Source organism: Vipera berus, assembly GCF_964194415.1.
Source record: "Vipera berus genome assembly, chromosome: 1".
In the NCBI taxonomy this organism is placed as follows: domain Eukaryota; kingdom Metazoa; phylum Chordata; class Lepidosauria; order Squamata; family Viperidae; genus Vipera; species Vipera berus.
In genome coordinates this window covers 114,913,243-114,985,331 of record NC_138202.1, presented here as the reverse complement: position 1 = coordinate 114,985,331, position 72,089 = coordinate 114,913,243, and the positions used below count along the sequence as shown (strand labels likewise).

At 44.0% G+C, this 72,089-nt stretch overlaps 1 protein-coding gene across 1 annotated transcript; it reads right to left on the bottom strand.

Annotated features, from left to right (window-relative positions):
• Window positions 1–15,910: 15,910 nt before the first annotated feature.
• Window positions 15,911–71,844, bottom strand: LOC308661045 (acyl-CoA (8-3)-desaturase-like; the record flags this gene model as incomplete). The annotated part of the gene is made up of 12 exons (XM_081315750.1): window positions 15,911–16,019; window positions 21,998–22,123; window positions 22,248–22,327; window positions 28,249–28,345; window positions 30,502–30,599; window positions 36,581–36,654; window positions 44,544–44,604; window positions 44,739–44,867; window positions 48,901–49,002; window positions 57,153–57,350; window positions 62,719–62,829; window positions 71,602–71,844. 12 exons carry the CDS (start codon window positions 71,842–71,844, stop codon window positions 15,911–15,913), a joined length of 1,428 nt encoding a protein of 475 aa, XP_081171876.1.
• Window positions 71,845–72,089: the final 245 nt, after the last annotated feature.

Below are 72,089 nucleotides of genomic sequence, written 5' to 3'. Positions count from 1 at the left end.
CAGTCATAAATCCCAAGAAAACAAATCAAACAAAGAGATAGGCAGTGATGAGAAAAAAGAAAAATTCCAACAACAATCAGAAGATGCAGGAAACATACCCACAGACAGGCATAAAGGTCTTAAATGCTTATATACAAATGCTCAAAGCTTGGAGAACAGACAGGGTGAACTAGAAGCATTAATACATGAGGGCTGGTATGATATAGTTGGCATTACAGAAACCTGGTGGGATGAAACCCATGACTGGAATGTACTGATGGATGGATACAAATTGCTTAAAAAAAGATCTACAAAAAGAGGAGGGGGAGTTGCATTATATGTAAGAGAACACTACATATCTACAGAAATGCCCATGATCAAAGATAAAATCCCTTCAGAATGTATATGGGTCAATATAAAAGGGGGGAAAAGCAACATTGCCATAGATGTATATTACAGTCCATCCAACCAATCAGAAGAAATAGATGAACTCTTTGCCAACCAGTTAACAAATGTATGTAGGAAGCGTACCACAGTAGTAATGGGAGACTTCAACTACACAGATATCAACTGGGAGACAAACTCTGCAGTGAGTGGGAGATCAAACAGATTCCTAACCAAGCTAGCCGACAACTTTATCATCCAAAAGGTAGAGGAGGGAACTAGAAGTAAAGCTATACTGGACCTAATCCTTACTAATCAAGAAGTGATAAAGGGAGTTGAAGTTGCCGGAAACTTGGGTGAAAGTGACCACGTCATGCTGAAATTCAATATAATTCAAACACAAACAATAGAAAATAATCCAACCAGAGTCTTAAACTTCAAAAGAGATGATTTTAACAAACTCAGAGAGCATGGGAAACACTGAGGAGTAGGATCATAGGGGCCCAGTCTAGCGCAATACCACTGAAAAAGAGAAACAAGAAATTCAAGAGGAAACCAGCATGGCTGCACAAAGCTCTCTGACAAACTGAAAGACAAAAAGGACAAGTACAAAAAATGGAAAAAGGGATTATCTGATTGTCTGATTATCAGCAGACAGCCAGAACTTGAAAAGATGAAGTCAGGAAAGCAAAGGCTTAGAATGAATGAAGACTTGCAATAGAAATCAAGGACAATAAAAAAAGCTTCTTTCAACATATTAATGATAAAAAAGTCAAAGAAACTGTAAGTCCACTAAAGAGAGAAGATGGCAAGGAAATAACAGGCAGTAGGCAGAAAGCAGAACTGCTTAACTCATTCTTTGCATCAGTCTTCACACAAAAAGAAATTATAGCCCAACATACCAAAAAACCTACTGCAAAAGACAAATTAGAAACTAGAAAATCAAAATAAGCAAGAAAATGGTAAGAAAACACCTATCTGACCTTGATGAATACAAATCACTGGAACCCAATGATTACATCCAAGAGTTCTGAAGGAGCTGGCAGATGTTATCTCAGAACCATTCTACCATATCTTTAAAAAATGCTGGAGCACCAGGGAAGTACTTGATGATTGGAAAAGGGCTGATGTGGTTTCCATCTTCAAGAAAGGAAGAAAAAAAACAGAGCCAGGAAACTACAGACCAGTCAGTCTAACATCAATACCTGGGAAGATCTTGGAAAAGATAATAAAAAAACAGATCTGTAAACAACTAGAAGCAAACAAAGTTACAACCAGCAGCCAGCATGGGTTCATCAAAAACAGATCATGCCAAACCAATCTTATATTATTCTGTGATAAAGTACTAAATTAGTAGATCAGCCAAACACTGTGGACATAGTATACTTAGACTTCAGTAAGGCATTTCACAAAGTAGCCCACAACCTGCTGCTTAGTAAGCTAGAAAAAGGGGGATAGACAACACCATCAGATGGATCTGTAGCTGGCTGGCAAACCATACTCAGCGAGTAATTCTCAATGGTACTACATCCACATGGAGAGACGTAAGCAGTGGGGTATCACAAGGCTCCATCTTAGGTCCAGTACTCTTCAATATCTTCATCAATGACTTCGATGAGGGAAGAGAAGGGGAGCTCATCAAATTTGCAGATGACACCAAACTGGCAGGAATAGCCAACACTCCAGAAGACAAGTTCAGGATTCAAAAAGATCTTGACAAATTTGAGCAATGGGCCCTATCCAACAAAATGAGTTTTAATGTGGAGAAAAGCAAAGTTTTACATTTAGACAGGAAAAATCAAAGGTTTAAGTACAGATTAGGCGAGACCTGGCTCAAAAACAGCAATGTGAGAGGGACCTTGGAGTTCTAGTGGAAGTGTGGATATGTGTAAAATCCACATTGGAATGTTAGAGCTGCCTGGTTTACCTGGATTGCGTAAACTATCTTTCTTGACAACAGTTTTACTGCCACAATTTGTATAATCTGATCACAGAATTCAGGCTGGAGTAGAAAAATGTGATGCTTATATCTGAGCCACAGTGCTTTCCCGCCAGATGGCAGATTTGTTATCTCTTGATTAAAGGATTTGTTTTAATAATGGACTTGGAGACTGTGGCAATCATGAGTTTCATCCCACCAAGTTTGGTAATGGCAACTATATCATACCTGCTCTCATATACTAGTACTTCAAGTTCACCCTGTTTGTTCCCCAAATTTTGAGTGTTAGTGTATAGGCATGAGTCCTCTGTGGCTGACCTGGGGAATGCTTCCTACATCTCCTACTTTATATCTGAGGTTTTCTTCCTTCCATCACTCCCTACCTCCCTGTCTGATTGGTTATCTTGGGGTTTGTGTTTGGGATTAGATCCTAAAGAACCTAAAGATCAGTCATTCTCCCGCCTCAGCTTTAGATTAAAACCCTTTGGATAAGTTGAGCCAGTCATTTTCTGAGTACATTCTTCCAGGTTTTTGTGAGGTGCAGCCCATCCCTTGCCCAAAAGCCTTCAGCTAGACCACAGTCTGCATTCTGAACCTCTTGACTAGGTCTGGACATCTTGACTAGGTTCAGGAATTTCAGGAAATGCAGGAAATAATTATTTCTCCCTCTTTCCCTGTTTAGGCTAAAAATGCCAGGTGCCAAAGTGAAACAGCTCTTTCATCAACTGAGCACAATAAAGCAGTGACATGTAACACTCATGTAAAAAAGGTAGGGAGCAAATGAATGAGATAAGAAACTGTTAAAAGCTTCTTGTGTATGAAGTAGTTTATTAAGATAAGACTACGGTAGGTATAGTAGGAATAAGCACACATTATTTACTGTACAGTAGTTAAAAGCATTTTAACAATTTACTTTATAGAAGTAACTGTGTGTGTTTGTGTCTGTGTGTCTGTGTGTAAGTTCTTGTTCATTTTCTATCCTCCAGCAATAGCTTGTGCACTACTCAATTCATTACTGTGGCCTCTAACCCCCATAAATAAATAAACTTAATAAATGAATTGTGGTCCCCCACAATTGGGAAACATGCATACTTCATTTCTTGTCCTTATATACTGTCAAAGGCAAACCTCTATAATACCAGGATTTTCCCCCCACAATGTCCAACAATCCCAAAAGTGCTTTTTCAAAATGGAACTTGACTTTGGTTTTCCTTGAAGACATCTTCAAGGAAAAACAAAGTCCAGTTGCCTTTTGAAAAAGCACCTTTGGGACAAACATCTCCCTACACAAGGTCCAGCAATGAAAAGGAGAGAGATAAACCAATTTAATATTACAGAAGAATTGTTTAGGTAAATTGTAGCTACAATATTTCAGGTTCTTGTTAGGCAAGTGTTATTCATCTTTCTAAATCTGTTAATTTGAATATTTGTCACTTCCTACTTAGTTCCCATTAAAATTATGTAAATATAATGTTGCAATAAATAGAATGGGATTGCTGTATTAAGACTATGATCTATGTTTATATCTCTCTATGTGTGTTATCTATACACAAGTCTTCAATTGGCAAAATGCAATACAAATCTTTTTTTCTGGGAAGTGTTGTTTGAAGGGTATCCCAACATGTGTGACTATGAATAATATATCAGAAACCATTTATCATTAATTCAATTTAGGAACTTAATATTATTTCAGTTATATTACCCTTATACTGAAAATTACTGGCAACAAATGGAACAGTTCTGGCATACCTGAGTATTTTCTCCTGCTGTTATTATCCATTTTCAGTGGTTGACCTCTCAAATATTGGTAGGGGCTAGAGTGATTCTATTCATTTCCAAACAGACTTGAGATGGTTGTAGCATCTATGGGTAGTCCTCATTTGCTGACCATTCACAGTTACAACTGTGGTGAAAAAGTAACTTTGTGATCAATACTTGCATTTATAACCTTTTCAGATCTGTAAAGCAAAGGAAAGCTGAAGTAATGTAAGCACAGTTGTGATATCATTTAGCTATTGCTTTACTTAATAACTGAGTTGCCACTTCCAATTGTGGTTGCTAAATGGATCCTACCTGTAGAAAGATTTCTGCAGTGTACTCTGTCTCCATGTAGATATTTCTGGGTTTCTGGATGAAATGTTGTGATGAGTTAGACATCTCTGCGAGCAACTCTACTAGTGGAGACAGCACAGTGCTGAAATTGCCAGCCAGGAAATGGTTCTGGCTGACATAAATTTCTCCAGAGGAAGGAGAAACCAAATTGTAGTGTGGAAGAGTTGCTCCTCATGAGAAGACTGCAGGAATTTAGTTTCTTGTGGTTGATTGTGTGTCAAGTGGCTTGGGGCCCAAGGGATTTACCATGTGCCCTAAATGGCTATGCAGCCTCCATGGCTATTTGACTGGCAAAACCCTCACCTTCTTAATCACTTTACAATTTAGTTGCTTTACAACCAAAGAGATATTATGAATAGGCATGAAGATCAAAGCCTATTGGTGAGTGCCTTCTTTTTGAAATTAAGAGGAAAATCTCCTACAATTTTAAAGGATTTAAAATGAAAAATAAAAGATTGTGATTTAAGAAAGTTTAAAATAGACAAAGGGGTCAGTGATTTTTTTTTTAAATACACGGAGTGTTTTTTTCTCATGAAAGTGCTTTGAAAAATAGTACATTAATTAGTCTAACAGATTGGACCTTCTTGGGAATGTTGATTGTTTATTTTTAAGAACAGTAGTAATTGGTAGTTTTTACAAAACAAGAAGATAAGATTAATATGAACCAGATTGTATGTTTGTAAATGTTGTTAGCTGCAAAGTCGTGTGTGACCCATCATGACCCTATGGACAACGTTCCTCCAGGCCTTCCTGTCCTCTACCATCTTCTAGAGTCCATTTAAGCTCACGCCTACTGCTTCTGTGACTCCATCCAGCCACCTCATTCTCTGTCATTTTTTATTTTTTTTTAATTTAATTTAATTTTTATACCGCCCTTCTCCCGAAGGACTCAGGGCGGTGTACAGGGCAATACAATAAAATACAATATATAAAAATTAAAAAATATTAAATACAATAGCCCATTATAATAAATTACTAAACGTTAAAATAACCCTAAACCCATCAGACCAGGCCGGCTTGTTCAAATAAATATGTTTTTAGGTCACGTCGGAAGGAGCGAAGGTCAGGAGCCATCCGGAGCTCCACCGGTAAACGGTTCCACAGGTCTGGCGCGCCCACAGAGAATGCCCTCCCCCTGGGGGCCGCCAGTCGACACTCTTTCACCAACGGCACCCTAAGGAGGCCCTCTCTGTGGGTCCATTAGGCGCCTGGGGCGGAACCATCTAGTTGGTTCAACAGCCCCACGGCGGGGATTGGCAAAATGTTCTTAGATGCAGAGAAGGCCTTTGACAATTTGAACTGGATTTTTTTGTTTAGGGTTCTGGAACATATAAACCTTGGAAATAATTTTAACAAAAGGGTCCAGTCTGTGCCTGAAAATATCTTTATGGACCTCAGCTCAAGAAGCGTATCACACAAGAGAACTGGCAAGTAAAGATGAATGGTTGATTTACTGATTTATTGGAAATCAGTACAAACTCTGCAGTGAGTGGGAGATCAAACAGATTCTTAACCAACCTAGCCGACAACTTTGTCATCCAAAAGGCAGAGGGGGGAACTAGAAGTACCGTATTTTCTGGCATATAAGACGACTGGGCGTATAAGATGACCCCCTACATTTCCTGTTAAATTATAGGGTTTGGGCTATACTCGCCGTATAAGACTACCCCTCTTCCAACGCACACCAAATAAAAATTAAAAAACATCAGATTTGATTTTAATATGGTAATTTTAATTCAAATGCTTATGACATGCAGGTGCTTAGTAGGAAAACTGTCACTTATAAACATAAGGCTGTTTGTCATCAAACATGTAAGCATAAAACAGTGCAAGTGGATAAAACTATAATAATAACAATAACAATAATAACAATAACAACAACAACAATAATAATAATAATAATATAATAATATAATAATATAATAATAATAATAAAATAATAATAAAATAATAATAATAATAATAATAATAATAATAATAATAATAATAATAATAATAATAATAATAATAATAAGAAGAAGAAGAAGAAGAAGAAGAAGAAGAAGAAGAAGAAGTAGTAGTTGTTGTTGGAGGGGACCTCGGAGGTCATCTAGTCCAACCCCCTGCTAAGGCAGGAAACCCTATACCATTTCAGACAAATGGCTGTCCAGTCTCTTCTTAAAAACTTCCAGTGTTGGAGCATTCACCACTTCTGGAGGCAGGTTGTTCCACTGGTTAATTGTTCTAACTGTCAGGAATTTTCTCCTTAGTTCTAGGTTGCTTCTCTCCTTGACTAGTTTCCATCCATTGCTTCTTGTCCTGCTTTCAGGTGCTTTGGAGAATAGCTTGGCTCCCTCTGCTTTGTGGCAGCCCCTGAGATATTGGAACACTGCTATCATGTCACCCCTCACCCTTCTCTTCGTTAAACTACACATACCCAATTCCAGCAACTGTTCCCTATATGTTTTAGCCTCCAGTCCCCCAATCATCTTTGTTGCTCTTCTCTGTACCCTTTCTAGAGTCTCGACATCTTTTTTACATCGTGGTGACCAAAACTGGATGCAGTATTCCAAGTATGGCCTTACCAAGGCCTTGTAAAGTGGTATTAATACTTCACGTGATCTTGATTCTATCCCTCTGTTAATGCAGCCTAGCACTGTGTTGGCTTTTTTGTCAGCTGCAGCACACTGCTGGCTCATATTTAAGTGATTATCCAGTAGGACTCCAAGATCTCTCTCACAGTTACTACTATTGAGCAAGGTACCACCTATACTATACCTGTGCCTTTGATTTTTCCTGCCTAAATGTAGAACCTTACTTTTTTTACAATTGAATTTCATTTTGTTAGATAGTGCCCAGTGTTCGAGTCTGTCCCGATCCTCCTGTATCTTAAGCCTATCTTCTGGAATATTGGCTATTCCTGCCAGCTTGGTGTTGTCTGCAAATTTAATGAGTTCCCCATCTATCCCCTCATCCAAATCATTGATGAAGATGTTGAAGAGCTGCACAGACCTCTTCTAGATTTTCCTCTTGTCTTTCCGAGTTAACTCCTTGGTCTGTCATTGAGCAAGAATTGCATATTATCATTTGATATATATTTAACATATGTTCTACCTTTATTTACCAATTATATAATATTTGTATGCAATTCACATGGCGAGGTTTGGGGAAACTTACAATAGAAAAAATATATTTTTAAAATCATAAGATTAAAACATCGCCTGGCCCGCACCGCCTCCGCTGCCCGCATTGTGCAGCCCCGCCATATAGAGTGGGCTCTGCTGTTCCCACAGCACCAGCCGCGCTGGCTCCGGCCCCAGGGAGGGGAGCCCGCCGCCAACACCCTTCGCACCTGTGACTGCAGCAGCACTGCCCCCCCACCCCCCACCTCCTGCGCCCGCCAAGATGAGAGTTCTGGCACCTTTTTTTTTTTAAGAAAAAAAGCACTGACTATAACATATGAAGAATGATTACAGAAATTGTGCATGTCTAGTTTAATGAAAAAGAGGACTAGGGGTGATATGATAGTAGTATTCCAATATTTGAGGGGCTGCCACAAAAAAGAGGGATCAATCTATTCTCCAAAGCACCTGAAGGCAGAACAAGAAGCAAAGGATGCAAACTAATCAAGGAGAGAACCAACCTAGAACTAAAGAGAAATTTCCTGACAGAAATTAATCAGTGGAACTGCTTGCCTCCAAACGTTATGGGTGCTCCAGCACTGGAGGTTTTTAAGAAGAGATTGGACAACCATTTGTCTGAAATGGTATAGGGTTTCCTGCCTGAGCAGGGGGTTGGACTAGATGACCTCCAAGGTCCCTTCCAACTCTGTCATTCTTTTATTCCCACATCATGCCCACAGCTGTATCAAGAGAAAATGGGAAAGAACACTCATTTAAAATCTGAACAGCTGAATGACTTTAAACCAGTGCATCCCAAACTTTTTCTTGCATTGCCCAAACTGCTTATCAGAAAGAATTTTTTACCCAGTGTAGGTAAAATACTTTAAGTCAATTTAAACTTTCCTGTTGTGATTGCGCAATGGTTTGTGTGTTGTTATCCAAAGGGAAAAAAAACATTTTTACCCAGTTTGGGGTAATTTACTCAGGTTTGGGAAGCATTTTTTTAAACTGTCCAAGTTATGAGCTGGGTATGAGACAAAGACAACACATAAGGACATGACATTAAAAAAAGAGTTACATTTGGGAATCTTAATGCTGCTTTTAGAGAGACATGAAGATTTATTTATTTATTTATAAAATTTATTGGCCGTCCATCTTATCATAGGGTAACTCTGGGTGGCCTATACAGTTAGATGAGCTCTCAGTGAGAATTTGCAGTTACAATCAATAAAATGAGATGATAAACATGCTTAATAATTAGCAAGCTAAACATTATGACAGTTACAAAAAGACACCGAAGAGAGTAATAATATGAGAGATAATAGCAATGTACCAACTTTATTATCTGATTACCTCACCAATCCCATCATTGATAATACCTGGGCAAAAATTCAGGAATGTAAACATGAAATTCCTTAAGAGAAGAATTAGAAGGTCAAATTGTCCCAAAGGTGCTTTTTCAGGAGGCAACTGGACTTCCTTGTTTTTTTCTTTGAAGATGTTACGTTTCTCATCCAAGAAGCTTCGGTAGTCTGTAATGTTTTCTGGAAATCCGTTCATACTCCCTCACCATTCCTGCACACTACAGGAACCATTGACTTCTGTTTGAGATGTAGACCACACAGATTCATCCCCAACAGCCTGCGCCTGTCTTCAACAGTGAAGGGACACAGGGCAGAAAACATCCTGCAGCCAGGAAGGCTCCACTCAGGTGATCCTGAGGACACAGGTGTTGAAGGAAAAGTCTTCATCAGAATTCAGTCCAAGCTGGGAATAAACAACATGGCGACTGCTTTAGAAAGAAGGTTGAAGTTTATTGAAGAGGAGAGCCAGACAGAAAGATGGCTCTGGAAGAAAAGAGAGAGAGCACATGTAGGGAGTGGGTTTTTATACCCTCTGGCGCTCTTGAGGTTGTTTCCTATTCCTGTTTGAGGCTTTGTATTTCCTGTGTCATGTACTTTGACCTGAGTCTGAGTGTGCCTTTCTGGCATTCTGGTGGTGATGGGCTAATCCTATTATGTCCTGTCTTAGAGTTTGGGTGGGGTATGTAGATTTTAGGTGTCTTTGTCTTCCTAAGCTTCTAGCTGGACGGATCCAACCTTCCTGAATGGATTATTACATCTGCATTTCTACAGAGCTGGTTTCTGCTTGGGGGAGGGAGACTTGGGGCTATTAAGAAAAACTGGGCATGCTTTCCTGCCTCTTTAAGATACTTTGAGGAAATATAATATTCTGCCCTTTTAATATTTCCTTCTTGGTGGGGCTGACTTCCCACACCGCCAAATGTCCTCAACGACTCTCTAAAAGAATGCAAATGACCAGCTGTCTGCAAGGAGTATAAATCCTTCCATTCCCCACCATCCAGTCAGAGCTGAAGAAGCTTCTTGGATGAGAAGTGAAACGTTTTCAAAGAAAAACAAGAAAGTCCAGTAGCCTCCTGAAAAAGCAGCTTTGGGACAACCATGGCCTGGATGACTGAGAATCTCCATAGACAGAAGATCAAGTTATTCATCAGTTCTCACAAAAATGCACCTTAACTCACAAATTCATTTCTTAATACTTTCTTAAAACTTCTAACTCTTATGTGAATAATTTTGATATATATTTCTCAATATAACTGAGAAAAGGTAATAAAGGCATGGGAAAGAACATGATTTAATATGCATTATGAATACATGAAAAAAAATCTAAGCAAGCTACGATTTTATCAGCTACATGATACACCACACAATATTCTTTAGTAACTTAATTAGAATCCAGTGCATAAATTCAAGTATTTTATTTGTTGTTCTGCAATTATTTCAGGCTAGGATGTCCTAAAACTCATATTAGAAAACTCATTTTGCTCACAGAGCAAAGTTTCATTGCTAATGCTTGGTTCCTCAAACCACAAGTGATATCTTCTCTGACAAGCTACCTTGCACATCTCAGAAACCAAGGAGATGTGCTAATGCATCTACCCTGCCTTCTCTATTGCTTGAGAGACTGAATAGAATCTTTGCATACAGGGCCAGCGGCAAGAGTGTCTTCATTTTCAACATGTGTCTACAGGTAGGGTATTGTTAGACTTAGCAGCCAGAATAACATGTGGGAGGAAGTGATTAGTTATTTGTTGATTTATTATTATATAGCATGGAGCACACAAACCTCAACATGGTTTGTCAGATAGTCAAGATGAATTAGAGTAGTCCATGGTGCATGGATTGCATTTAATTTAGATAATTGGGGAGACGTGGGAAGCTTATTAAATGAATGGGCATTTGTTTTCCTTTAACCTATCTTGCTACTCTCTCTACCAGAATCTTCTTGCAATGAAATTGTAATTATGACCCAGATTCAAAGTTCTGATGGGCCTCCTCTCTGCAGTCACGTGATTGCATTTTGGTCACCAAGCATGTGGCCTGTATTTATGGTTCTTTGCAACATCCTGTGGTCACATGACTGGAATTTATTATGTTTTTCTGACCAATGGGTTAACTTTACGACTGCCTCATTCACTGACCACTGCAAATATATTGCATAATTTTGGGCTCAATTACACTTGCAAGTTGAGATTACCTGTACAATGTAGTTAAAAGGCAAAACTTTGGAAATTACATCAGTAAAAGCCTCTCTGTCTTCAGCCCCTTCCTTGTGAATATAGTCTAAAAATCTAAAACAAATATGCATAAACTGTAAATAGCAGTTCCCTAGCTTTTTGCTGACCTCTTGTGCTCAATATAAGGATTTAATGAGAAAAAAGAGCTAAATTGGTACTGCAATTCTAAAAATAAACCTCATCTTTGTAACTCTTAAAAACAACACAGATCAGATTTCAAGAATGTTACAGGTAGTCCTTGTTTTATACCACAGTTGAGTCTAAATTTTCCATTGCTAAACTAGATAGTTGTTAAGTGAGTTTTGCCCCATTTTACAACCTTTCTTGCCACAGTTGTTAAGTAAATCACTGCATTTGTTAAGTTAGTAACATGATTGTTAAGTGAATCTGGCTTCCCCATTGACTTTGCTTGTGGGGAGCTGGCTGGGAAAATTGCAAGTGGTGATCACATGACCCCGGGACACAAGAGCCATCATAAATACATGCCATTGTCAAGTATCCAAATTTTGATCACATGACTATGGAGATGATGCAATGGTTGTAAGTGTGAAAAATGGTAATAAGTCACTTTTTTCAGTGCAATTGTAACTTCAAACAGTCACTAAATGAATGGTTGTAACTGGAGGACTACCTGTAGATGGTGTTTTTGGAAATAAAGGTTATATTTCAAAAATATCTAGTTTTGCTAATATTGCAGAATTTGTGTCATTTGTTTTTCAACTTTTCAACTTTATTATGGTTGGTTGCACAGTCAGTCAGATGTTTAGACTAGATTTGGCCTTTTTATCCACTTATCGAGTCCTTCCCAAGGGCCTGGAATAGACAGAGATTGTTGTTTAATAGTGTTAAAAGTATCTTAGCAGGATATAACCTTTTACATGTAAAGCTGCCTTTTTCAATTGACCAATGGTGATTTTGTCAATCCTGATGGTATTCACATAGTGCTTCAGATGTTTTGGGATTGCATCCAAGGCTCCTATTACTATTGATGCTATCTGTGCTTTCTTTTGCCACAGTCATTCTATTTCTATATGCAGATCTTTGTGTTTTGTGTTTTATAAGAGCCCTGGTGGCGCAGTGGTTAGAATGCAGTATTGCAGGCTAATTCTGCCCACTGCCGATCCTGAGTTTGATCCTGACTGCCTCAAGGTTGATTCAGTCTTCCATCCTTCCACCAGGTTGGTAAAATGGGGACTGAGATTGTTGGGGGCAATATATAACTCTGTAAACTACCTTAGACGGTGCTGTAAAGCGCTATGAAGTGATATATACCGTAAGTGCTAAGTGCTAAATGCTATTTTGTGATTTTCTCCAATTCTTTCTCTTCTATTCTGCTGTCTTCAGATTCTGCTGCATCTACTGTTCAGACTTTTTTGCCTTTCTTATCAATAATTCTTAAGTCTGTAGTGTTATGTGGCAGGTGTTTGTCTATTTGTATTCTAAAGTCTCAGAGCACTTTAGCTTCTTCATTTTGTATTACTTTGTCTATTTTTGTGATCCCACCAGTTCTTGCTTGCAGGCCAATAGTATTTCTTGCAAACATTCCAATGCACCATTGTTGCTACTTTGTCAAGCTGTGTTTTGTTGTCAGTCTGTGTGATCTTCTTCCAGAAGCTAACTATGTGGTCCATAATTTCTTCACCTTCTTTGCAAAGGCAGCATTTGCTTTCTGTTGCTGTCTTTTCAATTTTGGCTTTGTGTGCATTTGTGCTTGAGGCTTGGCCTTGTGCAGAACTAGACCCTCTGTTTCATTTCTCAACTTTCCTGCTTTTATCCATAGTTAGGTCTTGTTGAAATCTGCTTTGCCTGTTGTTGTTTTTTTAAACTACTGGCCACATAAAATCTCTTTTCTGTTTTTCTTATTGTCATTAATATACAATGCATGCAAACTACAGTACATCAATACATATATTCCCATGTATTCTGTTATCTTGATAGTATTATTTATTGAGCAGAATTTTAAATAAATATTATGAATAACTTAAGAATGCTTTAAGAAAAATGGAACAAAAATATTAAGAACATCATATAAAAATACACCAGACCCTATTTATTCAGAAATAAATTCCATCAAATTTACCTGTAATTATTCCCTAAGCTACCTTTTGCATTACTGTGTTCATCAGATGTTTTGGATTTTAACTCTCACAATCACCACAGAACAAGCCCAAAGAATGAGATTATGGGAGTAGGAATCCAGTATTTCCAAAAGTTGGGAAAGTTTATCCTAGGAAATGTATTTAAGATTTTAATCTTATCTAGGAATAACCTTCATTGAATTGTCCTACTTTTGCATAAGTGCATAGGATTGTGCTTTTAATTATTTCCTGTAATCAATTTTAATAACTATTATATAATTTCAAAAATGGGGAAGAAATGGAGGTAGTGACAGATTTTATTTTCCTGGGCTCCAAGATCACTGCAGATGGGGACTGTAGCCAAGAAATTAAAAGACGCTTGCTCCTTGGGAGGAAAGCCATGGCAAATCTAGACAGCACACTAAAAAGCAGAGACATCACCCTGTCAACAAAAGTGCGTATAGTCAAGGCTATGGTCTTCCCAGTTGCAATGTATGGCTGTGAAAGTTGGACCATAAGAAAGGCTGAGCGCCAAAGAATTGAGGCCTTTGAACTATGGTGCTGGAGAAGACTCCTGCGAGTCCCTTGGACTGCAAGGCGATCAAACCGGTCAGTCCTAGAGGAGATCAATCCTGACTGCTCTTTAGAAGGCCAGATCCTGAAGCTAAAACTCAAATACTTTGGCCACCTAATGAGAAGGAAGGACTCACTGGAGAAGAGCCTAATGCTGGGAAAGATCGAGGGCAATAGAAGAAGGGGACGACAGAGAATGAGGTGGCTGGATGGAGTCACTGAAGCAGTAGGCGTGAGCTTAAATGGACTCCAGAAGATGGTAGAGGACAGGAAGGCCTGGAGGAATGTTGTCCATAGGGTCGCGATGGGTCGGACACGACTTCGCAGCTAACAACAATTTCAAAAAAGTGCTCCAGAAGGGTACACAAAATACAAATTCTTTGTTTCTCTTTGGTGTCTTAGTGTAGTGATTTATTCTTAATCCAAAATAATTAGCATATGCTCTATACACCGTTAGTACTTTTCAGATTAGCTTAATTTCAGTTTTTTTTCTTAAATGCTTTCTTTTCTTATTTCTAATGTACCATTTTTTCTAGTTCTGGCTGGACATTTGAAAAACCATAACCCTGTGTTTATTATAAGTTGTTCACAACTATGATTGCTCCTTGCAATATCCCTGGCCATTTCATTATGCCAGCTGTGAAGCAGAGTGCTGGCATGTTAGCATGTAGCAAACACTGAAAAACACTACTTTCTTTGCACTCTCATAAAATCAGCTTCTTTTTCTCTTTTCATTTCAGCACTGACTTGAACACACATTTTCCCTGTGCTGGATTTCCATCAGCAAAACTGCCTACCATGTCCCCGTTTCTTAGCTTGTACAGGATTTCTATCATCCTTCCCAGCCCAAGGAGAAGCCCCTAGTGTGAAGAAATGCACAGAAATATAGTCATGCGTGGTCATCTTTGTGAGATATATAATGTATATGTTGGTGCAATATACTTTTTCATTTCTCTTTTTATTAATGAATGTGGAAGAAATACTACTATTTATATTAGTACTGGAAGTACTGGGCAAGATAGACGTCAGGTAAATCATATGGAATGTTAGGTCCACCTTCGTGTCCTGCCATTCTGTTGGGGGGGGGGAGAAACAATGGCATATTTGGGGTGCTTTCGCTTTGCTGTAATGCTTGGGAAATACAGAGGGGGATGGCCTTTTGGAGATGAAGCAGACTCCCTCCCAGCCGGTTCCAGCCTGGTTCCAAGGCAGTTATTATGTCGTGGGCTCTGATGAGCAGGAATGAAGACACACAGTTGAGTACAGAGAAACTCATTCTTTTATTAAGCTGGAACTGTACTGAAAACTTGGGTGCACCTTGCCACAATATATAGCCAGACCTTCTGGTAGCAACCAATCAGATTGAACCCATGCTTGCCGCCCAAAGCTGACCAATTGCAGGACCGGAGATGTCCTGTCTGGGTTGCTGGAGAACACGTGGTGATGTACCAAAAGCCCTTTACATAACAGTAGTCATGCCCTGAGAGTGACCTGTTATCTGCCTAGCACCTCAGCATTCTCAAAACATCTTTGCAACATCATATTGGCTGCTGGTGGACTGGTCAGGGTGTTGTGTTTGGACTTGGGAAAAAAAAAAGAATAGCTGTGTGCATTGCATAGGATCTTCAGATTCCTCCTGACTTTCTTGTAGCCACTTTCTCTCAGTAAAAGTTCTTTTGAGTCAATCACATGGATTCAAGTGTTTTACTTTCCTGAGGGACCATCTGGGGCAGATCCTTACACAGAATCTCCAAATGATGAAGACAAAGTGGGAGAAATATGGAGTGGTTTCTCAGCATCTTAGGTATGTTTTGTATCTGTTGATGTGGCCTAGTCTCATTCCCTAATCCAAATCCATTATAACAGCTATTAGGTTTATTTTCCTGACCATTGCAAAAGAGGCATGAAGTGTAAAAACAGTAACAAAACAATTCAATGAACATTTTTGTGAAGCCTGCATCTTTATGATGCATTCAAGACCCAAAAGCAGGAAAGAAAAAAAAGTGTTGCTTGAAATGTTTATATTCATTAGGAAACATGCCAAAAGCTGAGCTGAGACCCAAAGTCTCTCCAAGCATTCTGTTTCATCCACAAATTACTTCAGGTTTACAATCCCTGAAGCCTGTCAGGTCCATTTCAGATCCATTCATGTCTCTTCACCCTTCTTCCCTTGTTGAAGGCAGACTTTAGAATTTGGTATTTTCTGTTCACAGTGATATGCTTTGAACCAGATTTCACCTGCAACCTTCAAGGAACTGGAAAAAAAACAGAAAGTAAGTCCTGCTTCATTGCTATGAGAATTAAGACCTATTCAGAGAAAAATCATGCTTCTGATTCAAGCAGAGGATTGAATTCAGAACGAGTACAATACATTGAGGACAGATTGAGAAGCACAAAAATCTCTCCGTGATTCCTACATCTTCTTTTAGGTATTTGATGTGACTTCACAGTTATCTCTAGTTTGCATTGATGCTTTATGGACTTATATATCATTATCATAAAGTAGCACTTTATCCAACCACCCAAATTGAAAGGTCATGGTGATAGGGAGAAGGCAGACTCTGTCCATCTTCAGGAGACCAGCTGGGCATGTAATGTTCATACTAGCCATATGGAAATAGTTTGCCATTGCCTGTTTCTAGAGGGTTTTGTTTGTTTGTTTTTTGCAACTTTACAGTCTAGCTCAGCTGCTCCTAATCTTTTGGGCACCATTTTTTCCATGGATTGGAGTGGGGCGTGGCTTTGCATGCTACCTGTATCTCGTGGATGGAGCTTTGCTTGTTTGTGCAGCCCAGTTGCTAGCATGCTCCAACCAGGTGCGGTCGATGGAAAGGGGGTTGGGGACTCCTGGTCTAGCTTACACCTTTTTCTTGATGGTTCCTATCAAAATACTACCAACTTATTTTTTCCTGCCCAAGATGGCGGCGGCTGTGGTCTGAGCTCCCTGCGCTCCGCAGCGGGCTTTATATGGGTCGGTTGGGAGACCCGACCGAGGCATGAGGCGGTGGACAGCTTTGGGGGGAGTTGGATATGAAGATGTCTTGCTGGGTGCTGCTTTTGGCGGCGCTGGGCTCTCCCTGCCCCCTTGGATAGCGGCGTCTGCCTACCGGCTTGGAGCTTGTTTGCTTGTGGTCGGGCCTGTCATCCGGGACTCGTCGAGTTTGCTGCGGGCTCTCTCCGGTTCCTGCAGCTTTCTTTGTTGCTTCTTTGCCGTGAGCACTCCCCGCTTGTCGGAGGAGCGGCAGCGACGATCGGGCGACCTGAGGTCTCGGTTTGGAGCTGAGGTTCGTGTCAGTTTGGCGGGCGCTGCTTTTGGCGGCGCGGAGCCCTCCCTCTCCTCCCGAGTTGCAGTGGTGGCTTCCTTGCTTGGAAATTGGCCAGGGCTTGCTTCGCAGGCTCTATTTGCTATCTTTTGTCATGAACGTCCCCTGCCTGTCGGAGGAGCAGCGGCGACGATTGAGCGATCCGGAGACTTGGTTTGGAGTTGGGATTTAGATCAGCTGGCTGTCGCTGTTTTGGCGACGCGGAGCCCTCCCTCTCCCCGAATGGCGGCGGTGGCTTTCCGGCCGTGGTTTCATCCTACCGCCGTAGATTTGCTGGACCTGTTAGATTTGCTCCCTATGCTGGTTGGCAGGCACTACTGTGGCCCAAAGATCGGCCAGGATTACGCTTTAATGCCCGGTTGGGGGTTAGTGCTTCCCATTAATATTCCGGACTGGACCTGGGACTGGACCGTGGTGGGAGGACGGTCTTGGATTGATCATCAACTGCCCCACTGGTGTGAGAGACCAGGTGGGGTTGGTTTACCCCGGGATCCTTTACTCTATCCATGATAGGCTAGACTCCTCAGCCGTAGTGAAAGGACGGCTGGGGTTTCTTTTCTTGAGTTCCACCTCAGGTGAGAGCTGATCTGGACTAATGGACTGTGATACATCTACCGGACTTTATGTTATCAATACCATCGATCCACCCATTATTAACCATTATTAACATCAGCCCTATGCGGACATTTGTCACTATTGTATGGTTTTCTTACACTACTCTGGAGCCAACTTGTATGCCCTCAGGGGGGTTTCTCCCTCCTAGATTCGACCTGCCGCCCTTTCCTGCATTCCCCTTAATGACGGGCCCAACTGTTGGGACCCTGAGAGGTGGTTGGGCTTAGATAGGGGCCTCGAGCGGAGATGTATCAAGAGGCCTCTGATCCACTTTTTAGCCGGTTATGTTAAAAGGTTAGGGAGGGTGAGGGAGGGGAGGGGATTATTAACCGGCACTCTGTCCGGGCCGGTTTGGGGTCCCAGCGGGTCGGGGCTTGGGTTAGAGGCGGCTGGTTCTGGATGTGTTGGGGTGGGGCTTCAAATCCCCACAACGATAGGGAATGGCAGCAGGTGTGTGCACGGAGGGCTGTATCGACATCTGGGATCGCGCCCCTGCTGCTTGCGAGCGGTGATGCGCTCCGACCCTCCGGCTAGCACCCTTTTGCCTGGGGGTGAGGGTGATCAGGCCTCTGAGCTCTGGCTGGTTTACCTTAATGCCAGATCCGTTGCTAATAAGGCTCCCCTCATTCGTGACTTGATCGAGGAGGAACGCGCGGATCTGGCATGCATTACGGAAACCTGGTTGGGCTCGGAGGGCGGGGGCCCTCTGATCGAGTTATGCCTCCCAGGTTTCCATGTGCTACTCCAGCCACGGGCTCAGGGTAGGGGCGGCGGGGTGGTGGTGGTTATCAGGGAGACTTTATGCCCGCGGGAGACCACCATTGTCCAGATTGGCGGGAGTGAGTCCCTCCTCCTGAGATGTGGTTCTCGGGTTCAGATGAGCTTGTTGCTTACATACCTGTCGCCCAGCTGTGTGGCAACAGCTCTGCCCGAGCTGCTCGACACCCTCTCAGGGTTGGCGGTGGAGTTCCCCAGGCTCATAGTGCTGGGTGACTTCAACCTGCCTTCCCTGGGAGGGTCGTCGGAGCTAGCCCGGGAGTTCATGGCTTCCATGACGGCCATGGACCTGACCCAGGTAATTCAAGGCCCGACCCATGTGGGGGGTCACACTCTCGACCTGGTGTTCCTATCTGGACAGTGGTTGGATGATTTGGGAGGGGGTTTACCGGTTGTTACCCCCCTGTCATGGTCCAACCATCATCTCCTGTGGCTGGTCTTCCGTTATGCCACCCCCCGCTGCTGGGCAGCGGAACCAACTAGATGGTTCTGCCCCAGGCGCCTAATGGACCCTGAACGGTTCCAGATGGCGCTTGGGTCTATACCCATCGCCCTCACTCACAGCCCAGTTGATGCCTTGGTGGATGCCTGGGGAAAGGCGGCCATTGAGGCACTCAACTTTGTTGTACCCTTGCGACCTCTGACCCGGCGCAGATCCCGTTGGGCTCCATGGTTTTCTGTGGAGCTCCAGGAGATGAAGCGTCGGAGACGGGGTCTAGAGAGCGGTTGGAGGTCCAGCTGTTCCGAATCTGACCGATTGCAGCTAAGAACCTTTACAAGGTCTTATCTTGCTGCGATGAGGACAGCGAGGGCTAATTACTTCGCTGCCCTCATCGCGTCCGCAGATAATCGCCCGGCCGCCCTGTTTAGGGTGACTCACTCCCTTCTTCACCAGGAGGTGAGGGAGGATCCCTTACAGGGATGGGCCGAGGAGTTTAGTCATCATCTGACGGACAAAATCGCTCAGATCCGGGCCGGTTTGGACTCTGACTGGGCGGAGTCTGACGTGGAGGAATCGGACGGTCTTGAGCATGTTATCTGGACTGAGTTCGATCCTGTTTCCCCTGATGATGTGGACAGGATCATGGGGAGGCCGAGCTCCACCACCTGTTTGTTGGATCTGTGCCCCTCCTAGCTGGTTTATGCGGCCCGGGAGGGGACACGAGGCTGGTTCCAGGCAGTAATAACTGCTTCTTTGAAGGAGGGTGTCTTCCCTGCCGCCTTGAAGGAGGCGGTGGTGAGACCCCCTCCTCAAAAAGCCTGCCCTGGACCCGGCTGTTTTAAATAACTATCGTCCAGTCTCCAACCTTCGCTTTCTGGCGAAGGTTGTCGAGAGCGTGGTGGCGCATCAGCTTCCTCTGTTCCTGGAGGAAACTGATTATCTGGACCCGTATCAATCGGGTTTCAGGCCCGGGCACAGCATGGAGATGGCATTGGTCGCGCTGGTGAATGATCTCTGGCGGGCTCGGGACAGGGGTTGCTCCTCTGTCCTAGTCCTATTAGATCTCTCAGCGGCTTTCGATACCATCAACCATGGTATCCTACTGCGGCGTCTCAGGGGTTTGGGAGTGGGAGGCACCGTTTTACGGTGGTTCTCCTCCTATCTCCTGGGCCGCTCGCAGTCGGTGTTGATGGGAGGGCAGAGATCCACCCCAAGGCCTCTCGTTTGTGGAGTTCCTCAGGGGTTGGTTCTCTTGCCCCTCCTGTTCAACATCTACATGAAGCCGCTGGGTGAGGCCATTCGTGGTTTCGGGGTGGGGTATCATCAGTACGCTGATGATACCCAACTTTTTCTTTCCACCCCGAACCAACCCAGCGATGCCCTCGCTGTGATGTCCCGTTGCCTGGAGGCGGTCCAGGTCTGGATGGGGAGAAACAGGCTTCGTCTCAATCCTGCCAAGACTGAGTGGCTGTGCATATCGGCATCTCGGACTAACCAGTCCATTCCACCTTTAATGATGGGGGGGTGAGGTGTTACCCCCCGTTGATAGGGCTCGCATCTTGGGCGTCCTCCAGGACTCACGGCTCAATTTTGAAGACCATATAGGTGCCATGACGAGGGGGCCTTTTGCCCAGGTTCGCCTGGTGCGCCAGTTGCGACCCTACCTGGACTGAGATGCTGTACGCACAGTCACTCATGCGCTCGTGACCTCCCATTTAGACTACTGCAACGCTCTCTACATGGGGCTGCCCTTGAGGACCACTCGGAGGCTTCAACTGGTGCAGAATGCGGCCGCGCGAGTTGTGATGGGGGCTTCCCGATACTCCCATGTAACACCTCTCCTCCGCGAGCTGCATTGGCTTCCGGTTGCCCTCCGGGTGAGATTCAAGGTGCTGGTGATGACCTATAAAGCCCTAAATGGCTTGAGTCCGGGATATTTGAGGGAACACCTTCTGCCAGCATCAAGTTCCTTTCGTCCAGTGCGCTCACACAGGGAGGGTCTTCTCAGGGTGCCGCCGGTAAAAGACACCCAGGGTGAGGGCCTTCTCTGTGGCTGCGCCTGCCCTCTGGAACCAGCTGCCCATGGAGCTTAGGACTGCCCCTGACCTTCGTTCATTCCGCCGGGACCGGAAGACCTGGCTCTTTGAGCTCTCCGGCCCAGGCTGAGAATTTTTAACTGGGGTTTTTATTTTAGGGGATAATTTAATCTTTTTAAATTGTTTTTTAACTTTTGTATTTTGTATTTTATGATTTTAAATTCCCTGTAAGCTGCCCTGAGTCCTTCGGGAAAGGGTGGTATATAAATCTAATAAAATTAAAAATTAAATTAAAACTTAGATGCTGCTTATCTTTTTTCAAGATCACCCAAGTATTGTTGAGAGCTACCACATATGAAAGGCTCTTTGATGTTAACTGATAACTAATTTTTAATTATAACTAATTTTATGAAAGAAGCATGTAATAGAGCACATGCTTAATGATTAGCATTTCTCTCTTTCTGATACATTTTTTTCTTAAAGGATCTACATCTGAAATCTTTATTCTCATTAACAGTCTAATACTTTGCACAGCAGATCGCTTTTGAAGCCTCTACCCAATGGACCTAGTGTTCAGTTGACATCTTCACACTTATATATATATGTCTATATCATTGCAAGTTCACATTTCACATGTCCTTAAGAGAAAAACCATGCAGATTTGTCTATGGAGATTCTCAGTCATCCAAGTCCTGGTTGTCCCAAAGGTGCTTTTCAGGAGGCAACTGGACTTTCTTGTTTTTCTTTGAAAATGTTTCACTTCTCATCTAAGAAGCTTCTTCAGCTCTGACTGGATGGTCAGAGGACTGGATCCTTCCATTCCGCACTATCCAGTCAGAGCTGAAGAAGCTTCTTGGATGAGAAGCGAAACGTCTTCAGAGACAAACAAGAAAGTCCAGTTGCCTCCTGAAAAAGCACCTTTGGGACAACCATGCAGATTCTTCATTTGATTCGCTGTTTGGCTAACCTTTATATGTGGAATGTTTTCTAGATGCCCAAATATTCTTCTCAGCTAATAGTCTTTGTAGTCTGATACTTACTGCACAATGTCAGCAAAGCCAGTGAAGAGGGATTTTGATTGATATTCAATACCATGTTTGGCACACATGGATTTCACCAAAGGAGTCACCTTCCAAAAGTTGTGCCGAGGCATCGTAGGGAAGAGACTATAGGCAAAAAGGAAGGCAGAGAATTATGATCCCTTTACTACCTTTTTGTTTTATATGAACTATGAAGCAGTTTCTCACGGATACCTTAAAATCTTTCTCATTGCCCTAAATCTGTACTCACTGGTGCTCAATTTGAAAATTCAGGTGCCCCGTAAACCAGTCATTGAAAAACGATTGATTCACATTGCATGTTGCCTGAAGCTGGGAGAAGAGAGAAAGAGAGGTTTTAGTCCAGACATACTGTGAATGAAGGAAGAACAATTTTCAGGCAAATGTCCATGATTTATATTCATGTATGTTTGTATGTATATATCAATATATAATTTGTATTTCTAGACCAGGGGTGTCAAACTCAATTTCTTTTTTTTTATTAAAAAGTTTTATAATACATTTTATCTTTAGCAAACCAAAAAAAAAAAACCTCCCAACCCCCTCCCCCCACCCTCTTCCCCCTCCCCAACCCCTCCCTCCCTTTCCCCTCCCCCCGCCCCCCCGGCTTCCCAGAGCAAAATACAGGGCATAAAAATACAATCATAATCTAACTTACGCAAACAATCCTAAACTATTTAAACTACCAAACTTTAACTCATATAAGAAAACTTCAGACAGATATATATATATATATATATATATATATATATATATATATATATATATATATATATCATATCAATAATTATACAAATACAAAATAATACTTTCCAATCTAATACCAAAACACAGGGTGTAAAAATACAAACAAACAATCATAATCTAAACTCAATTTCATTGAGGGCCACATCAGCATTATGGTTGCCCTTGGGGGACCGGGTGGGCGTGACCAAGTGGGCATGGCCGGGTGGGCGTGACCAAGTGGGCATGGCCGGGTGGGCATGGCCAGCTCAATGCTGCTCACTCAGCGCAGCTTACTCGAAATGCCTCGGTCAGGAGAGAACAAGTTGCACCAGCTAATTTGATATGGGGACATCTCATTGCCCCACAAGCTCTTCACCTTCCCAAACATCTGCAGCCAAGCATGTGCAGAGGATGGAAAGGGCCTTCTTCCCAAGCCCAGGCATGATTGGTAGTTTGTTAGCTCAGATGTAGATAGCCTCCTAGTCTCCAAGCTTGGAGAGAGAGAGAGCGTGTGTGTGTGTGTGTGTGTGTGTTCCTTCTTCTGCCTTGACAGATCTCTGGAGAGCAAGAGGAGGCAGGGAGCAGCACTTCCCAGTCCTGCATGAGGGAGGCTGGCCCTTCTTGAAAGGGAATCCCCATTTCCACTCATGCGTGGTAAGGATGCTGGCTTGTTGGAGCAGCCTTCCCTCATGCAGCTTCCCTGCCACCTTCTGCTCCTCTCCAGAGATCTTTCAAGGCAGAAGAAGTTGGAGGAAACTGCTTCCTGGAAATTTTCACTACATCAGCATCATGGTTGCCTTCAAAGGGCCAGTTGCATGTAGGACTATTGTATCATATTAGTTCAGAAATGTATTATGTCTAAGAGTGGGGCAAAAAGGAGTAAAATCTCAAATATGAACAAATGATTTATTTCAAATAAATCTGCAAAAACACATTTAAAACAAAGAAAAATACAAGCTTTTTAGTTTTCATGCCATTTTGTCCGAACTGGATGTTTGGCATCTTTTTTTGGCTACAAGTTCATCCATGTTTGGGGATAGGTTTTGAGTGGTGGATACTCTCAGGATAGAGTGGAGGTGTGCATCTGTGAGCTGACTTCTGTGTGCGCTTTTGTTCACCCTCATGACGGAAAAAAGTTGCTCACAGAGGTATGTACTCCCAAACATGGAGAGCATTCGAGCAGCTTGAAGGCAGAGTTGGGGCATTGTTTCAGGGATGAACCTGGTGAACTGTGCGGGTCCTACAGAATCGTACTTTCCCTTCAGCGTGCTATTACATTGGAGTTCTATCAGCTCCATCTGGATATTTACAGGAGCGCTGTCCACTTCGACTGAAAATGGATTGCTGAGCAGTCCAAACCTGAATTTCTGTTTTCCAAAATCAGCAAAGCAACATGTAAACTCCATTTGAAGTGTGCTCAGTTTATCAGCAAACTCAGCATTTGAGAAGGCAGTGGTGGAGACTTGGTTTTTTATTGTTTGGCAACTGGGAAAGTGACTCAAGTTTCCTTGCTGCATGTGAGTCTCCCACAGTCGCAGCTTTACTTGAAAAGCTTTCACAGCATCGTACATGTCTGTGATCACACGGTCCCGTCCCTGAAGCTGTAGGTTTAGTGCACTGAGATAATTAGTAATGTCACATAGAAATGCTAATTCACACAGCCACTTTTCATCTTTCAATTCCGTGCAGTCTTTTCCTTTGCTTTCAATAAACTGACATATTTCCATGCGTAATTCAAAAATCTATTGAGCACTTTCCCTCGACTTAGCCATCACACCTCTGTGTGATAAGGGAGTTCACCAAGTTCAGAATTTATTTCTTCAAGAAAAGTCTTAAGTTGATGGTGATTTAAATCTTTGGCTCTTATAAAGTTAACTGTCTTTGTTACAGTGTGCATCACATGGTCCATTTTCAGGGCTTTGCCACATAGTGTTTCTTGATGTATAATGCAGTGATATGCTGTCAGCTCACCTGTGCAATTCTCACTCTTCATTTTGCCTCGCATCCTTCCTACTAATCCACTCTTTTCCCCACACATTGAAGGTGCTCCATCTGTTGTGAGTCCTATAAGTTTGTCCCAGGGTAGTTTCATGTCATGTATACTTTTGGATACTGCTTCAAATATGTCCTTCCCCGTGGTAGTGCCATGCAGTGATTTTATATCCAGAAGCTCCTCTGTAATGCATAAATCTGAGTCCACTCCATGGATGAAGATTGTCAGCTGTGCTGTGTCAGAGACATCAATGATCTCATCCACAGCAAGGGAATAAGCAATAAATTCTTTTCCCTTTTCAACTAATTGTCCTTGCAAATCAGTGGCAAGCTCACATATCCGATCAACAACAGTATTTCTGCTTAGCTTATGTTTGAAAAAGCTTGCTTTTGGTCTGGACACATGACTTCTGTTGTGTCCATAGTTAATGGGAGTGGTTTTCCTAAGGCGGGAAAACCTGGTGCAGTTATTGGGTGTTACATTCTCGGCGGGAGATTCTGGGCCGGGGATTGGTTATGTTTAAAGGCACCTTAGTATATAAGATAGGGTTCAACGGCTGCTAGCCAGTTGACCCATGTGCATTCAATAAACGTTCTCTTGTTCAACCTCGCTGTCTACGCTCGTCATTCCGGACTTAACAACTTCACACACTTTAATCATGCAGCGCTTCAAAAACTCCCCCTCTGTAAATGGCTGGGCTGATTTGGCTATCTCTTCTGCCACTATAAAACTAGCTTTCACAGCAGCTTCACTTTGTGATTTTGCTTTTCTGAACATATGCTGCTGTGACATCAGGCTCTTTTTCAATTCTTCCACCTTCTGTGCTTTCTGCTCCATGTTCAAGTTTTTGTACTTGTCCTGATGCTTCGTCTCATAGTGCCGTCTCAAGTTAAACTCTTTAAATACAGCCACAGTAGCTCCACAAACAAGGCACACAGCCTTATCTTCAATGTCAACAAACAGGTACTCTGGCTCCCACCTCTTTTGAAAGCATATTTTTTCCAAGTGCACTTTCCGTTTGGCCATTTTGGGGGGTTTAAATATCGGCACACAGGTCTTCTTCCCTGCAGATATATATATGGATGAGACTGGACAGAAAGCTCAAAGTCTCAGGTACTGTGTGAGACAACCAGTTGTGAGCACACTTGGTATCCAGTCTGCTGGCTCAGTAGGATGCTGCAAGTCCAGATGTTTGGAGCAGGTTTAGCAACATAACAGCATCTGTGGAGAGAAAGCAGGAAAGCAGCCCTCTTTGATACAATTGAAATTATATGTTTTATGCAAGAGAGATCCTGTATGGATGGAGGAAAAAATCAGCAATCCACCATCACTCAGAAGCTGGTCTAGCAGCCACAAGGACTACTCAGCCTCCATTTCTGATCAGATTCTGATATTTTCAGGGCTGCCTTCCAGTCTCTCATTGCAAGGGGCGGGGGGGGGGGAATCAAGCTTTCCCAAATAGTAAACAAGGAACCACTTGCTCCATTTTTTCCCAACAACTCTCCTATGTCCATGAAGCCCAGAAATAGAGTTCAAAATCCCTGAAATATCCATCCAAAATTTAGCTTTTGCAAGCAATGCTGGTTAGTTCTCTCAAAGTCTGTCAGTCTGTCCTTTGGGGGAGACCCAAAGCATCCCTCCATTGATTTCAACATATTTTCCACCAAGAATCAGACTGAGCATAATGTGGTTTGGGGACCCAGGGGGCAAGGGGATGGGGCTCATGGGGCACTGGCAGGGATAGCCCGTGGAAAAGGAGGCCAGCGGCATGTGATCCAGGCTGGGAACATGCGGGGGGGGAGCAACTCCAGGACAGAGGGATGGAGCCAGTCTGGGCACTGCCCAAAATTGCAGGATGGTGGCTACTGCCTCACTCTTGTGGCCCCAAAGGGCTGCCCAGCATTCTGCCTCACCCCCTCCCAACTCTCCGCAGCCCCAGGCCCGCTTGCACTGAAGGGCACAAGGAGACTTTGAAATTGACAGTATGTTTTCTCCTCCACACAAATCTGGAGACATTCCCAGGCCACCAAGGCCCAGAGCTGTGGTGTTCACAGAGCCAAGGGTGGCACCTACTCTGGAACAGTTGGGGCACAAAGGAGCATCTGGGGATGCCCCAGTATGACTCCTGCTGAAAGAAAGTTGGCAGCAGTGTCCCTGAGGGGCAGGCAGGGTGGCAAAAAGAGTTTTTAGCGCTCAGCTCTACTATACCGCCCAGACCCCAGCCTGTAAAAAATCACAGACTCTGCCTCCGGCTGCAGCTTCTCCTCCAATTGGTCCCGCTTTCCCTGCACAGACCAAATGGGAGATCCACTGCAGCTTTTCCAGCCAGCCAGCCCAGTTCCTGAGTCCAAGGCATCCTTAGAGCTAAGCAGCTGCTCTCCGCCTGCCTTTCAAGTTGGGATAGACTGCAGCTGCTCTTCAACTTTAGAAGGAAAGACACCCAGACCCCAGCCTGTAAAAAAATCACAGACTCTCCCTCCGGCTGCAGCTTCTCCTCCAATTGGTCCCGCTTTCCCTGTGCAGACCAAATGGGAGATCCTCTCCAGCTTTTCCAGCCAGCCCGGCAGAGAAGCCATCTGTGGCTCTTTCTCTGGCCGCCTCAAGTCTGCCTTCCTGCCTGGGCACCTCTCCCCCTCACCAGCTGGGTGTTGCTCCCCCGCCACGTCCTACCTCACTCCCTCCTACCTACCTCCTCCGCGTCTGGTTGGCAGGAGACTAATGAGCTGCAAATGGTGCTGGGCTTCACCAACCCACGTGCACTTGCCTCCTACTGAGCAAGTGCTCAGCCGGGCCGGCACCAAGGTGGTGGGGGCCGGACCTTTTTAATTTCTGGGAGAGTTGTGAGGGCTGGATTCAATCACGTGGTGGGCTGTTTGTGGCCCGCGGGCCTTGTGTTTGACATGTCTGTTCTAGACAAATATATTGAATTTTGGAAGACTTAAATTATATTAGTTTAAATACTCATTTGGTATAAAATCTGATAGTCCCCATTGTACAGTTTTGAAAACATGGAGAATTAAAATGTAATTCTACTAATATGTTTATTTGTCATTTTGTGAAACATTTCTTGTCAACAGTTACTTTCAAATCTTCTCCTTACTTATTCCAGACTGAACCAGGTTGTCTGGTAAGATTCAAACTCACAAGCCTCCTTTTTTAAAAAAAAAATGTCCTGATCTTGATGAAAACCTGATGCTGGGAATGGAAAAGAGAGAAATGATTTCTGCACTGGCCGGTTTCTCTTTGGTGCTATTATCTTAAAATGAGTCCAAAAGATATTTGTTTTGTTCATCTCATTTCCATTTTTATAAAGTCCAACTAAAAGTGAGGGCAATCATAACCTGTAAGAAAAGACATGGTATTTCTAAATACACTTCAAACTTTACCATTACATAGAAAAAGCACTGTAAAAAAAATGAAAATAACTTTCGAAAATGAATATAGTTTTCACACGTGCAAATTATAGTTTGATGCTGTGGTAATTGGATTATTATGGTTCTCTGAGTTCTCTTACCTGTGTAGAGAACCAATCCATGTTTTTATCGTGATCAATGTGCATAGGAAGATGACTCGACTGAGATATCCATGTAAATAGGATACTCTCAAGAACACTGAGAGACAGAAATGAAGCAAAGTCAGAAAGTGAAACTATATCTACACAAATCAACCATTAAATATAACACTGGGACAATTTATTGGCTTGTTTGCTAGGCTTACAATGCAAATCATTCACTAGAGCAGGGGTCCCTGTCCCCTGGGCTGCAGGCCAATACTAGTTCGTGGCCTGTTGGGAACCAGACCAAGAAAGTGGCATATGAGTGTGCGAAGCTTCATTTGCATATATGAAGAATTAGGTTGAGCGCACAAATCTATCTCATCTCCCCCAACTGTCACTACCGCCACACACGGCCACCAGGCACCACCATTGCTCTGTACAGCCAAAGAGATTGGGGACTGCTGCACTAGACCTCATGGTGCCTTTCGGCGGAAACCAATACCTGTCCAACTGAAACAACTCCAATGACAATACAAGGCTTTAACAAGACTTTTGTTAAATTCCAATTGGTTTGTCATTTCCATTTCACTTTTAAATTTTAAAACCTCAACCATTTTATTTTGAAGATCCAGTGAAACATCCTTTTCTAACTAAATCTTTTGGTCTATCAGTTGTAAATCCAGTTTCAATACTATCTCCATCTTATTAAAATTTGTTCTAAAAATGAAATTTCTTTGATAACATCCTTTGGACATGGTTTATCCATTAAAGCATCATCATTATGACACTATTGATATTATGGCCACTATTTTCTAATTCAGTTCTTGTCCTTCATTGTTTTTATTTTATTTTTATTTATTTTATTTAATTCCATTTTCATAACATTTTGTACTATCTTGCAGGCCTGTATATCTTTCCTCCGTTTAAAATCTTTAGTCCCCTCTTGTGTCCAGTTTTTGAAATCATGTAATTATTTATCTGTATCATGTTCTATGAAAACCAAAACAGGATCTATTTCCTACAAGAAGCTCTTTGTACTTTATGTAATCTCAAAATCTTATTATAAAAGTTTTACTATTCCAATTGTATGTGGACCTTTAGCCTATGTGTTAATTTCTAAGATCAAAATCATATTTAACTTTTTGCTGATTATTTCAGATTCTTCTTATAATTAAACCTTTCTTCTGTTCTAGGTTGAAAGGCAAATTTATCCTGCATTTTCAAACTTGTCATTTTAATAGCTTAGAAGTAGTTAATCAGCAATTTCTGAAAGTGATTAGAAAGTGCTATTTGCAAACTTAGTATTCTTTGAAAATCTCTGCTGCTATTGCGAGAAAGATGGCTAGTCCTGTTGTCTCCAGGTACTCAAGGCTGTGGAAAATTAGAGCCTTGGTGGAGCAGTGGGCTAATGCCTCCTCAAGTAACACCAGCTGCCTGCAATTAGTGCAGGTTCGCATCCCACCAGGCTCAAGGTTGACTCAGCCTTCCATCCTTCCGAGGTAGGTAAAATGAGGACCCAGATTGTTGGGGGCAATTAAGCTGACTTTGTAATAATGCCGCTTGGTGTGTGTGTGAAAGCCCTAATAAGCAGGCATATACATAGAATGAAGGCTACTGCTAAGCTTGTAAGCCGCCCTGAGTCTTCGGAGAAGGACGGGATATAAATGGAATTAAAATAAAATAAATAAAATAAAAATAAAAATAAAATCACTATCCTATGAGGTAGACAATTCAATATGGCACTTAGAATTGAGGACTGCTTCAACTCATGGAGTTACATCAAAGTGGCACTTCATCTAAGGTTCAGTCAAAATGAAGAACCGCTTTGATGTTTTGCATATATGTGATGATTGATTCATATATGCAGATTGTAAAAAAATGTATGCTGCAGTCAGTAAGTGGTGAATGCATGTGCACCAGTCTTCAACAGGAAGAAAATGTGTGTGTGTGTCCTAAAAATAGGGGGGATGTTTTGGGGTAAGTTCAGAACTCCCAGAATTCCCCAGCCAACAAAGCCATTACTGCCAATGGTAGAACTGAAGCCCACAAGTTTGGGAAAGGGTAATCTAGAGCAGGGGTCTTCAGACTTGGCCCTTTTATGACCTGTGGACTTCAACTGGCTGAGGAATCCACACTGGCTAAGGAATTCTGGGAGTTGAAGTCCACAAGTCATAAAAGGCCCAAATTTGAAGACCCCTGATCTAGAGAATAGTCAGGGTCTGTGAAGGAATGGTGAAACACAAAGAAAATAGTACATATGATGAACAGTACTTCAAAAGAACGAAGTATCCCAGAACACCCTTGAATCCCAATATGGGGTTGAAGGCAATAAAGAATCGGATAAAATATGCAAATATCCATGCCATTTCCTGCAGAAGAGAAGAAAAGGAACAGACATTAGAATAGCATCTTCCCTTGCTCCAAGTAGGCACCCTACATGGAATCGTAATGAGTTCCAGATGTGTATCTTCAGGAAACTCTGCTCTGTTTACTGCCTCTTAGACAGAGTCATTTTCTACCCTGGCTGCTTTTTTAATGGACTGACAGATTTAACAGATTGAAAAGACCCATAGAAAAATTCACCAGACAAGATTGAGTATGCTTGCTTTTTTTAAAAGTACAATATTTTGAGCTCACATCATTCCTGAAAATGATGGAAAAGGAGAGAAGTTTCTTTGCATGTTGTTATAAGGATTTTTAAAAATTAATCAGGGAAAACAATCTTTTTATATAGTGACTATCAATACAAGAGAATGGGTGGTTGTAAGCACCAATGTTGGTGTGTATGTGGATCTGTTTGAGCTCATTAAAAATGTTGTTTTCAATTTTCAATAGTGGCAACTATCTGTACTTTGGATGGAGGGATGAGGGTGGAGGTTCATTCTTTAAGCTTGTGGGTTAAAGAACCAGGCTAGGCAACATCATCAGCAGAGTTTAGGGGATGTCAGGATTGGTGTTCTGCTTATAAGGGTTTCATGTGGTCAGTAATTCTTGTGATGTTAAGGTCATGTCAGGTCAGGTTCACATCAGGTCAGGGTCCTGTGATGGGGAGGTCACATCAGGTCAGGGTCATTGGGAAGTGAAGTGCTGGTTGGAGGGGGGCTTGCATTGGTTGGTTGGAGGTTGGTGATGTTGCGGGTTGGTTGTGTGGTTGGTTTGAATTCTCAGGGGTTAGGGTAGATTGATGTGTCTGTTGATGGAATTGCGAAGCTGAGGATCTGAGCAACCACCCCACTACACACAAAAGAAGCTGTGTCTAGACCCTTTTCAGAAGGGCCAGGACACACTGCAGCACCACAACACTAAGAAAAGCAGAAGAGAAATGGCTGCCTGACATCTTTCTCTGCAACGGCTATCTAAAAAATTTCATATTCTGACACACAGCAGCCAAACCACAATGCACCACACAGCCAACCACCACGCAAAAACGAACCCTACTATACATAAAGGGGGTATCAGAAATGACAGCCAGAATTCTCCAGCCTCTAGAACAGGGCTTTTCAACCAGTGGTACGGGTACCACCTGTGGTACATTGGCACCTGGCAGGTGGTACATGACCATCCTAGAAAAGTGGTAGTGGGGGAGGGGAATGAGCTGAACTGGTGGCAGCACCGCACAAGCCTGAATGAGAGATGGCTGGAGCTGCAGGGTTGTCAGGGCTCAGTGGAAGCACCAGGATCAGCGCCAGGCTCCAGCTGGAGCTCGGCACTGATCCTGGCATGTGTGCTGAGCCCAGAAGAAGTGCTGATCAGCTGGAATGTTGCAGCATCTCCAGGGTCTTGTGATTTACATTCAGATGCTTGGCAACTGATTCATATTTATAACGGTTACAGTGTCCCAGGGTCATGTGAAGTGACCAAAACCTGCTGCAACCACCCAGCAGACGGGGGGAATAAAAACCAAACACCCCCCACCCCACCCCCACTGCCAATCCTCAACAGAAATGCTCACAACAATGAAAACCTTGGACAGGAGGAAGAGTGCCGCTGGGCAGGCAGGCAGGTATCTTGTTCGGCTGTGGCTTGGGGGCACTTTTTTCAGTGCCATTGTAACTTCAAACAGTCATTAAGCAAACTGTTGTAGGTTGAGGGCTACCTGTACCTCATCACTTCCGCCCTTTTTTATTTGGTCATCAAGGTTTTTATACCTTGCTAGGCGACTGGTGGTACTCAGATGTTGCCATATCCTAAAAGTGGTACAATGGGTGAAAATGTTGAAAAGCCCTGCTCTAGAAATAGCAATAGCCCACAAACACACAGCCACACCCCGCCAGGAATTATCCAGAACCAAAGACAAGATACAGAAGGATGAAAGAAATAATGTAAGACTTCTGGTTTGCCAAAGCACCCGACATGGACGTCTGGAGGATGGCTCTCGTCTTCCACATCCAGTTTTGCATCGCTGCAGGGTCCTAAAAGGGCCGAAGAGTCACCCTGACCAGCAAGAAGGGGCTTTTGCAGAAATGCGGGGGAGCTGCAAACCCCCCTGTTAGTGCCTGCATTCCCTTCAAACAGGCGGACGAAAGACCGGCCATAGCAACATGACTGGTTACTAGGCTGCAGACAGCCGAAGTCACACTTACCACCAGGCAACATTAAAGCAGCATGGAAGAGACTGGTAAGATTCTTTTCTGATATTCCAATCTTCTTCCTTTCACCTAAATAAGCTGCTAAGTACTTTCCCCCTGTGGAGAGGGAGGGGGAAGTTTCAACTCTCCCTTCAAGAGAGTGGCAATCTAGCCTCCAGGGTCGTTTTTTAAAAAATGTTGAAAAAAACAAATTGATCTCAATTAGAACTTTATAACTTGTGGACTAAAAGCTTTTGACTACTTACTTCTTACTTCCTACTCTTATTTGAAAATTTGGCTCTGTTCTTCCAAAATAGAAGAAATAATTGAAAGAGATTTACAGATACTTCCCTAAAAGAAACAGAAAAGAAACTCTCTAAGCGCTTGGGGGACACTCAGTGGCCAAACTTGAAATTGCAATTGCAATCAGACACTCTTAAAAAAAAACACAGAGAGAAGAGATTTGGCTGACTCCTTAGAAAAATAAGATAAGACTAGCCTTCAACACCAGATGTGAAACTTCACCATGGAAGAAATAGAAAAACAAATCTATGCTATGATGAAAATAACTTGCCAAACTTATCAGTTCCTGTCTACAGCCGGCGATGAAAAAAACCAGAAAGCGTCTTGGAGAAGCAAACTCAAATTTTGACTACAACTAATAATTTATTGGGACAGAACACAACAGAAGAAATTGAACAATTAAATACATTGATGGAAGAATTAACTACTCAACAAGCACAGACATTTGAAGATAAAAATGAGAAATGAATGGAAGAAAAATTATATAGTCCAGGACAACTATATCAAGAGATGAAAATAATAAGAGGATTTGGTGTTTTCATCAGACCCCTCAACCCTTCAAAAAGGAAGACTGGAGGGTCACTTCAATACGATATAATAATACAAGAATTCTTTGATGACCCTGAAGCAAAGAAGCAAAAAATCATATGGCAAAGGAAAAAAGCAAGAATAAGATTGAAGAAGAATGGACATATCTAAAAGGCCTGAAACGGAATACTAAAATAGACAGGATTGTACTTGGATTATGAGAGATTGTTTTGATGAGTAGATTAAAATACTAGCTAATTAAAAAAAACAAAAAAATAAAAACAAACTCAGATGTATGAATATTAACTGTTAAATCGAAATATTGAGCTGTTTAAATGAAATTGATTAAGATGTATATATGTTAAGAATGATATAATGTAATCAATATACTTGGATGTAGTGATATGAAACGATGAAAGGATGTATTAAATGTTGAAATGAGAAATTTTTGGCTAATTTTTAATATGTGGAAATTATAATGAAAACAGGAATATTATATTGTTTTATCAACTTGTTGATATGAAAATGAAATAGATAAGATGTGTATTTATATCACCAGGTATTAGAATTGTGTAAAGGGAAGGGAAGTCACCTAGAAATATAAAATTGAAAAACTTTCAAACATTTAATTTTAATATCAATGCAAAATTAAACCTGGAAAAGTAAAAAGTGTTCGATGTCTTAAAGATGGAATGTTAAAATATAAAATATATTAAAGTATTGATAAATGTTAGAAAACTACTTAATAACTGATGGATAAAAATAAGAAGTATGTTTATTTAGATAAGAGATAATATGTATCAAAGGAAAAAAGTGAGGAAATTCTGGTTATAACAAATTGGAGATTTGTAATAATATGTATTTGTACGAAATGGAACTATTGTAACCCAGACACCATGTTGCTTTTCAAAGATACTATTGTAACATTGGAAAATCAATTAAAAACTTATTAACTGAAAAAAAGAAATAATGTAACTTAAAAAACCAACTGTAACAATTGCAACCGATTCTATGTGAGACAAACATCATGTCAATCAAAAACCAGGCTCCATGAACACCACGATCCCAAATTCCTAATCTCTACTCACATTGACACCAGACAGCACCAATTTGATTGGAGCAATACAAGAATCATTGATCATGCTACCACCACCCTCGTTTGCGGGTTTATCGAAGCCTGGCACAACACAAACAATTTCATCAACAGACACATCAATCTACAACCAGCCAATGATCACCTGAGAATTCAAATCAACAGCACAACCAACCAGCAACAGCACTGACCTTCAACCAACCCATGGACCCTCCCCAACCAGCACTTCACCTACCAATGACTCTGACCTGATGTGACCTCCCCATCACAGGACTCATCAGAAGACCCTCACTTGTGACCACACTTGACCCATCACAAGACCACGATGTGACCCTCAGTTGACATGACCTTACCATCACAAGATCTACTGACCACCTGAAACCCTTACAAGCAGAAGAACACCAACAATGCCATCCCCTAAACCACAGGTCGGCAACCTGCGGCTCCGGAGCCGCATGCGGCTCTTTGAGCCGTCTCTTGCGGCTCCCAGCCGCCTGGTGCGCGCGCACCTCTTCCAACGGGCAGTGGTGCGCGCGCACCTCTCCAAATGGAGAGTGGCACCGCCCGTTTGGAGAGGTGCACGCGCACCTCCCCGAATGGGCGGAGGTGCGCGTGCACCTCCCCAAACCTTTGGGGAGGTGCGCGCGCACCTCCGCGCGAATGGGCAGCGGTGCCGCTCTTTCAGGAAGCTGCCGTGGCCCGTCTGTGAAGCTGCCGAAAGCGGCAGCTTAGCAGACGGGCCGCTGCAGCTTCCTCAAAGAGCGGCGCCCCTGCCCATTCTGAGAGGTGCGCGCGCACCTCTCCGAACGACCGGAGTTGCGCGCGCACCTCCCCAAACCTTTGGGGAGGTGCGCGCGTACCTCCGCGCGAACGGGCAGCGGTGCCGCTCTTTGAGGAAGCTCCCTCTTTTTTTAATTTGTGATGGAACCGGTTCCCAGTGGCTCTTTTTCTTTTTTAGGTTGCCGACCCCTGCCCTAAACTCTGCTGAAGATGTTACCTAGCCTGCTAATGAAACATTCAGAAACCAGCCCACAAACTCGGAGAATGAACCTCCACCCTTGTTATTTTCAGTCACTGACATGTTTATGTGATATCAGGTAAAAATGTAGCAATTTTTTTTAGCTTTGGTTATCCCACAAAATTTCATCCATTTTTAATTAGGATGCTTGTCAATAGTGCATGGCAAATAAGGCTGGAAAAGTCTCTTTTGCCATCATCTCTATTAGAAAAAAAATAAGTCCAACCCGATTTCTAATCCCTCTAGATCAGGGGTGTCAAACTGCCGGCCCGCGGGCCGGAGCATCACGGAGAAACCGCACCCATCCCATTTTCGGCAATGAGAAAAAGTTCCGATACGTCGCGTGACGTCACATGATGTCGCGAGTTTGACATGCCTGCTCTAGTTCTTTTTTTAAAAAGAAAGATGAACCATGACTTTACATTTGTGTTCAAGCCACCATAAATAATTCCTGAATCAAAGCCCTCAAAATCACTACTTGAGAAAACTGGATTGTAATTCTTGTACATTCTTAGTTCAACCGATGTCATTGTCCAACTCTATGCCTCCAACTTTCCCTATGCCTTCTACATGTCTGTTTCCTTATACAAAAATTTAATGTCTTCTTCATAAAAGGCCTTTTGATAGCCAGCAATAGTTCATCTGGAAGCACTTTAGAATTGGGTGGCATTGACTTTCCTATTAACAATATCCTCTGCCAATTTTTATATGGTTCTGAAATGGTCTAGCTTTTTCATTCCCTCTTAAGGAAATAAAATTCTAAACCTAGAAACTTACCATGGGGAGGGGGAAAGAAATCTCAGTATTTTAATATTTGGTATGGATTATTTGTATACTCACCCTCCACAGTTTGCGCTGGAATATAAAGTACAATGAGTAAACTTGAAAAGTTGGCATTATAAGCAGTGGCAATGCTGTAGAAGGAAACAAGATGGATATAGTCATTATTTGTCCTTTTTAAACACAGAGGAGATATATAGAAACAGGAAGTATCAATCACATTCCTCAAATGTATTGTATTTAACATTTTGGAAAAATTATAATTGTACTTGGGAAATCTCATCATACATCAAATCCCAAAACATGTACATGGCAGACACTGCCTGAATTGTGCCACTCAAACTGTGTTGACTCCATTAGAACCAATTGACTAAAATGCACTTGAATGAGTTAAAAAAAATCTCTTATTATTCCTGGTGATAAGTGGACAATACTACCTTAATCTACTCAGGTTTATTTAGAAGAAAGCCCTGGTAAATCCAGTGAGACCCGCTTTTAAGTTTATGCATTCATTTATAAAGGGTACAGCTGCCCATCTTGTAAAACACAGCTCTGCGCAACTTACAAAAATATAAAACCTAAAGCAAGAGACAGGGCAAGCCACTATTAGAATATATAAAGAGAGCAAACCGCACTACCTTCTAGCACTGATGATGTTACCTAGCTGGGTAATGAAATGTCTGCAAGAAAACTACTGACCTCGGAGATCACTAAGGACCCCATAGTTCCACCCTGAGTTAAAAACATTCTCTTCTATTGGAATCAGCTAAATAAAAGGTGATTTTCCTTCACACACAAAGGTGTTTGTGTGTGAATAGTCAGAAAAAAAGAAGCATAGAGGCACAATAAGAAAAATGTGCTCTAGTTGCTGGCCAAAATCAGAGAAGAAAAAAAAGGAGAAATTCCAGAGAGAGGAATTTAAGGGAGAACAATGTTTGTAAGAAGAAAACATTGTTATGTAATATTACCGTAATTTCGGGCGTATAAGACGACTCGGCGTATAAGACGACCCCCCAACTTTTGAGGTGATTTTAAAGACTTTTCGTCTTATACGCCGGAAAATCGCAGGGCAGGCTGGCGGGAGCCGGCAGGGCAGTCCTGCGTACGCGCGCACTCCCCGGCTGCTCCTTAGCAGCTGGGGAGTGCGCACATGTGCAGGACTGCCCTGCCGGCTCCCGCCAGACGCCCTTCCCTCTTGAGGCAGCATCGCTCCCTGGCTCCTAAGGAGTCCTCGGGGATGCTGCCACAAGAGGGAAAAGCGTCGGACGGGAGCCGGCAGGGAAGTCCTGTGAGGGTTTGCGAGACAACCAGCAGCTGCCGACCCGAATTATTTCCTGATGAAGACAGAACAAACCCCCGAAGCGGCAACAATGGGCGTTTCTCTTGAAACGACCATAATACAATGGTCAATACCAAGTATGCGCGGGGGGAGGAGAGGAGAGGAGAGATAAAGAACGGAAGCCGAGCGTTTGTCTAGAGCTTAAAGCTTCTTAGGAAAAGAGGGGAGAGCCTCTCGCCGAGGACACGACAGCAGCGCCCTCTCACCTTCCAGCGTACAGGCATGACTCTTCGCCTGCCTGGAACTAGACGTGGACAGCGAAAACGTGCAAGTCTTCTAAGGGGAGAGAAAAGAAGGCGGTTGTGGTGGAAGCAGAGAAGGACGCAACAACTGTAAACAGAGGCGTTTCCTTGACAAAAAGCCCCGCGGCCTACTTGGCTCCGGCCTTCGGGCGCCTGCGCGAGAAGTCACCAATCAGAGCCTGCACGCGCGTTTGCCTTCGACGCCCCTCTGACTCTTCCCTTTCCAACTGCCGGCGGGCTTACTTGAGCAGGAGCGCTTTCTTTGCTAGCGGGGGAAGAGTAGTCGCGCGTCCGAGGGGGGGGAAGGGAGGGGTTAATGTTGCTCTCTTCCCTCTTGGAGAGATCTCTATAATCGTTGTTGAATTCCTCCTTTGGGTGCTTGTAACTGCTGTAGGATAAGGTGGGTTTATGTTTATACGCAGATTCGTGTCCAAATAAACCATTGGTGAATGGGATGACCTTTCGATACTTACCCCACCCCCCCAAACAGATTGTTGAAATAAAATGAGGCAGAGACGAGCATCACTCCGGGTGCCTTAATGTGTAATTAATACTGCTTCCCTTCCACGTTGCTTAGCCTTAATTCATGAAGCAAAGGAGGATTTGGAGAATTGGAAAGGAGGACGAATGGGGACAATGCAGGACAGTTGAGGCAGCATCCCCGAGGACTCCTTAGGAGCCAGGGAGCGATGCTGCCTCAAGAGGGAAGGGCGTCGGGCGGGAGCCGGCAGGGCAGTCTTGCACACGCGCGCACTCCCCAGCTGCTAAGGAGCAGCCGGGGAGTGCGCGCGTGCGCAGGACTGCCCTGCCGGCTCCCGCCAGACGCCAGACGCTGATTTTCCGGCGTATAAGGCGACTGGGCGTATAAGACGACCCCCCAACTTTTGAGAAGATTTTCAGGGGTTCAAAAGTCGTCTTATACGCCGGAAAATACGGTACTATTGAGTCTGCTAACAGAGTATAATAATAGTAGTCATTATAATAACTGTAATTAATGTAACAATATAGAAAATAGAATAAAATATAAAGTAGAGGCAATATAAAAACCCAGATAAACTTCTAAGTTTCACATTTCACTTTTATTTCTTGGGTTTATTTCAAAATAAAATATCTCCCTAACCCTTAAAGGAAAATATTTTTTTAAAAAAACAGAAACCACTTGTTCAGAGTCCAGGGCTTTTGTGGTTCTTGAGACTCAGACTGAAGAGTCAATTTAATTGGAGACAGGTAAAAAAAAATCATATGACAGAGGTCCCCTCTGAACTGCTGTAAGCAGTTATTGGTGGTGGCCACTAGCTTGTTTGGCTTCAAAAAACGGGTTGGACCAATTCATGGAAGTCATGCGAATCAATGGTTATTAGCCTGGATGGCAGTCTGCCTGTCTGAAGGGAGACCAGTGGGTATCCTTGGTAGGTCATTGTGAGAATGCCCTCCTGAACTTGTTGGGCCAGAGGTGGGATCCAGCAGGCACCATTGATGCTCTTATGAATAAAGTAGTTTCAAAAAGAAAAGCAACTGCTGGTCAAGCATTATTTGCATTATTTTCCAGTCTCTCTTCCATGGCAATTTTCTCCCACTCTAATTTGATTATGGATGGTCCTGCCTATAGTATATGTTATGTATCCAGGTGCAGGTCACCTGCATAGCAGCGGCCACTAGGGGGAGTTGGCCTCGACGGTTGGCAGGGAAACCTCGTGTCCGGCGGGAAACCTAGGGCCAACCCCATTGGCTAGCCGCCTAACTGGCCAGGTATATAAGGAGGCCAGGTAGCCCGTGTTCCTTAGTACGGGACTTCCCCAATAAAGGGCTGAACCTGTACTCAAGCTGGCGTCTCTTCCTTGCGTCGGACCCACTACTTTACAGTGGTGATGAAGGTGGGATCCTGCCGACGAAAGAGCTGAAGTCACTAGGGGAACGCACCGTGTGCTGGAGGGAAAGAGGCATCTTTCCTCCCCCCTCAACACGACCGCCAGCACCCGCAACCTGGCCACCGCAAGCAACCTACGACCGGCCCCGGCCACTGCAACCGAGCACCGATATCAGCCACCGCAGCAGCCGGCAGGGAAACGATGGCAAGAACCGGACAACCCCGCGAATTTGACACCCGCCACCTGGAGAAGTGGTCCCGGTACCTGTTGCACGCCAAGCTGTACATGAGGTTCAACCAGATCTCGGAGGACAGCTCGAAGGCGGCGGCCCTGTTCTGTATCGGTGGCCCTGCCCTCCTCGAGGTCGCTGCGAACCTGTTCTCCCCGTAGCCCATCGAAGCCGTCTCCTACCGGGACCTCATCACCCGTCTGAACGCCAACTTCCAGCCTCGCATGTCCGTGCTGGCCTGGAGGTCGCAGTTCAAGAAGAGGGAGCAGTGACCCGACGAGTCAGGGGCTGAGTACATCACCGCCCTGCAGGAAGCTGCGAGCCCCTGTAAGTTCTCGAACCTGGAGGAACGGCTACGCTACAAGCTGGTTTGTGGCCTACGGAACATGAGGCTGCAGCAATGCCTGTTCGCGAAGGCTGAAGTGATGCTCCAGGAAGCCCAGGACGCCATCCTGGCCCACGAAGCAGCCTGTGGGGCTGTCCAGGCCATCCCCGAACAAAGATCCGGCAGCCAGGCGGGCGCCATCCACCACCAGGTCACCACGGTCGAGGACGAGGAGGACGAACTGAGCGTCGACCTCCTCCAGCGGAAAGCGGCCCAAAATCAATGAGACCGACGTCCGGACAAGCCCAAGCCGACCAACAGCTCACAGAAGTGCGCAGGCTGCGGCGGAAACCACATGCGCACACACTGCAAGTTCTGGTCGGCCACGTGTCAGGTCTGCAAGAAGACAGGCCACATAGCCGCGGTCTGTCGTAGCCACTGGCCCCGAGAAGAGATCCATGAGCTGTGCCCAGAAGACTCGCCGCCGAGAGGTACTGGGGCCCCAACCCAATCACGAATTGGATTTTTTGAGAGCCGGCTGGCCATCCACCACACTGGTAGCTGCCGGCTGCTCAAACAAAAATTTAAATTAACAATCCGCTTGCAGGGCGTTCCGTGTAACATGGAGCTTGACTCCGGCTCTGCGGTCTCCATCATCTCTGATGAGACTTTTAACTACATTAACGGCCGGAGCAAGCAGCGGATTCAATTGCGGCCCTCAAACGTAATCCTGACCGACTTTCAAAATGCCCCGGTCAAGGTAAAGGGGAAGGCCACCCTTTTGGTGGGGTTTAAGAGTCGCGTGGAGCATCTGGAGGTAGTAGTGGTAGAGGGCCAGAGAGCCAGCCTAGTCGGCCTAGACTGGTTTGAGGCCCTGGGGATCGTAGTCACAGGGATCCACCGCACCCAGGGAGAGTCCATCGAGGCCGTCTGCAAGGAATTTGCAGACATCTTCGATGAGAAGCTGGGCAAGTACACAGGGCCCCCTATCTCCCTTAAGCTGAACCCGAGCATCGCCCCCATTAGAGTCAGGCTGCGGCGAGTCCCCTTCGTGCTCAAACACAAAATAGAGAGCGAACTGGACAAGCTGGTAGGCCAGGGAATCTTAGAGCCCGTAGATGGGGGGGAGTGGGAAACCCCAATAGTCACCCCACTTAAGCCCAACAGGGAGGTGAGGATTTGCGCCAACTACAAGTGCTCGGTGAACCGCACCCTAAACCCGCACGCTTACCCGGTCCCCACGGTCAGCCATGTTCTCGCTTCCCTCCAAGGCGGTGCCATCTTTTCAAAGCTGGATCTCGCGCAAGCGTACCAGCAGCTCACGGTCACCAGGGCAACGGCAGATGCACAGACTATAGTAACACATAGGGGAACTTTCAGGGTAAACAGGCTGCAGTTTGGAATCAGTGTAGCTCCTGGCATTTTCCAGGAAATTATGGAAAAAACCCTCAAGGGCATCCCAGGAGTCTGCCCCTATTTTGATGATGTCCTGATTGCAGGAGCATCAGCAGAGGAACTGACAGGTAGGCTAAGGGAGGTTATAGCAAGGCTGAGGGCTGCTGGCCTCAAACTGAAGAGGGAAAAGTGCAGCATTGGAGTTCCTTCCACAGAATTCCTGGGGTTCAGGATAGATGCCAGGGGAATCCACCCCACTGAGTCAAAGGTAAAGGCTATCAAACTGGCACCCACACCAAAGAACAAAGCAGAGCTGCAGGCAGTCCTGGGCCTGCTCAATTTTTACCACACATTCCTTCCCCACAAGGCAGCCATCGCAGAACCACTACACAGGCTATTGGACAAGAAGGCAGCATGGGCCTGGACCCCTATCCACGACCAAAGCTTCAGAGCTTTAAAGGCAATACTGTCTGACAAGTCCACACTGACACACTTTATAGAATCAAAGCCCATATGCATCACGTGCGGTGCCTCCCCTTACGGTGTGGGTGCTGTACTAAGCCATCTTGAGCCTAATGGGGCCCAAATTCCAATCGCTTACTACTCTAGAACGCTGTCTGGAGCAGAGAGGAACTACGCACAAATAGATAAGGAGGCTCTGGCAATAGTTGCCAGGGTCAAAAAGTTCCACAATTACCTATATGGCAGGGAGTTCACAATTTATAGAGACCACAAACACCTGCTTGGCCTGTTCACAACGGACAAACAGACCCTCCAGATACTCTCTCCCAGAATGCTCTGGTGGTCCATCTTCTTTGCAGCATACAATTGCAAGCTGGTGCACAAGCCAGGGAAGGAGATGGGCCACGCAGACGGCCTAAGTAGACTGCCCATAGACACTACAGAGCCAGACCCAGCCGCAGCAACACAGGTCCTAGCTCTGCAGGAACTACCAGAATGCCCAGTACATGCCAAGGACATTGCAGCCAAAACAGCCTCTGACAACATCCTGAGTAGGGTACACTCGTGAGTTTGCACAGGCTGGCAGGACAAGTCCCCGGGACCTGAATTCCAGGCGTACTTCATCAGACGGCACGAACCTCCACACACCGGGGTTGCCTCCTATGGGGAAGCAGGGTCATCATTCCCACAGCATTTCGGGACAAAGTGCTGGAGTCTTTGCACGAGGGACATCCGGGGGTGGTTAGGATGAAGGCACTGGCTAGGAGTTACCTCTGGTGGCCAGGGCTGGACAAGCACATTGAGGAATGGGTCAAAGGCTGTTACACATGCCAGAGATCCAGGCCAGAGATGCCTCACGCCCCCGTGCACAAGTGGGAGGCAACACACACACCCTGGTCCCGCATTCACATTGACTACACGGGGCCCTTCCAGGGTCAGCTGTTTCTGCTAGTAGTACACAGCCACTCTAAGTGACTGGAGGTAGTCCCTGTACCCAACATGACCTCAGCAAGGACAATCCAGGTGCTCAGGGCTCTCTTTGCCACACATGGCCTCCCCAACGTGTCAGATAATGGGCCTCAGATTACCGCTACTGATTCCCAGGCGTTCCTGAAGGCAAACTGGATTAGACACACCACGTCCGCACCCTTCCACCCATCGACTAAGGGTCAAGCTGAACGGATGGTAAGGATGACAAAGGACGCACTCGCTGTATATGTATATAGTTATCCTTGTATATAGTTGGATTATGTTGTATAGTGTTAAGGGAGGTTTTTCTCAAAGGGGGGAGGGGTGTTATATATCCAGGTGCAGGTCACCTGCATAGCAGCGGACACTAGGGGGAGTTGGCCTGGACGGTTGGCAGGGAAACCTCGTGTCCGGTGGGAAACCTAGGGCCAACCCCATTGGCTAGCCACCTAACTGGCCAGGTATATAAGGTAGCCCGTGTTCCTCAGCACGGGACTTCCCCAATAAAGGGCTGAACCTGTACTCCGGCTGGCATCTCTTCCTTGTGTCGGACCCACTACTTTACAGTATAGAGCACCAAATAATTGAGCTGTTGCAAGAGAAAGTGCGGTAGCCCCTCCGGTTCTCTTTCCACAGTTTAGGCGTAGCCTGCTTTTGAAGACGTGGACTTAGAATCAGGATGCCTCCATCCACCTTAAATGTACAGGGGTGTCTGTTTGCTCTGAGAAAGAAAAGAATTCCTCCTCATCCTCTGCAATGTTCTGCAGTTGCTGCCACTGCTCTTGTTCTCCCCTCCTCCTCCTCCTCCTCCTCTTTATCTTATTACTAATAAGACTGCAAAGGATATAAATTCTTCCATTCTCCACCATTCAGTCAGAATGGAAAAAGCTTCTTGGGTGAGAAGCAAAATGTCTTCAGGGAAAAACAAAGTCCAGTTGCCTCTTGAAAAAGCACCAAAAAGCTGAATGGCTGAGAATTGCCATAGACATGTATTACTAATACGTAATAAGAGTTGTTATTAATCTGCACTGGGCTGGGCATTATGTAGAATGCATATATAATCTGTCCATGAACTCATGGTGGAAAAGATAGAGTCCAAAGATGATCCATAACTTTTTATGATAGTTGTTTTTTTACACAAAAAACCCTTCATTTACACTTAGCTAGTGGTAGGGGAAAAAATCAGATACTCACTGAAGAAAAAATATTTGTGCTGATAGTTATAAGGCATGTATTTCCTTTTCTGCAAACCCAACTGTAAAAGAAAGAAAGTCATGAAAAAAGAAATATCCTTCACTAGATAAGGCTCAAACATTGACAGTGGAGTGGCTAAATAGTTTCTGTTCTGATCTGAAAGGCCAGGGTTCAGTAAAATCTGTTGTTTCTTACCTCCAAAGAAAGAGGTTCCCCTAATGACAAAATAACGGGATGAAATGAAACGTCTGGGTCCTTCTGAAAGCAGTTGGGTTTAGCATGATGCTGGGAATGGTGCAAAGACCACCAATTAGCTGACAGCCCCTGTATAGGAAGAGTGAAAGAAAGCATTGAGGCACTTTTAAAAGATTACTTGACTATTTACTACAGTAGTATTCTGCTTTGAAGAGGCTACATAGAGTGTCAACACTGCTATGTTCTTGCTTTGACAACAGATGAAAATGCAGCCATTTTCTCTTTCCCCTTTTTCTTACTCTTAGAATTAGTTGGTGCAGGGAGGGGGGTTTCGGATGCGAGCTCAATTAGCCATAATAATAACTCTGCTGTGGGAACCCAAGGACAAACTGGGTCCAGAGCTGATAACCTTTAGGCGGGCTGGAGATCTGGGGAGAAAGCCCGTGCTTTAAGCTAATTGGGGAATGTGCTTTATGACTGTTTATTGGGGGTGGGAATTGTATGTTGTCACTTTGTATCCAGGGGAGGGGAATTTAGTTTTTGGGTTCACCTATGTAGTGCTGATACTTTGTTTCCCAAATAAGAGATTCTTTAAGGAAAATAATGCCTCAAAGTTCTTTTGAAGGGTTTCATCTGTCAGAACCATGACATAGAGGAGATTCCACTGAACCTTTGAATCAGATTTTCAGATAAGTTTGAGAGATTGAATCAGCTGACTCTGAATTATCTTGGAGAGGTTCAAAAACAGTTTGAAGATTAAATGCACTTTCCAGCTTTGAAGAATCTCAAGCATTCATTGCATATATGGACAAACCCGGGGGAATTTGAGTACTGTACTGAGCTCTCTAATATTAACTTTAAGTAGGTGGCAAAAGTTTTGTCACCTTTTCAAACCCTGTTTATCAAAGCACTGGAAGATGTGCTGCTCTGCTGTTTGTGTATTTAGATATTTGTTTGGGGGGGGGAAACAGAATACAAAATCGAGGACTAACTTTATTCCGCTCTGTCTCACTTTTAATGAATCTTGCTCTTCCTTGCCTCCACACCATTTTATCGTTATTCTTTTTTGACTCACCTGCAGATATCTGTCGCTGTTAGATTTGTGTCCTGTATTTTCCTACCTTATTTATCTTTAATCAGGCTTATTGATCAAGGAATGTTATCACTGGCACTTAATCAGGCTTATTGATCAGGGAATTTTATCACTGGGATTTAATCAGGCTTATCTTACAGTTGTAGCAAAAGCAGGTGAAGATAACACCTGGTATGCTAATTCTCATCTGATTTCATTGCTAATGTTGATACAAAGGTTTTAATAGCAGTGTTGGCAAATAGGTTACAAATAGTTTGTTATTAAAATCGATCAAACATAGGCTATAGGCCAGGGGTTGGCAACCTTAAATACTCAAGAGCCACTTGGACCCTTTTCCCACAGAAAACACTGGGAGCCACAAAACCCTTTTGACATCTAAAATGAAGATAACACTGCATATATAGTTTTTTTTAACCTTTATGCTATGCATAAAAAAATATAGTGTGTTGCATTTATGAAATCAATGAACTGCTACAAAGAAAACAAATTTTTATTTCTGCTTGCAACAAAAACATTTGAACTAAAAAAAAAGACGCTGGGTCGAAGGTTACTTTCAGATAAAATACTCAATGTCTATTTGAGTCCTCGTATTTAGGAAATAAAAAGCTGGTGCAAACTATAAAAACTACAAATAGAAAAATAGAAAAGAAAAAAATTGCAGGGAAAAAAAAAGAAAAGGACAGGAGGAAAAAAAACACCTTTCTCCTTCATCCCAACAGGTAAAAACAATTTTAGTAGCTGATCTACCATCTTTAAATACAGCATAATTATCCCCATATCTGTTCTCTTAATTTAAAAAAAATCAAAATATTCCATTAAACGTTCTTTACTATAGGTCCAGTAAGGACAACCACATATATTCATATTCTCCCTCTCCCTCACTCTCTTTCTCTCCCTCCCTCCTTCTCTCTCTCTCTCTTTCTGCCCATTCATTCATTAATCCAGTCCATGCGCCCACACAGGCCCACACACTCAAGTTTTTCAATCTTGCTCTTGCGGGGATCAAGAGGTGGAGGAACCAGCCTGAACAAAATGGGACAAATGAATACAGCTACCTTAAGACACCAGCTGCATCTCCGGCATCCCACCACAGCTGACACACTATGAATATTCTTATACGCTGGGTCTCCACTGGGCGCTTGTCTCCTGCCCTTGGTCTGCCAGTCCTCTTCCCCCAGCCAGTGTGTTTGTGTGTGTGTGTGTGTGTGTGAGAGAGAGAGAGAGAGAGGGGGGGAGGGAGGGAGGGAGGGAGGGAGGGAGAGAGAGGCACTTGCGCTTCTCTCTCTCTCTCCCCCTCTCTCTTGGGGGAGCGGGGGCTTTAAGGCTGCTGACCTTCTGGACCTCCATCTACTTGCAGGTTCCAACCAACTGCTTTGTATCTCGCCGAGGTCACCGGGATGTAGCCAAAATAGCTGCGATCGGAATACGCAGATAAATCAGCGTTACGCTGGCATTGAAGGCAAGCGGAGGCAACGGACGGAGCAGGCAGGGCTCACTCCCAACGTCTAGCCTGGGAGCCAGGGCAGCTCCTTCGGACTAACAGACTGCCTGCTAGCTAAGCACTCGGAGCTGGCAGCCTGGCGAGCAGTCTGACTGCATGCCGCAGCCGAGCTACTGCCACAAAGGCCACCCCTATTTATCCTCTGCCGCTTGCCCTTCCTGGGACGGCCTCACACGCTCTCTCGCTCACCTCCTGCGCACGAGGCAGTGGTGTCCCGACTGCAGGAGATGGAGGAGCCCTGCTGGGCGGAGGCGCTGCTGAAGAAGCAAGACCTGGGTGAGGGTGAGCGAGGGAAAGACGAGAGATAGAGATAGAGATAGAGAGAGAGAGAGAGAGAGAGAGAGAGAGAGAGAGAGAGAGAGAGAGAGGGAGCGCAATGGCCTCTCTCTGTCTCTGCAAATAGTGGAGGAGGACTGGGAGCTGCAGTAGAAGGCCACATGGGGCTCCAGAGCTGCGGGTTGCCGACCCGTGCCATAGGCCATGGACTAGTACTGGACTGCAGACTGTTTGGAATTGGGCCACGTAAGTGGCGGGCGAGCTTGCAAAGCTTTATTTGTGCATGGCGGGGATTAGTTTGCACATGTGAAACCATCCCCTCCCTCCCGCCTACCCTGGCCGCCAATGCCAGTCTCTGGAGCCAGGAAGGTTGAGAACCACTGTCCTATATGAATCAAGTCTTGCCACCTTCAGATCTTAAATTTGGATTGGCTCTCAGTTAATTTGCACATTCATATTGTTTATTGCAAGTGAAATTCCATTCTTGGTCTGCAGTTATTAATGAGATAGATGAACAAATAGTTTGATTTAATGTAAGAGAGCTTTCTATGCGGCCGCGAGAGTTGTCTTGGGAGTTTCCCGGTACTCCCATGTTACACCTCTGCTCCGCGAGCTGCATTGGTTACCAGTTGTCTTCCGGGTGAGGTTCAAGGTCTTAGTGATGGTCTTTAAGTCCTTACATGGCATGGGTCCGGAATACCTCGGGGACCACCTGCTGCCGGCGTCGACTCCCCTCCGCCCTGTGCGTTCCCACAGAGAGGGCCTCCTCAGGGTGCCTCCGGTCAGAGAATGCCGGCTGGTGGCCCCCAGGGGGAGGGCCTTCTCTGTGGGCGCCCCGGCTTTGTGGAATCAACTGCCGGTTGAGCTCCGGATGGCACCGGATCTTCGCTCCTTCCGGCGCGGGTTAAAGACCCATTTATTCGAACAAGCTGGCCTGGCCTGATGGGGAGTTAGGGTTTTAATGTTTGTATATTTTTGATTGTTTTAACTTGGGCAATAATTTAATTCTTTTTTAACTTTTGTATTTTTGTATTTTTATTCAAATGCCCTGTTCACCGCCCTGAGTCCTTCGGCAGAAGGGCGGTATAAAAATTTAATAAACTATAAACTATAAACTATAACTATGTTCTTTGAGTGGGAATGGGAAATGGGAATCCCATTTGACACATTGTTATAAATAACACAACACATTTGATACTTACTGATGAAATCTTTTCAGGTACATTTGAAATATTCCCTATTCCTTCCCTTCAATTCTGTGGAACATTCTAAGAATAATATACCTTACTTACCTTTAAATGGCAAATCACAAATTCATGAAAAAGGTGGTTCCATTTTGGATTGCTGAAGACTGAAAGATGTCCCAAATCATGTTGCAGCCAGCCTGCTTGAGACTAAAAAGAAAGGGTGATACACAACAGAAGGGCCATCTTTTGTCTCACTCCTACATCTCCTGGGTTGGAGCTAGGATAACTAAAATAAAAATTCATTCTAGAATTTTTTTTATTCAGTCAAAGGGGCAGCCACACAGAGAAACATTCCAAACAGGATGTGCACAGGAAAGCTTTTCTACAATATAATTGTAGATAAAACCATCTTCCAGAAATGTGATAAACAGTGGGAAGATATGGTTCTTTTTTTATGATGTATTTCTATTTGTGTTCCATCAAGAGCCGTGGTGGCGCAGTGGTTAGAATACAGGCTACTTCTGTTGATTGCCAGCTGCCAGCAGTTTTGCAGTTCAATTCCCACCGGCTCAAGGTTGACTCCATCCTTCCGAGGGCGGTAAAATGAGGACCCAGATTGTTGGGAGCAATATGCTGACTCTGTAAACAGCTTAGAGAAGGCTGTAAAGCACTGTGAAGTGTGTTATGTATCCAAGTCATCTGCATAGCAACAGCCACCAGGGGGCATTGGCCTGGACAGTTTTGGTGGGAAACCTAGTTTCGGCGGGAAACCTAGGGCCAACCCCATTGGCTGGTCGCCTACCTGGCTGGGTATTTAAGGAGGCCAGGTAGCCCTTGTTCTGGCAGTACGCTACCCCCCCAATAAAGAGCTGAACACGTACTTCGGCTGGCGTCTCTTCCTTGCGTCGGACCCACTACATTACAGTGGCGACGAAGGTGGGATTTGCTGCCGACAAGGAGCTGAAGTCACTTGGGGAGCGCACCGCACGCTGAAGGAAGGAGGAATCTTCCCTTCCTCCCAACGCGACCGCCAGCCACCGCCACCGGCCACCCACACGCCGCAACGACTGATGGGACAATGGCACGAGCTGGGCAATCCCGCGAGTTCGACACCCGCCACCCAGAGAAATGGGCCCGGTACCTGTCGCACGTTGAGCTGTAAATGAGATTTAACCAAATCTCGGAAGACGGCTCGAAAGCGGCAGCCCTGCTCTGCCTAGGCGGACCAGCACTCCTCGAGGTCGCCGCAAACCTGTTCGCTCCAGAGGCCATCAATACTGTCTCGTACCGGGACCGCGTAGCTAAGCTGAATGCCAATTTCCGGCCCCGCAGATCCAAGCTGGCTGCCTGTGCCCAGTTCGAGAGGAGGAACCAGCGGCCCAACGAGTCCGGGGCCGATTTCATCGCCGCTTTACAAGAAGCCGCTGTCGCCTGCAAGTTCTCAAATTTGGAGGAGCAGCTACGAGACAGGCTGGTTTGCGGCCTACGGGACATGAGGCTGCAGGAGCACCTGTTCGAGAGGGAGGAGGTTTCGCTCCAGGAAGCCCAGGACGCCATCCTGGCCCACGAGGCAGCCTGCGGGGCCGTCCAGGCTCTCCAGGAAGCCAACCCCAGCGGCCTGGCAGCCAGCGTCCACCAGCAGGTCACCTCAGACAAGGGCGGACAGAGCATCGACCTCCTCCAGCGGAAGTCGACCCCCGACCATCAAGGCGGACGCCCAGACAAGCCCAGGCCCTCTAGCAACACTACCAACCCGCAAAAGTGCGCAGGGTGTGGTGGAAACCACGTGCGCAGCCTCTGCAAGTTCCGGTCGGCCACGTGTCGGGCCTGCAAGAAAACAGGCCACATAGCCGCGGTCTGTCGTAGCTGCCGCCCCTGAGAGGAGATCCACAAGCTGCAACAGGAGGAATCGCTGTTCGAAGGTACTGGGGCCCCGACCAAAACGCGAATTGGCTATGTTGAGAGCCGGCTGGCCATCCACCACACGGGTAGCCGCCGGCTGCTCAAACCCAAAATTAGATTAACAATCCGCTTGCAAGGCGTTCCTTGCAGCATGGAGCTTGACTCCGGATCCGCGGTCTCTATCATTTTGGATGAGACCCTTAACTTGGTGGAGCAGTGGAGCCTTGGTGAAGCAGTGGGCTAATGCCTCCTTAAGTAACACCAGCTGCCTGCAATTAGTGCAGGTTCGCATCCCACCAGGCTCAAGGTTGACTCAGCCTTCCATCCTTCCGAGGTAGGTAAAATGAGGACCCAGATTGTTGGGGGCAATTAAGCTGACTTTGTAATAATGCCGCTTGGGGGGTGTATGAAAGCCCTAATAAGCAGGCATATACATAGAATGAAGGCTACTGCTAAGCTTGTAAGCCGCTCTGAGTCTTCGGAGAAGGGCGGGATATAAATGGAATTAAATAAAAATAAATAAAATAACTACATTAATGGCCGGAGCAAGCAGCGGATTAAATTACGGCCTTCAAATTTAGCCCTGACCGACTTCCAGAACTCACCGGTCAAGGAAAAGGGGGAGGCCACTGTTTCCGTGGGGTTTAAGAGTCGCGAAGGGCACCTGGAGGTAGTAGTGGTAGAGGGCTGGAGAGCCAGCCTAGTCAGCCTAGACTGGTTTGAGGCCCTAGGAATCACCGTCTCCGGGATCCACCGGATCCAGGGAGAATCCATCAAGGCCATCTGCAAAGAGTTCTCAGACATCTTCTATGGGACGCTGGGCAGGTACACAGGGCCCCCCATCCTTGGTGGAGCAGTGGGCTAATGCCTCCTTAAGTAACACCAGCTGCCTGCAATTAGTGCAGGTTCGCATCCCACCAGGCTCAAGGTTGACTCAGCCTTCCATCCTTCCAAGGTAGGTAAAATGAGGACCCAGATTGTTGGGGGCAATAAGCTGACTTTGTAATAATGCCGCTTGGGGGGGGGGCGAAAGCCCTAATAAGCAGGCATATACATAGAATGAAGGCTACTGCTAAGCTTGTAAGCTGCCCTGAGTCTTCGGAGAAGGGCGGGATATAAATGGAAATTTAAAAAAAATCTCATTCAAACTAAACCCGAACATTCCCCCTGTTAGGGTCAGGCCGCGGCGAGTTCCCTTTGCCCTCAAGCACAAGATCGAGTGCGAACTGGATAAGCTGGTGGCGCAGGGAATCTTAGAGCCCGTAGATGGGGGGGGAATGGGAGACCCCGATAGTCACCGCACTCAAACCCAACGGGGAGGTAAAGATCTGCGCCGACTACAAATGCTCAGTGAACCGCGCCCTAAACCCGCACGCTTACCCGGTCTCCACGGTTAGCCATGTTCTAGCTTCCCTCCAAGGCGGCGCCATATTTGCAAGGCTCGATCTTGTGCAGGCGTACCAGCAACTCACGGTTACCTGGGCAACGGCTGATGCCCAGACAATAGTGACTCACAGGGGAGCATTCAGGGTGAATAGGCTACAGTTTGGGATCAGCGTAGCTCCTGGCATTTTCCAGGAGATCATGGAGAAGACGCTCAGGGGCATCCCGGGGGTTTGTCCCTATTTTGATGACGTCCTGACCGCAGGAGCATCAACGGAGGAACTGGCAGGTAGGCTGAGGAAGGTACTAACCAGGCTGCGCACTGCTGGGCTCAAATTGAAGAGGGAGAAGTGCAGCATAGGGGTCCAGTCCACAGAATTTCTGGGATTCAGGGAAAATGCCAAGGGAATCCACCCCACAGAGTCCAAGGTGAGGGCAATCAAACTGGCACCCACACCCAAGAACAAGGCGGAGCTACAGGCATTCCTGGGCCTGCTTAACTTCTATCACGCATTCCTTCCACACAAGGCAGCCATTGCAGAGCCACTTCACAGGTTACTGGACAAGCAGGCAGCATGGGTCTGGACTTCCGTCCACGACCAAAGCTTCAGGGCTTTAAAAGCACTACTGTCGAATATGTCCACAGTAACCCACTTCATTGAGACAAAGCCCATACGCGTCGCATGTGATGCATCCCCTTATGGTGTGGGCGCAGTACTCAGTCACCTCGAGCCTAATGGGGCTCAAATCCCCATAGCCTACTATTCCAGGACGCTGTCTGGAGCAGAGGAACTACGCCCAAATTGACAGGGAAGCCCTGGCAATCGTGGCTGGAATCAAGAAGTTCCACGATTATCTGTATGGCAGGGAGTTTACTGTCTACACAGACCACAAGCTCCTGCTAGGCCTATTCACCACGGACAAGCAGACCCCCAAATACTGTCCCCCAGAATGCTCCGGTGGTCCATCTTCCTTGCGGCCTACAATTGCAAGCTGGTGCACAAGCCAGGGAAGGAGATGGGCCACGCAGACGGCCTAAGTAGGCTACCCATAGACACCACGGAGCCAGACCCAGCACCAGCAACACAAATCCTAGCCCTGCAGGAACTATCAGAATGCCCAGTACATGTCAAGGACATTGCAACCAGCACAGCTGCTGACAACATCATGAGCAGGGTACTCTCATGGGTTTGCACGGGGTGGCAGGACAAGTCTCCGGGGCCTGATTTCCAGGCCTATTTCACCAGGCGACACGAGCTCTCCACGCACCAGGGTTGTCTCCTTTGGGGAAGCAGGGTCATCATTCCCACCGCAGTCAGGGGCAGGGTATTGGAATCCTTACACGAGGGACATCCGGGGGTGGTCAGGATGAAGGCACTGGCCAGAAGCTACCTCTGGTGGCCAGGGCTGGACAAGGACATTGAGGAATGGGTTAAGGCCTGTTATACATGCCAGAGATCCAGGCCAGAGATGCCTCACACCCCAGTGCACAGGTGGGAAGCCACACACACACACTGGTCCCGCATTCACATCGACTATGCGGGGCCGTTCCAGGGCCAACTGTTCTTAGTGGTAGTGGACAGCCACTCAAAGTGGTTAGAGGTAGTCCCTGTCCCCAACATGACCTCAGCAAGGACAATCCAGGTGCTCAGAGCCCTCTTTGCCAGACATGGTCTCCCCGACGTAATTGTGTCTGATAACGGGCCTCAGTTTACCACTACTGATTTCCAGGCGTTCTTGAAGGTGAATTGGATTAGACACACCACCTCCACGCCCTTTCATCCATCGACTAACAGACAAGCTGAACGAATGGTAAGGACGACCAAGGACGCACTCCGGCGCATCATCAGCGGGGACTGGCATCACAGACTGGCGAAATTTCTACTTGCCCAACACAGTACACCATGCGTTGCTACCAGAAAGAGCCCAGCAGAACTTCGATGGGGACGGCATCTCATCACCAAGCTGGACCGTTTACACCCGGACCGAGTAGCAGCAGAGACGGATAGGCCACCACCACCATCATCATCATCATCAACACACAGGGTTCTCAATGTGGGGGACCTGGTCTGGGCAAGGAACTACGGGGCAGGGCATCCATGGATTCCGGGGACAGTGGTTGAGAAAACTGGACCCCTCTCTTACATCGTGGGTGTGGAGGGGGACAGACACATAAGGCGACACATCGACCAGCTCAGAGGAAGGGTTCCTGAGTGCACCACACACGCCCAACAGGAGAGCCACACCCCAGGGGAGGTCAGCCCAACCGGAAACAACTCAGAACCAGAACCAGAGGAGGAGGGCCTCCTGCAACCAGCTCTGCTCAACCCAGCACAGAGGCTTCACGAGCCGGCTGTCCAGGTCCAGGGCCAAGCCACACCTAGACGGTCCACCCAGCCCCACAGAACACCTGCCTATTTAGCGGACTATGTGTGCAAGTGACCTTTCAGCAGTTGAATGGGTATCGGCACATTGTATATAGTTGTGCATGCATACAGTGGTAATGTGGTTCTTCTCTAAGGGGGGAGGGGTGTTATGTATCCAAGTCATCTGCATAGCAACAGCCACCAGGGGGCGTTGGCCTGGACGGTTTTGGCGGGAAACCTAGTTTCGGCAGGAAACCTAGGGCCAACCCCATTGGCTGGTCGCCTACCTGGCTGGGTATTTAAGGAGGCCAGGTAGCCCTTGTTCTGGCAGTACGCTACCCCCCCCCAATAAAGAGCTGAACACGTACTCCGGCTGGCGTCTCTTCCTTGCGTCGGACCCACTACATTACAAAGTGGTATATAAGTCTAAGTGGCTTATGGCTATTGCTATTACCAGTGCTTTTTTTACTAAAAAAACAAAAGGTGCCAGAACTCCGTTCTGGGTGTTCTATGACAAAAAAAAAGCCCTGGCTATTACTGTTCTCCAGAATGGGAGATTTGAGATATAAGATGAAATGGACCCAATATCCTTTTCTAATGAATCATTTGTTGAGCAGGCCCCTCCCCCTTGATGCTATGACGGCCTGCTTAACAGATAAAAATCTTTTTCTCCCACCAACGAACAGCTGGTTTTGACACCACAGCTGGTTTTTGGGTAGCTTTGCCCTCCATTCTTTCAATGAGAGACTAGGAAGGACCCAAGAAGAACTTCGGACGATTGTGTGCACCGATGGAGAACAGGGAGTCTGGATGTCTTCAATTCTTGGTAAGGTATGATCGGAAGATCTGGTTTCTTCCCACATTTTCTCTTCAGTTGCTCATTTTTTTAAGTATGCCTGGGTTTAATTGCAATTTTTGAAACTTCACAATCTCTTGATTTATGACTAGTTGACATCTGATCTATTTTAGAACTCCTTGTTGGACTTTTGCAACTTTTTTTCCTTTTCTTTCATTGCTTATTATCAAATTTTAAACTATTTGTCTTTAACCATAAAGAAGTTGTGGTGGGACTTACATTTACATAAGCTGATACTATAAGTTTTGTTCCTTCTAGCATTTTTCTTTTCCTTTTTCCTTAAAATAGTGATATGCCGGCGGGTTATTCCTAGGGGAAGAGCGTTCTCTGTGGGCGCGCCGGCCCTATGGAACCAACTTCCCACGGAACTTAGGACTGCCCCCGACCTTCGTTCATTTTGCCGGGACCTGAAAACCTGGTTCTTAAAGCTGTCTGGCCCAGACTGAGGGGTTTTAATTTTAATTGGGTTTTAGTTTTAAATTTCGGGGACTTGAATTAATTAATTGTTTTAACTCATTTTAATTTTTGTATGTTATGCTTTTAATTTTCCCTGTAAACCGCCCTGAGTCCTACAGGAATAGGGTGGTATATAAATTTAATAAAATAAAATAAATAAAATAAAATAAATATTTATTTCTTAAATTTTGACGGGAAACTTTCCTTTACTTTAATAGCAAGGGGCAGAGACCCTTTCCCTGTAGAAGCTGTTATGATTTATTTACTTCTCCTGTCCTTAGAATAAAAGTGTTTCTCGTGCCTCTAAAAGGAGACAAAATAGTTTGGGAGGCAACTGAGAAAGAATGTTTTCCAAATTACAGGCTTTATTTGAAAATATAAACAAAAAGATTGATGAGTCAGTAACAGTTTGGCAAAGTTAAGGAAATAATAGCTGAACCCGATTTCCAATTTGAGGAATTGGAATCTGATCTGTTGCTGTGTGTGAAAAAGAAAGTGCTTGGTTTGAAAAATATAGAATTGCCAGAAAAGATTAAAAAAGAATAGGAATATAAGAAATTCTGAGATAATGGATATGATGAAAGATGGACTGGACTTTCTTGGGAAGAAGAATGTTGTCAAGGAGAATTATTCAACAATGGATGTTGCAGAATTATTTACAATTATTAACTTTGAAAATGAGATGCAATTGTTGGGAAAGTTCCCAGTTAAAAACCCAAGCAACGGTTTCACCCAAGAAAGGTATTTGATCCTGGGCTCAGAGATAATGACTGGGGCAATTTATGGTAAATAAGAAACTGTGTAGACTTTCTATGAGTAAATTACAACAATAAACTGTTAATAGAGTGCTTTGAACATTAATTTTACTATTGCTTAACCTGTTTACTATTTTGTCTTTCATATAGGTAAGGTATGACAGGTCAATTGGGTTGCAAATAGATTTACAAACTTATAAATTTTGGACCTGCTTTGCAAGTGGGGGAAGCTATTATTGCTTAAATAGTTTTGTCAGTGTTTAACCATAATATGTGTTTTTATCCTTTTTAAAAAAATCCCATTTTTTCAATGTTTTTGTTTAGTTTTGTCACTATTTTTTATTTTGTATTTTAACCTTTTGAATAAAATAAAATTGTTGGCAGAATTATTTGTTGGGCAAAATAAAAGTAGTTTTTTCGCTAACTGAATTACTTAATTGCTCAACCTTCGTTATTCCAAACAGTTTAGAGCAAAATTCTGAAGGCTCATAACAACTGAATAGGTGTTATTTTCCTTACAGAGAAATTATTTTATTTTAATTTAGTTAAAAGGTGCTGTAGGAATCATATCTAATGGGAAATTTAATTTTGTCTAAAAATAAATTTAATTTTGTCTAAAAATAAAATCAAGCAAATTACCTGTGCAAGGGTCAAACAAAGTGTCGCAAGAAGAAAAGGTGTTATAGATGTCCCAAAATACCACAACACAAACCAGCCAGCAGCATCCAGCAGTAAAATGTGCAGAAGGGTCAGGAAAAAGAACAATTGGTTTGGCTTGAAGAGTCCCATCTTTTCAACAGTGGACACCAGCTCCCGAAAATCTTCTACTAATAATTTCTATGGGGGGAAAAACGCAACAAATTTGCAGGTATTTTGACTCCATGAATACTGCATAGCTAGCCAGTGGCCTCAACAGTTAACATAAAAAACTCTTGGTGGAATTGCCATCCTTTTCCTGCCAAAATTTTTATAGAGGAATTAAGAGGAAACTGCTAGACAATTTACTACCCACTTTGGGGACATATGGATCATCATTCATCATTCAATTAATGACCATTCAAAGTTACTTATGACCATTTTTCATACTTATGATTGTTGCAGCATCCCACTTGATCATATGATCAAAATTCAGAAACTTGGCAACTGGCTCATATTTATGATGGTTGCAATGTCCTGGGTTCATGTGATCACTTTTTGCAACTTTCTGACAAGCAAAATCAGATTCATTTAACAACCATGTTACTAATTTAACAACTGCAGTGATAAACTTAACAACCGTGGCAAGAAAGATTGTAAAATGGAGCAAAATTTACTTAACAACTATCTAGCTTAGCCACAGAAAATTTGGGCTTAGTTGTGGTCATAAGCCAAGGTCTACCTGTAATGGAGAAACTGACACACACAGAGAAAGAAATATGGTGATAAAATCATAAAATGTGTTAAATAAAATAATTTTATGACAAATTGATATAGCTTTCTTGAGTGTCCACAAGTTGGCACCAATTTGGAGACTCCTCCAATGCACATAGTGATTTGTGATCAGAGGGTTATTAGAAGACATGGTGGTGCAGTGATTAGAATGCAGTTGTTGTTGTTGTTAGCTGCGAAGTCGTGTCCGACTCATCGCGACCCTATGGACAACATTCCTCCAGGCCTTCCTGTCTTCTACCATCTTCTGGAGTTCATTTAAGCTCACGCCTACTGCTTCAGTGACTCCATCCAGCCACCTCATCCTCTGTCGTCCCCTTCTTCTATTGCCCTCGATCTTTCCCAGCATTAGGCTCTTCTCCAGTGAGTCCTTCCTTCTCATTAGGTGGCCAAAGTATTTGAGTTTTAGCTTCAGGATCTGGCCTTCTAAAGAGCAGTCAGGATTGATCTCCTCTAGGACTGACCGGTTTGATCGCCTTGCAGTCCAAGGGACTCGCAGGAGTCTTCTCCAGCACCACAGTTCAAAGGCCTCAATTCTTTGGCGCTCAGCCTTTCTTATGGTCCAACTTTCACTGCCATACATTGCAACTGGGAAGACCATAGCCTTGACTATACGCACTTTTGTTGACAGGGTGATGTCTCTGCTTTTTAGTGTGCTGTCTAGATTTGCCATGGCTTTCCTCCCGAGGAGCAAGCGTCTTTTAATTTCTTGGCTACAGTCCCCATCTGCAGTGATCTTGGAGCCCAGGAAAACAAAATCTGTCACTACCTCCATTTCTTCCCCATCTATTTGCCATGAATTGAGAGGGCCAGATGCCATGATCTTGGTTTTCTTAATATTAAGTTTCAACCCAAGTTTTGCACTCTCCTTCTTCACCCGCAACAACAGGCTCTTTAGTTCTTCTTCACTTTCTGCCATTAGAGTGGTATCATCTGCGTATCTTAGGTTGTTGATATTTCTTCCAGCAATCTTAATTCCAACTTTTGATTCATCTAGCCCTGCCTTTCTCATGATGTGCTCTGCATATAAGTTAAATAGGCAGGGCGACAGTATACAGCCTTGCCGGACTCCTTTCCCAATTTTGAACCAATCAGTGGTTCCGTGTCCAGTTCTCACTGTTGCTTCTTGACCCGCATATAAGTTTCTCAAGAGACAAATAAGATGGTCTGGTACTCCCATCTCTTTAAGAACTTGCCACAGTTTGTTATGATCCACACAATCAAAGGCTTTAGCATAGTCAATGAAGCAGAAGTAGATGTTTTTTTGGAACTCCCTAGCTTTCTCCATGATCCAGCGTATGTTGGCTATTTGATCTCTAGTTCCTCTGCCTCTTCGAAATCCTGCCTGCACTTCTGGTAGTTCTCGATCCACATACTGCTGAAGTCTAGCTTGTAGGATTTTAAGCATGACTTTACTAGCATGAGAAATGAGTGCAATGGTGCGATAGTTTGAACATTCTTTGGCACTGCCTTTCTTTGGAATTGGAATGTAAACTGATCTTTTCCAATCCTGTGGCCACTGCTGAGTTTTCCAAATTTGCTGGCAAATTGAGTGTAGCACTTTTACTGCACTGTCTTTTAAGATTTTGAATAGCTCAGCTGGAATACTGTCACCTCCACTAGCTTTGTTGTTGCTCAGCTTTTCTAAGGCCCACTTCACTTCACATTCTAGGATGTCTGGCTCGAGGTCAGTGACCACCTCATTGTGATTATCTGGGACGTTAAGCTCATTCTTGTATAGTTCTTCTGTGTAATTTTGCCACCTCTTCTTAATCTCTTCTGCCTCTGTTAGGTCCCTGCCATTTTGGTCCTTTATCATGCCCATTTTTGCATGGAATGTTCCCTTCATCTCTCCAATTTTCTTGAAAAGATCTCTGGTCCTCCCTATTCTATTGTTTTCTTCTATTTCTTTGCACTGTTCATTTAAGAAGGCATTCTTATCTCTTCTAGCTATTCTCTGGAATTCTGCATTCAATTGGGCATATCTATGTTTTTCTCCCTTGCCTTTCGCTTTCCTCCTTTCCTCAGCTATTTGCAAAGCTTCCTCAGACAGCCATTTTGCTTTCTTGCATTTCTTTTTCTTTGGGATGGTTTTGGTTGCTACCTGTTGTACAATGTCGCGAACCTCTGTCCATAGTTCTTCAGGCACTCTGTCTATCAGATCTAATTCCTTAAATCTATTTGTCACCTCTACTGTATATTCAACAGGGATATGATTTAATTCATACCTGACTGGCCTAGTGCTTTTCCCTACTTTCTTCAGTTTAAGCCTAAACTTTGCAAGGAGAAGCTCATGGTCTGAGCCACAGTCAGCTCCTGGTCTTGTTTTTACCGACTGTATAGAGCTTCTCCATCTTTGGCTGCAGAGCATATAGTCAATCTGATTTCTGTGTTGACCATCTGGTGATGTCCATGTGTAGAGCCGTCTCTTGGGTTGTTGGAAAAGAGTGTTTGCTATGACCATCGTATTCTCTTGACAAAATTCTATCAGCCTGTGCCCTGCTTCATTTTGTACTCCAAGGCCAAACTTGCCTGTTATTCCAGTTATCTTTTGGCTTCCTACTTTAGCATTCCAATCCCCCATGATGATAAGGACATCATTTTTTGGTGTTAGTTCTATAAGGTGCTGTAGGGCTTCATAGAACCGGTCAATTTCATCCTCTTCAGCACTGGTGGTTGGGGCATAGACTTGGACTACTGTGATATTGAATGGTTTCCCTTGGATTCGAACTGAGATCATTCTGTCATTTTGAGGATTGTATCCCAGTATTGATTTTCCTACTCTTTTATTGACTATGAAGGCTACTCCATTTCTTCTGAGGGATTCTTGCCCGCAGTAGTATACCTGATGGTCATCTGAATTAAATTCACCCATTCCTGTCCATTTTAGTTCGCTGATACCTAAGATGTCGATGTTCAGTCTTGTCATCTCTTGTTTGACCACGTCCAGCTTTCCTTGATTCATGGATCTTACATTCCAGGTTCCTATGGAGAAAAAATCTTTACAGCATCGGACTTTCCTTTCACCACCAGACACATCCACAGCTGAGCGTCCTTTCGGCTTTGGCCCAGTCGCTTCATTCTTTCTGGCGCTACTAGTACTAGCCCTCTGCTCTTCCCCAGTAGCATATTGGACGCCTTCCGACCTGAGGGGCTCATCTTCCAGCGTCATATCGTTTTGCCTTTTGGTACTGTCCATAGGGTTTTCATGGCAAAGATACTGGAGTGGTTTGCCATTTCCTTCTCCAGTGGATCACGTTTTGTCAGAACTCTCAGCTATGACCTGTCCGTCTTGGGTGGCCCTGCACGGCATAGCTCATGGCTTCATTGAATTACGCAAGCCCCTTCGCCACGACAAGGCAGTAATCCATGAAGGGGTAGAATGCAGTATTGCAGGCTAATTCTTCCCACAGCCAGGAGTTTGATCCTGACTGGCTTAAACGGTGACACAGCCTTCCATTTTTCCAGGGTCAGTAAAATGAAGACCCAGATTGTTAGGGGCAAAATGCTGACTCTGTAAACCACTTAGAGAGGGCTGTAAAGCACTCTGAACTGTTATATATGTCTAAGTGCTATTGCTATTGTTATTAGTTTAAAAAAACAGAGTGTTGTGTTATTCAGAGTGTGGTGTACATATATTTATTGTAGTATATATTTGTTCATTAAATTCATTTATAGAGTGGATTTGTAATATATTCCAAATTCACTTAAATGTAGTATTTTATTACTGATATAAAATATGTAGTTAATATGGATTATTAATTAATATTAAATATTTATTATTAAATATTTATAGAACTGTTACTGGAGGATAGTACCATCTATGCATCCACCTATATTATTTCTTTCCTATATTACTACTTTCATCACAGTCACATCATTTGATGCACATTGGCCAGAAGTCCCACCACAGGCCATCCACAGGCATGACCAGTGCTGTTTCAGTGCTGTGCCCAGGCCAGAAACCTGACTGAAAAGGATCCAGATAAACCATTTTCTCCAGATTCTCTGAGGCTTCATTGCAACCACCTGCTTAATAATTTTAAGGCTGGGATTGATTAGGTGAAGGCTGAGGAAGGCAACCTGAAAGAACTGGGTTTACTTGCCCAATCTTATTGCCCAGCTGCATTTTTTTAAAGTACCGGTACCTTAGATCTTGTTTGGCAAAATCAGATAGAAGATCATCTGATGGGACATGAAATGAGTTTGCTCTGCATCCGGAGCATGAACAGGATAAAACTATGTACATTCACTCTATATTGGATGCTACCTGGATAAGACCTGTTGAGATGACAGAAGCCTCATCTTGTGAGATTATTTGGATTCAGGTTGACTATGTGGAGCCTAAAGAAGCAAATTGGATTCTCTCTTTCTTATTCTCACCTGTGGAGTCCTGCTTGCTTAGTGGAAGCAGACAGGGGGATGAGAGGAGTGAAGATATCCTTCAGATGTATTTGGGGAGGATCAAGTGGGGCTTCAGAAAAATGAGGTGGAGAGTGGAAGGGAATGAAATGGCAAATACTAAGATCACTTCATAATTAAAAGTCTGCTGAAAGAAATGGACTTTTACTGTTTTTATAAATACTAAGAGATTGGGGTGAAGTACAAGGGCAATGCAGAAAGATTGAGGAATACCTTATAAAAATCTCTTTTTCTGACCTTAACAGCAGTTCAGTTTTAATGACAAAAGTGAACTTTGAGTCAAGCCTTATAATATTTAAGGCTTTGCATTTTAACACCATAAGCCACTACCTCAATTTTCTGTCTCCAAACTTACATTTTTACTAGGTTCAAAGCTGGGCTGATCAGGTGCCAATTCCCCAATCAAAAGTGATGCCATGTGCTTCCTTACTAGAGTCTTGTCAACATGAAAGGCTGTGAAAGGATCCTAAAGCCAAAGCATAAAGAAAAAAGAGGAAAAAATATTATAATAAAGAACCAGTTTAAAGGCAACCTGGAAGAAACATGTTTAGGCTAACTAATTATACTTGATTTTTACCTTTCTTCTTTCCAATTCAAGGCATCACAGGCATAATTCCCAGGAGGTGTTTGACCCAGGATAAAATTATTTTCCTTCAAGAAAACAGTTCAAAGTAAAGCCACTTGCATGCAGCTGTTCTGCTCTCTGTCTTAGAACTGGCAAGAAGTTACAGCCTTTGTCAGATCCACTGGATGGATCAGACCAAGAAATCTACTCCACAGGAAGGCTAAAACTACTTTGATTATTACTGGCCATAATAACAGATGATTCATTGACCATATGCCAGTCCCAAGCCCCCCAAAATGAGAAGAGTTAGGGAAAGCAGTGGTGAATTACCCGGCAAAAAAATCTCACCAAAACACTTTATGGCAATAACTCAGTATGACTCAGATTGGATACCAAAAGCGGACCCTCCAGGTTGGATTTTTTATGATGTTGTTGGAGGAAAGCCTTCAGGAAGCCCAACAATTGACGGTGCCCATGATGAAAGAGGTTACCTACACAGTACAAAGTTATATCAAATTGGATCATGGAATGTTAGTGGCATGTCTCTTGGGAAGCTTAAAATTGTAAAAAAAGAAAGAATTAGAGTGAATATAGACATCCTTGGTGTCAGTGAGTTATACTGGACAAAGGAGTGATCAGTTCAAATCAGACAAGTTTATGGTTTATTTTTCTGGAAACAATATCAGACGTAAGCAAACAAGCGGCTAAATGTGTTGAGAATTACATAGCATACAGTGATTGCATAATATCTATCCAAATTCAAATAAGCCACTCAACATCACCATACTACAAATCTACGCTCCAACTGTAGGCTCAAATCATGAAATTGAACGTTTTAAAAGTGAGCTTCAGTGTGCTCTCAAGCAAATACCAAAAAGGATCTTTTTTATTTCAATACAAAAGTAGGCCAAGGAGATGTTGCAAGAATAGTAGACAAGTTTGGGCTAGGGGAATGGAATGAAGCTGATAATTGTCTAGTGCAATTTTGCCAGGAAAACCATCTCAGCATAACGAAAGTTTATTCAACACAAGCAACATTTATATAAATGGACAGCACCAAATGGACAACATTCAAAATCAGATAGACATTAGAAAAGTTCTGTTAAAACACTTCGTGGGGCTGATTGTAGCTGATTGTAGCTTAGACCATCAGCTATTAGTCGCTAAACTTGTGCTGTTACATCAGCCATAAAGCACTATGCAGTGCATATTGTGCTGCCACCATGTGGTTTTTGGGGAACTACAACATTATATTAATTTGGGGAACTACAACATTATGTTAATTTGTTCAGTCAACTCCTCCCATTTGTGACATACTTCCTCCTTTTTAACTCCGTTCTTTCACTTCCCACCATACATGCGGACAGTAGGACCATTACTGTCTTCTGACCTTGAAATACCGTCCATTCATCATCTACTACACCTTGTCTGCTGTAATCTTCTCTGCATGCAAATAAAGGTCCTTATGGATGATAAAATGGTAATTTCATGAGTTCTGCTATCTGGCAAGGGCTGTTAACAGTGATAGTATCCACTTATACAGGCCAGGCACAGGGGTCTCAGCAAGGGGATACATCATTAAACAACAGTCAGAGTCAGAATAATCAAAAGACAGTAGAATTCCTACAGCCTGCAATCCATATGTGTGTGTCATATCAGCAAGCAAGATCAGTGCAATCCGCCATCTTGTGAAAGCACATGGTCGCACAAGCTTACTGCACATCTCCTGTGTATGCTGAAAACTGTTTCTGTACATTGGACTGTGTTATAAACCCTGTCTAAGTTGCAATTCATCTGCTTAAAGAGACAGTACCCATTTTTTGCAAAATGTGAAAAATGTCTAGACAAGGCTCTGAACACTCTTTTATCGCTGAATCAATGCAGATGCATCATGCTTCTGACCACACAGATGTACAGACAGCTGATTCTGCTGTAAAATCCAAGTGCACAATAAGACCAACACAGAAACTCAGAGAAAATTATGAAACAATTAGAGATGAATTCTCCAGTAATCTGTCAGTCCTATGGGACAGAACTGCACACTGCATGTCAGTTTTGCTGTGCTTTAATGACAATCCTGCTGAATTAAGAGACTCTATAGATCACCTATCTGCAGCCTATGAATGTTACCAGCGGCTGTCTGCAAAATACACAGCCTTCTTAAAGGACTCTAATATAGATGACTCCTCAGCAGAGGAGACTGCAGACTGATGCACTAAACCACCAAAGAGATCTCCTAGTGCAAGATGCAAGGGATAAGGCAGAACTCCGTATTGCTGAACTGCAGGAGACCAGATCTCATAGATCCACATCCACTAAATCCACAGCACGTTCTTCTAGATCCTCTCGCTCCAGGACTTCAACATTAAGTGACAAGCTGGTAGAGGCCCGTGCACATCTAGAAGCAAAGAAAGTGCAAGTTACCTTTGCCAGAAAGGAAGCTGAAATAGAAGCTGAGAGCAAAGCCCGCCAAGCAGAGGTGGAAGCTCAGAGCAAGGCCCGCCAAGCAGAAATGGAAGCTGAGAGCAAGGCCCGCCAAGCAGAGGTGGAAGCTCAGAGCAAGGCCCGCCAAGCAGAGGTGGAATCCCAAATAAAGATTCTGCGAGTGGAAAGGGAAGAAGCAGCTTCTCTAGCAAGGCTAAAGGTCTTTGAACAAGCAGTGAAGGAAAGCACTGATCCAGATTGTTCTATCCCAACAGAAGTGGAAGATCCAGTTGAATGCACCAGTAAATATGTGCTAAAGCATAATATTTGCAACAATACAGAGCCATCTTCTGTACCTCCTGCGAACAACACTGTTCTGACTCTCAGCATAGAGACCCCAAACCTGCAAAGGCCTGAGCCTGTTCAACTCCACAACACATGTGCGTCAGCACTTCAAACTGCTTCACCACCTGCTGATGACAAGGTAACTTCCAACAATAAACAACAGTTTAATCAACAGCCAGCACAAGCCTTAGAGACTAAACCACAGCTGAATCCTCTTGGAACGTCATGCTATCCTGGTACACTTCACCCTTATTCACCAGAGAACCTTCACACCCAAGGGGTCCCACAAGTTTCTTTGGCACCAAGGAGTGAGAGATCAGACCTCTCTGACTTCGCCAGATACATGATTCGCCAAGAGCTCATCAACACTAGCCTCTCAAGGTTTGATGACTGTCCAGAGAACTACAGATTCTGGAGATCAACCTTCAAAGCTGCTATTGCTGATCTCAACCTTACCACCAAGGAGGAACTTGATCTACTCATAAAGTGGCTGGGGCCAGAATCTGCAGATTGTGTTAAAAGATTGAGAACAGTACATGTTGACTCTCCAGATGCAGGTCTTGCTGCTGCATGGGCAAGACTTGAACAAACCTATGGAAGCTTGGAAGCAATAGAGAATGCTCTATTCAAAAGACTGCAAAACTTTCTGAGGATAGGCAACAAAGATAATCACAAGCTTCAAGAGCTAAGTGATCTCCTCATGGAGATAGAATTGGCAAAAACAGACCCACATCTACCTGGTCTAAGCTACCTGGACACCTCCCATGGTGTCAATCCAGTGGTGTTAAAACTGCCATACAACCTGCAGGAGAAATGGACACAACAAGGCTCAAAATATAAAAGACACTATGATGTATCTTTCCCCCCATTCTCATATTTTTGCAGGTTCATCAGCGAACAAGCCTGGACAAGAAATGATCCCAGCTTCAACTTCAGTGAATTCAGTGTGCCTGCTCCACCATCATCGTCAAGGTATGATAACACAGCAGCTAAACACAGAGACTTACATGGAGCTGTGTTTACAAAAAAGATGGACATCTCACCTCCTGTACCATCTCCTGCTCAAGGGAATGGTTCAGGTGATGGAGATAAAGTTCCTAATCGTCAGTGCCCTATTCACAAAAAACCTCACCCTCTTAGGAAATGTCGTGAGCTTAAAGCAAAGACTATACAAGAGCGGAAAGAGGTTCTCCAAAAACTTGGAATATGTTACAGGTGCTGTGCTTCTTATGACCATTATGTTAAAGACTGTAAAGCCTTTGTCAAGTGCACAGAATGCAGCAGCGACAAACACATTACAGCTATGCATCCCACTCCACTTCCAGGGAATCCATAGCAACCACCTGCATCCAACCCTGCTTCAAATCATGGCGGGGACCAACAAAGTCATGCTCCAGTCACAAATGTCTCATCTTCATGTACTCCACTTATACAGGCCAAGCACAGGGGTCTCAGCAAGGGGATACATCATTAAACAACAGTCAGAGTCAGAATAAAACTGAAGCTCAAATTCTGCAAAGTGAAAAAAAGGTATTTCCCTCCCAAAAGGTCAATCTGAACAACATCTCATCTATGTCTGCCATAGATGTTAAGAATAGATTTGAAGATGCAATGGAAAGATCCAAATGAACAGTGGCAAGAGATCTCAGGTAACATAGTTGAAATTGCTGGAAAGTATGTGTCACACCAAAAACCAAAGAGAACAAACAAGTGGCTGATGACACCATCAAAATAGCTGGTCAGTGAAGGGTAGCCAAAGCCAAGGATAATAAGGACAAAGTTAAAAAGCTGAATGCAATTTTCCAACATGAAGCCATGAAAGACAAAAATAGGCAGTGGGAGGAGCAGTGTCAACATCTGGAAAAAGCTATCAGGAAGGGACACAGCAAGGTCATGTTTGCTATAGTGAAAATGATGCAATCCAGCTTTTCAGTACAGCAAGGAACTGTTAAAGACCACAACAGGAATGTACTAAGTAACCAGTAGAAGATCAAGAACAGGTAGAAAGCATATATCGAAAGACTATAGCAATTTGGTTTACCATCAAGATGATAATGATGACAACCCAATTAATAATGAACTAAACATCTTGAAAGAAGAAGTAGAATGGGCCATGGAGAAACTGCCAAACTAGAAAGCTCCAGTTACTGACAAATCTAGAAATCTCCAGTTACTGACAAATTACTAAGACCAAGGCCACTTAACATCCTCACTGCCCTGTGTCAAGAGACATGAACTACATGTTAATGGCCTCAGGACTGAAAAAAATATGTTTTAATCCCACTAGTAAAGAAAGGTGATGCCAACGACTGCTCCAACTATCGGAAGATTTCTCATGCCAGCAAAGATCATTAAACAGAGGCTACAGAATGTCATTGATCAAGAATTATCTGATGTAGAAGCTGGCTTTAGAAAGGGTTGCATCACTCAAGATCACATTGCCAATATTAGATGGATTATGGAAAAAGCAAATAAATATCAAAAGGATTTATATATGTGGTTTATTGATTACAGAAAAGCTTTTGACTGTATAGAACACAATAAGCTAGGGGGGGGGCTTTGTGTGACCTTGGTGTCCCAACCCACCTGGCCAGACTTATCAGATCACTGTACACTGATCAGGAGGCAACAGTGAGAACAGTCTATGGTGCCACAAATTGGTTCAGCATCAGTAAGGGAGTTAGACAGGGATGCATTTTATCACCATTTTTGTTCAATCTGTATGCTGAAATAATAATGTGAAAATTAGACCTGGAATTGCCTGAGGTTGGAATAAAGTTTGGGGGAAGAACCATAAATAATTTGAGATATGCAAATGATGCAACACTATTGGCCAAAAATAAGGAAGAACTGGAAAAAAAATGATCTGGAAAATCAGGATGAAAGTGAAAAAATAGAATTGGGTCTTAACATCAAGAAAACATAAGTGTGAGAGTTCGACATTAAGAATGGCTGATAGAAGAATTGATGCCTTTGAACTCTGGTGCTGGCATAAATTATTGTGTACACCATGGGCAGTCAGAGCAATCAACAGAGAGATGCTGAATTGTATAAAACAGGGGTGGGGAACCTTGGGTCTTTTATGACTGGCTCAGGAATTCTGGGAGTTGAAGTCCACAACTCATAAAAGAGTCAAGGTTTCCCACCCCTGGTATAAAACCAGACAGATCATTAGAAGCCAAAATCACAAGACTACATTTGATTTACTTTGATGATGTCATGCATGTAAATTCATTTAAGAACTCAATGGTGCTAGGAATAGTTAGTGGAATAATAAGAAAGGGCAAGCACAGAACAAGCTGGCTTGATACCATCAAAGCTAATACAATGATGAACGTTCAATAACTGAAAGAAGCTGTGCTTGATAGGGTGGCATGGAGAGCATTTGCTAAGAGTCAGACATGACTGAATGGTTAAACAAGTCATTATCTATATTAACAAAAATCACCCTATTCTTTCAAAATTTTTGACCTTAAAGGGAGAACTCTTTTGTATTTGTTTAAAATTCTAAACATTTCTTTAAAAAATTCATCTTTATATCTAAAACCAATTAGAATAGAATAGAGCTGGAAGGGACCTGGGAGGTCTTCTAGTCCAGCCCCCTGCTCAAGCAGGAGAACCTATACTATCTTGGACAAGTGACTGTCTAGTCTAGTCTCTTCTTAAAAATTTCCAGTGATGGAGCACCCACGATTTCTGGAGGCAAGCTGTTCCACTGGTTAATTGTCCTCATTTTCAGGAAGTTTCTCCTTAATTCCAAGTTGCTTCTCTCTGATCAGTTTTCAGCCATTGTTTCTTGTCCTGCCCTCTGGTGCTTTGCTGAATAATGCGACCCCCTCTTTTTGATGGCAGCCCCTCAAATACTGGAATACTGCTATCATGTCTCCCCTATTTCTTCTTTTCTTTAGACTATTAATTCATGTATATTTTAAACTTCCCTTTAACATACAGTCTGTCAAGTTCACTTTCAGTAATATTTTGCAAACGTTAAGAATTACTCAGCCATTATACATACATGTCCTTGACTTACAACTGTTTGTTTAGTGACTAAAGTTACAACACTGAAAAAACAATTTTTCACATTTATGACTATTGCAGCATCCCATTGATCAGGTGAGGACTTCCAAGGTGAGGACAGCCTGTAAATACATTCCAAATTTATTTTCAGTAATATTTTATAAACTTTAGTAGTCACCTATTCATCCCATTTTCAAATCTACTTTAGAGAAACAAAACAATGCCTCGGACCTCTCATATAGTAACATATGTGAAACCGATAAAAAACCATCCTAACTCCAATTAACCTATTAAATTTAAGCCACTCCCTCCAGCTGGTCCTCATGGAATAGAATCTTTTTCTTCTGCAGAATTTCTATTGAATAAATATGAACTTCTCTTTTTCTCAAGAGATTCTTCAGTATGACTTCCCAAGCTTGTTCTCTTAGGGATTGTAGATTTTACTTGCAACCCTTCTTTATCAACTGCACTGGAGAGTTTGTTATTAAACCATTTTCATAGTAGGGACTGCTGGTATCAGATTTATATTCCAAAATTACAATTAAATCCTTTGCATTGTCAGATACCTGTGCATTAGCCTCAGTGGAACAGCTTACCCCAAGAAATTGTGGGCGCTCCATCACTGGAAATTTTCAAGAAGAGACTGGACAATCACCTGTCTGAGATGGTATGGGTTCTCCTGCTTGAGCAGGGGGCTGGACTAGAAGACCTCCAAGGTCCTATTCTATTCTATTCTATTCTGTTCTGTTCTGTTCTGTTCTGTTCTATTCTATACTTGCATCTCTCGGTCATTCATCTTTCTTCCAATTTCTTGAGTGATTTGTTCCTCTTGCTCCTCTCTTGTGACATCCTTAGAACATAGTTGATCTAAAAAGTGAAACATTATGTTTAAATACTTTTTCTAAAATAACTTTTGCCTCTATGACTCACTTAGATACATGGAAGATCGCCATGGTTGTACAATTGGAGAACAAACATCAAGAATCTGGTCTAGGCTGATGACACTATCCTAATAGCTGAAAATGCAGAGGATCTGCAAGCTCTAATGATAAAAGCCAAGGAGTACAATGGGAAAAAATGTGACTAAAATAACATATAAAGAAGACCAAATGAATTACAACAGATAGAAGAACCAGCCTTAGAACTGATAATGAAGGTATTGGAGTATTAGATACCTTCTGTCTTTTAGGATCAACCATCAACAGAACAGGAACAAGCAGATTAGCACTTAGTAGAGCAGACATGAAGGCCTTGGAAAAATTATTCAAATGTTATGATATGTCTATAAATATCAGAATTGTGCAAGATATGTTATTTCCTGTGACACTTTATGGAAATGAAAGTTGGGCTTTGAAGAAGCAGGATAAGAAAAGTATTGATGTTGGAGAAGACTCCTGAGAATGCCATGGGCAGCCAAGAAAACAAACCAATGGATCATTGGACAATTAAACCCAGACATCTCACCTGAGGACAAATAACCAGGCTAAACCTGCTCTATGGAAAAGGTTCTAATGTTGGGAAAAGTGGAAGGAACAAGAACATGACCAGCAGCAATGTTCCAGTTGCATTGGAAGATCTGAAGCATCAGGTTAGGGACAGAATGTCATGGAGAAAATCAGTGATTAGATTAAATTGGATTAGAGTATGTTAGAAAGAAGGAATTGAAAAAAAAAGTCTGTTTCCAAAAGAAAGGAAGAAATCCATATCTGGCATCATAGATGGGTTTATCTTTACATATATCTTAGTGCAATATAAATGAAATAAGCTAAAAAAGAAGTAACAACAGCAAAAAAAGGAATCCAACGTTGACACGAAGAGTGAAAAAAATCGTGCTGCACGGAATTGGAAACACCCGATTCTCCGTCTCGCCCCTGCCGCGCGCCTTACCGTGGCGTCCTGCCCTGCGTAACTTGCGATGACCCGAGAACCCCCTGGGTGCCTCCTGTAGAACCGGCTGATGTCATAGACTTTCCTGTCAATCACCAGCCAGCGCTCCTGTGGCGGGTCTCCCTGGCCAGTGCGCAGCCCGATCTCGTCCCAGGTAAACCACCGCGAAGGACCGGAGAGATCGGCCGCGGGATCAGCCTCCCTCCTCTGCCTGACCCCGGTTTCTCCTTGCTGGGAAGCCATCACCCTCCCGACTGAGACTTCGGGGTAGCTGGCACTGTCCTTTTCAGCACCACCGGGAGGGCGGACTGGGCGGGTCCTGGCGAGAGAGATTTCGCCCTTCTCCCTCTCCGATTGGCCGACAGAGTTTCATTGCCGCTGCTCTCGTGGAGAACAAACGCGGAGAGGGAGGTGCCGCAAAAGCCAACTCGGCCGAGTCTGGGAAGTTCGGAATTTCGAGTCCGAAAGAGGAGTTGGCGGCTGGCAGC